This window comes from Papaver somniferum, chromosome 10 (genome assembly GCF_003573695.1).
Source record: "Papaver somniferum cultivar HN1 chromosome 10, ASM357369v1, whole genome shotgun sequence".
NCBI lineage: Eukaryota > Viridiplantae > Streptophyta > Magnoliopsida > Ranunculales > Papaveraceae > Papaver > Papaver somniferum.
Window position 1 is genome coordinate 147,732,551 of NC_039367.1, and position 72,089 is coordinate 147,804,639.

Consider the following 72,089-nt stretch of genomic DNA (forward strand, 5'->3'; position numbering starts at 1 on the left):
TTGAGAAGTAACTCATGTGGAGATTTATGATATAATACCGGTGTTGGTAATTTGTTAATCAAATATGTTGCAGCTAAAACACAGTCCCCCCAAAATTGGATGGGTAAATTGGCTTGAAAGCATAAAGCCCTTGCAACGTTGAGCAAGTGACGATGCTTGCGTTCAACAATATCATTTTGTTGTGGCGTATATACACAACTGGTTTGATGGAGAATTCTATTTTGATGAAACCAAGATTGAAGTTCATTTGATTTGAACTCAGACCCATTATCAGACCTGAAAGTATGTAGTTGGGGAATAATTAATGAATTGATACCAGAGGATATGCTGGTAATGTGATGCCCAAATTGTTTTATAACAAAGGCAAAGAAATATTTGAGAAACTTCAAAGTTTCAGACTTTAGTTTCATCAAAAATACCCATGTACATCTAGAGTACTCATCTACTATTGTAAAAAAATATTTTGCACCAGTTAAAGAGGCGGTAGAAAAAGGACCCCATACGTCAGCATGAATTAATTGAAATGGATGCTTCGATAAAGAAACACTTTTATTAAACTTAAGACGAGATTGTTTTCCCCGTGGGCATACATCACATAAGTGTTTAAATGAAGAACGAAAATAAGCAAAATTACGAGCTAAAAAATTAAAACAATCCATATGTGGATGACCTAGACGACAGTGCCATATATCCACTGGTTTATTAGAAGCTAAAGATGAAACTGATGGTTGGAAACTGAAACGATAGAGGCCAGCGATGCGCCTACTCCATCCAATCTCCTTGTTCGTGAGACGGTCCTGAAAGATGCAAGACTCGTGTGAGAAATTGATATAGCAGTTTGTTGTGCTTGTAAGCTGACTTACAGAGATCAAGTTAAATTTAAAACTTGGAATGTGTAAAACATTGAGTAGCTGGATATTGGGAGATAAGTTCACAGTCCCAATATGAGTGACAGATATATTTGAACCATCTGGTAGTTGAACCGTGATTGGGTTCATAACCAATGTGTAAGAAGAAAAATAAGAGAGAGTGGAGCAAATGTGATGAGTTGAACCACTGCCTATAATACAAACATTAGAAGAACAAGTTAGAGCAATACCTGCATAATTGGCGAATGGAGTGACAACAATGTCTCCATTGTCTGGTTCCAATAAAGACATAAGTCTGACATATTGAGCTGCAGTTATACCAGGAGCAGCCTGTGTATTAATAACAGCAGCAGTAGCAGCATATGCCGGAGTTGAAATATCTCTGGATCTCGGCGGATCTTTTGGGTAGCCATTGAGCTTCCAGCAGGTAAGCCGATTATGACCATGTTTGTTGCAGTGGTCGCAAAAAGGTCTTTGTCTCTTGTTGGTACTATTCCCAGCGTTGGATGTAGTCCCGGGATTGGAATAAGACCTTGGATTTGGTCTAGCTGAATAAGAGTCACTGCAAGAGACACTGAGTGTTGCAGATTCAACATGAGTAGTGGAGGAAGAGTTTATACGTTGTTGTGATTCCTCCTTCCTTACAAGATTGTATAGCTTTGCTGCAGATGGCATTGGCTCCATTAATAGGCATTGACTGCGGAGAGCAGAAAAGCGGTCATGAAGACCCTGAAGGAATTCCATTGAACGATCTTGATTTTGGTGATCTACAAAATCCTTGCCTGCTCCACAAATGCAAGGGACGAGAGGTCTGAATGAATCCAATTCATCCCAAAGAGACTTGAGCCGAGTGAAATACATTGCTACATTCATAATTTCTTGTTTCAATGAAGATATTCATTGTTTGAGAGCAAAAATCTTAGGAGCATTGGTATGAGAGAATCGGTTTTTGATCTCTAACCATTGATCTCTTGTAGATGGGAATGATTGAACACTCCCACGGATTTCTGGGTCAACTGAGATGGCAACCTAGCTACCAACTAACTCATCTGCTCGAGTCCAATGGTAAAGATCAATTGGATCAGTGGGTTTCACAATGGATCCACCAATATAACCGAGTTTGGATTTAGCACTTAGGGCCTTTTTGATTCCTCTTTCCCATATGCAATAGTTTTCACTGGTGAGAAGAGGGGTGAAGATGACAGTGGTAGCATTGTCAGCCTGATGAACATAATAGGGGCTTGATGGGGATAGACCTGATTCCCTATTAGGTGGAGGATTATTGTTGGGACGTGGAGGAGGTAGAGTTTCATCCTCAACAACCATTGTTGATGCAGTTGCAGAGAATTGAGAAAAAAAATATTATCTAACCTAGCTCTAGATTACCATGTAGAAATATTGGTTTTGGTTTTAAATCTCATACAACTGTAATGAGATTGATTTCATTATTTTGTATATATACTACTTATACAAATACATTGAATGAGTGAGGATCCTCATACTATAATTACATCAAAAGAATTAAATCTATTCCTATAAATTAATCAAAGAAATTAAAACTGATTACATCAATATTATTCTTTGCATGTACTAATCTTGTTTCCATATTCTTCATTGCATGCATTCAATCACGTATTATTCTTTGCATGTACTAATCTTGTTTCCATATTCTTCATTGCATGCATTCAATCACATATTATTCTTTGCATGTACGAATCTTGTTTCCGTATTCTTCATTGCATGTACTTAATATGTGTTGATATCATTATATATTTGCATGTGTTAATAATTTCCATATTCTTCATTGCATGTACTTAATATGTGTTGATATTATTATATATTTGCATGTGTTAATATAAACCCATAAATTCTGAAAGATACGGGGCGGGTATGGGGAGGAGACCTTGAATCCCGTCCCCACTCCATCCCCGTAGCTTAGGTTTCGGGTATTAACCATACCCGACCCCATCCCCATTTGTGCGGGTAAAACTCTACCCAAACGGGGCGGGTATCCACGGGGATGGGTTTGGGTGGGGCAAATGGCCGTCCCTAGAAGTAGTGATAGTTTTAGTAATTACACGTTATTTCCTTCTTTCTTTCCTTTTTTCTCCTCCTTTTTACCGGGTCAGGATGAGGTGTAAATTTTTCCCAGTACCGTCCACCCTATCCCATCAAAACTCATGTTTGTCTGTGGATCATTACGGGCTGGCCCAACCTAATCCATTTAAATAAGAGGGCGGGAATTTTCCATAAGTCAAATTTTCTTGCTCGGCCTAATACCTTCATTTTTAGCCCGTCAATGTTACTCCTACTATTATCCAATCAATGTTATCTATTCAACTAGCCTAAATGACTATTTTCAATTTTTTCATCCTAAAATATACTTGGTACGGATACTTAATACAGTCAACCCACATTGTTCTTATCTATACTTTTTAACTTTTACTCCACAGGAATCTAAAGTTGCTAACCATACAGAGAAAATATTAAACAAAATCTAAGGCACTTTCCTTATTTGATGATTCAATTCAGGAAAAATTATAGGAAGTTTGGTTTATCTTGTTCTTATCTCATTTTTTTTTTTCATATTAGGATTCGGAAGAATCGAAAGGCATGTTAGATTTCTTGAGTTTTAATATTTATGCTCATATAATCCTGCCAACATTGTGTGTTATGTGTTTGTTAACTTTTCTAAATCACTAGATGAGTTTTTTTTTCTTTTAAGTTTTAGTTATTTGACTCTAAATGAACTAATTTAATTGCAACGTTTTGAACATGATTAAACTTCATTGAATTTTCCATGTATGTATTTGATTATTAATATTAAGTAAAACTTGTGTATTATTGCATTACTTTCTTTTTATTTTTAATAAAATATATATGTATTTGTAATAAGATATATATGTATTTGTAATATGCAAGGCCCTGCCCGCCCGAGCTCAAATTATATAGTACTAGATGTAGATAAATAATTCTGTCCGCCTGGCCTTTTAATTTCATGGGTAAGAGATGTTCCAACCAGGCTTATACTGTCCCTTTTAATAATTGGGACGGGCTGCCCGACTCGGACCAATTACACCCCCGTCAGGATCCTGTTACAAAAACATTTGAAAAAACGTTTTAACAAAACTGCTATACTTATATATTAATCGTTGAGATCATCGATGATGTGAAAGGTAAACCATTGTTAGTGCTTGTTTGGATCAACTTATTAATCCACTCCCTGCATATTAATACGAAAGTGAAAGCAATATCCAGAGATATACGTAATTTTTTCTTCATCCATGTCTATGATATATATCAAAAACCATATATATCAAAAACCAGTTTGAGTAATCCTTTTCATTCTTTTTTCATCCATCGATGTTATGCATGGTTTCCATTTTTTTTCATTATCCTAGATTTTTGTTTAAAATATTAATCCATCTTTGGTTCTTCAATAAGATCTTTCCATTATATGTTCGTTACAGTGCCGTGAAATGAATAAACAGTTCAATCGAAAACTTTGACATAGTTGCAGAAATAGAGATTGTTCACTCACATAATTTGCAACTGAACTCAAAATTTCAAACATATATGATGTTGATTCATCATTCGCCAAAAAAAGGACAAAACAAAAGCTTGAATCATAAATTTACAGTAGGGGTTAAATTGATCATACATTAAACTAGGATTAACAGAGAATATAATTTCGAGTATATCCGAATTCTAGCTTCGTTTAATTAGTTGAGCTAAAAAAGCAACATAGATGACTTACCTTCCACGTCATCAATAATCTGAACCATTAAATATATAAAATCTATCGGTTGGCAGAATTTGTTAAACTTTTTTGTCAAATATGTTTGTTACAGAATCTCTCTACCCTTTTTTACCTTTAAACTTTATCATACATTCCTAGTACTTGTATAGTTGCATAAAGTGTTCCAGCGGAAGGAAAGTTCTACTTTATATGTTGTTTGTGGTCCTTCCTAGTACTTGTATAGTAGTTATATAAAGTGTATTGGTGGAAGGTTGTGCTTTATGTTTTTTAGGTGGACCTAGTTTTCTTAGGTGGAAAATTAGGTAACCAAAACCTCTTAATGTTTTAAGATCCCTCGGTGTTGCTTTTGTTCCGCTTGATGACTCTATCACTGCCGATGCCATTTTCCTGGTAGGTACTATCTTTGGATTTTGGCGTGCACTTATTTTTTAACAGCTGAGATAGTAAAGATTGTTGCTTTGAGGTTAATTAAAAGTCTCTGGGTGAAAGCATTAAACATTGAAGAGACATGAGTAGATGTACGAAAACCTTTTTTTTATATATATACATAATTTACGAGCGTTCAGAAAAAAGAACAAAAATATTTGAAGGTTACCAAAGTGAATTTAAAAAAATACATTTAAATCAATGTATATTAGTTCAAATTCACATTTTATGACCAAAAACACAATAATGAATCAACTGGATAAAACACTAACAAAATATCTTCGAAGAACGAATCGATGGAACCAGACTTCTTGCAGTTGCATGGCTTTTCCTCAAGGTCATTCTCTCCGTCTGTTCTAAAACATGAAATAAACAAAATTTTAATTATCTCAAACAAATAACACCAGAAGATAATCAGAAATTTAGCATATGTTGTTTTTTAAACAGATCATAAAAACCAAGATCATTTGAAACACCAGACGATGGCGTACTATACTAAAACTGTTGAAACTGAATATAAATAAATGGGTAAGAAAATAATTGACGGTTTTCCAAGAGAGATTTGAAACTCAAGATTTTAACATAAATTTGTTCTTCGACCGCCGTGAGGTTCTATACTCTACAGATTATCACTGAATCTCTAAACTCGTCTTCACTAATAGGAACTTCTCACTATACTGATTCCAAATAATCAAAACGACATCGTTATGTGTTGTCCAGCATATTTTCCAAGGCCTTGACCTACAACTTTTCATGAAAAACCACCATAGTATGACTTGGAAATTCTTTCCCAAAGTTAGCCTTCCTTTCCTTTTCATAATAAGTTATTTGTGCATGTATATGTATGTGTTCATTAATATACGAAGTTCATGTGTTTGAATATATTTTGTTGTCTTTTCTATAGATACTAATTATTCACCTTTATTTCAAAATAAAGCAAAGACCAAAAATATATAAATAAAATTTGATTTATAGGAAATTAGGGAACGACTATTTCGATAATTTTTTTTAACAAATCTTCTTGTCCATTGGATTATGTTATGTTAGAGTACTGCTCAGTTGGTATGTCAAGCTTGTTGTCAGTGTTAGATGTCCGAAGATATTTATTGATTAAACTTAGGATTAGATTTAGGTAGTTGGGTTTGAGAAACCATTGAATACCCTTGAATATTGAAGACTGAAGATCACAAGAAGACATCAACGAGAACTTCATCAACAGAGATATGCGAAAACTGACTATCACATGTAACTCATTGTTTTTTACAAGATTTTTTAATCGGAAAAACTTTGTTAGTGTGCTTAAATTTCTTGTAGATGCTTGTGGATGTGAAATATAGTAAGCTTGCGGTTCTATCGATTTGTTTGAGAGGTGAGTACTCATATTTCTCAAATATATATTAAAATCACCCGAGCTATAAGGATACAAGTTATTAGCCATTATTAAGAATAAAGTATTTTCAATTTACAATATTCATGATTTATTTGGTAATACATTGCTTCTTTGAATATTAATGATCGACACTCTCTATCCTCTCTGAGTCAATGTCGTTTTGCTTTAGTGTATGATGAGATACAAATTAAAAATAATTATATTAATGACCCCTTACTAATAGATTGCTTCTTTGTTGTCTTTGCCACGTGGTAACAGCTCTGGGTCGTTACGAATTTTTTTTGTAACATAGCTGGTGTAACAGCTTAGAACCCTTACTACGTGGCAGATTGTAACAGCTCATAGCCGTTACAAACTTTTTTGTAACAGTAAAAGACTGCATTCGATTAATACAAAAGTTTGATTTATGGACGTGTACTTCAAGACGCTAGTAATATTGCGTTTTCTTTTTAATACGAAAGAAAGAATCTTATTTATATTAAGCATTCACAGAAAATAAAGTTTCATCAGCAGAAATTGCTTCTGTAAGCCTGGGGGGTTACACTGTTGTCATTCATGCATACTTTTAAAAGATAAAACTTTTTCGCAATATAGTATGTGACATTATTTCCTTAATGATGGCTTAAACTACATATCCATGTGGTAAAATTTTAGTAAATAAACGGAGTCCTTAATTGTATTTGCATTAGTCCATTTGACTTCTCCTTTTTTTTTCATTGATTGCATTCGCTACTCTACAACGTGAGCATGTGAATGCAAAATCCGCTGAAAAAATGGGGGAAGTGTTGCGCATCTGATTGTAAAACATTCAACTAATTTTCTTTGTAAGGAAGATTAGGATACAAATCTAGCACAATAACTATGGATAATGCATACAATAAGACTTCATATGGTTTTTTCTTAATCATCAGTGAAATAATAATAACAATAAAAAAGAACCCGTAACTGGGGTACTCAACACGCAAAAAAACATTATGAAGTTATTTGAAAAACCTCTTATCCATTTTTTGTAATGGCTAAATTACCCTTGAGCATCCCCTAAATATGTTCAGATTAGACTTTAGATTTTGATTTTATCTTTTGAAATGTTATTTATAGAGTAAAAAAAATAGAAGAAGAAGATGGGGGAATTTAGGAGATTTGATTGATATGAAATATTCTAGTGAGGATTTTGATGTTGGGGAAACCCTCTTCTCTACAACAATCAGCATTGCGAATCACATAGTCGGTATTGGTGTAGCTACAGTCGACATTGGTATATCCACAGTCGGCATAGGTAATTAAAACATCGCCCGCAATGCTGATAGTGCTGAATTTTCCATCAGAAAAGTGCAATCTGGATATCCACAGTCAGCATTGGTAAAACATTTCCCGCAATGCCGATTGTGGTGAATTTTCCAACATAAAAGTGCAATCTGGATAACCATAGTCGACATAGTAAAGGCACAGCACGTAATGTCGAATGTGATGAATTTTCCGACAAGATTCTAGAGTTTGTCAATAAATTGAATCATTGAATAACCTCATTAACCAGATTAAACCTAGCTTCAAACTAATTAAAAAAAGTTTAAAATAAATTTAAGATTTAATAACATATAGAAAAAAAGGGGGATTGGATTGAAATAGTACATGCCCATTAAAATTTAAGTTTGAGAGTGAAACCAGATGATGAGATCAAGGAATTGAATTCCAAGATCTTCTCGACGAAGTAATTGCATATGAATCATTATGAGTTTAAGTCACCAGGACTTTTTTTTATTGAAGTGAAAAAAAAGAAAGAAATCAAATAAATATTATAATATGTAGTATTAAAAGTATACATATGTGGATGGATATCCATATTTCCTTTTCTTTGTGTCCGTATAAAATATTGTACCTCAATTTTTTAGGGGTGATACAAAATAAAATAATTTAGGTTTTCTGTTTAGTTTTTATCAGCGTAAAAAGCAGTATTGACAATTCATGCCAAATGAACAATATCCCTAATGATTTTAAGCCACCAAGACTCTCTTTTATAAATTGAAGTGAAAAAAAAAGAAATCAAACAAATATTATAGTCTATAGTATTAAAAATATACATATATGACTAGATATACGTATTTTCTTTTCTTTGTGTCCGTATGAAATATTGTATCTCAATTTATGAGGGGTGATACCAAATAAAATAATTTAGGTTTTTCTGTTTAGTTTTTATGAGAAATGAATAATACTCATTAGCCAAAATATAGTTGCACGTAACCCCGAATATTTTCCAATTTACCGGAATGCCCCCATGAGTTGTTTTTTTAATACTCTACGAAATTACCACGAAAAGCAAAAATAATTCATCACGAAAAACGAAAAACAATAACAATTCATCGAGAAAGGTAAACCAGGCGACAGATGCCTTGGCAAATATAAGAGCAGTCAAAGTAGGAAATTCAAATCAAAATTCTACAACTGAAATATGGATTGATATAACACCAACTTTTTTAAATCAGTTTTTTGTGTTAGATAATGCCCAAGTTACGGGTAGCTATTACTAAGGAAAAAAAAAAAAAAAACCCTTTCTTAAAATAGTTGGCAAACAGCCTCTAAATGATAAAAGAAAATGTTAATCAATCAAATTGATCAAAACCGTTAGATCAAGTAATTTCATTTTAACAAAACTGCATCACTAAGCATCTTACAAACGTTCCCTTCTCTAGAAATCTTTTCGCGGCATCTTAAAACCCCAAAAAGGCTAAAACCCTTAACAAAGAAATTTCTCTAGTCTATGCTCTCTAATGGCGACTTCTTGGGTTCCTCACATTGAATCGTCTGTCGATTCAACTCATCCTCTTGCTCAACAGGTACATACAATCTCCTTGTTTCTCCTTGTCTTAGGGTAAAATCACTTACCCTAATAATTGCTAAGCTAGGGTTTAACTGTTTAAGGATTTACCAAATTACACAAATTGAATATATGTGATTCATGATATTACTTGTTATTTGTCTGCAGAATGCAAGTCTTGATGCTATTGCTACACTTATTAAGAATGATCTCGTAACTATAGAAGCATTGGTATGTCAATTTTTTTGTTTTTTCTTTTTTCCGAAGATTTTTTGGTGAATTATAGACATTTTGTTTGATAATATGAAGGTTTTTTATTGGGTTTTTGAAAGTTTTGATATGTAATTTTATAGGTTAAAAAAATGGCGATGTATTTGACAACTACCGATAATGTTCTTCGAACAAGAGGTAGATATTGCTATTGCCTTTGTAAGGATTTTGAATTGGTCATTTTTTAGGTGTTTTACAAATTTGTATATTTTCCAGGCATTCTTCTTATATCGGAGATTCTTAAATGTCTTGCAACGAAGAAATTAGACCATGGGACGATACATAGCTTGATAGGATTTTTCACAAATAGATTGGTAAGTCGATAGTGGTGTTTGTGTTGAGACATGAGTTCGTTTTGTAATATATTTTGTGTTTTCTATTTCTTCTCTTCTCATATGTTGTCATGTGTTGGAATGGTTGAATTGTCCAGGCAGATTGGCAAGCTCTACATGGTGCACTGGTTGGTTACCTGGCACTTTTGAGGAGAAAAGGAAATGTTGGTGTGGTCATTGACAGTGATGCGAAAGCACTTGGTCAGTCTTTTTTGAAGAACGTACAAGTTCGATCTTTAGGAAAGAATGACCGTAAGGTGAGAGAATATATGTCATGTACATTAGTATTACTTAAGCTTTCCAAGTTCTCTCTACTGCTGCATAAAAGTTGATAGTTGTATTTGATTTTTTATAGTACAATGTTATTGCAGCTGTGCTTTGAGATTCTTGAGTGCCTTTTTGAACGCTACCCTGCAACAGTCGCGACATTTGTACTAGTTTGATCTTTCCTCTAGTCATCATATCTTGAATACTCTGAACCGCAAAAGTCTCACTTCGCCGCATTTTCATTTTCGTTTTTAATATAGGGGGATGATCTTCTTATAGTATATGCGAAGCGATTGACGAAGAAATGGATCCTCATTGCTTAATGCTAATGATTACATTTCATCTTGTGGAAGTTCTGGCACAACTATTTCCAGATCCATCTGGTCCACTAGCAGGTTATGCTGAGGAACTTTTCGAAATCTTGGGACGTTACTTCCCTATCCATTTACTCATGTAAGAATAATGAAATTCATATGTCATGTAGTCAACCAACTTCTTTGTCTTTCTATAGCATCAAATCGGTCATCTTCTACTGAAAATAAAGGGTGCCAGACATTTTGAACTATGGATTTTTATTTGTTAGTAAATCTACTGTAATTTAGCTGAAAACAACTTATAAGTTAGCATGATACACAACTCTAGATGTCAATAAGTTTATACTAACTTTAATATTAGTACTTCTGTTCAATTTTTATAATGTACTGTCTGTCTAATAGTATGTCAAGCATATAATTGACATCAAAACATGTCCTTGAGAAACTTATATCCTTCAATCACAATTTTTTCTGTTTTTTGGTTATTCATGGCAAACATATCATACAAAACATAAGCTATCTTTTTCCTGGTTTGTGTAAAAAGAATATCTGGAACAACTTCCTGTTTTAACCCTCTGTTACACTTTGACTCGGTTTTGATTATATATTTATATTTCTTTCTTGCAGCCCAACAGTAACGAATTTGATATTACAAGGGATGATTTGGCAAGAGCTCTAGTGGTACGTGAACTACTTTTATATGCTTGAGGACATTAGTTGATTATATAGGTATTCATAGTTTGTCTATGCTATTTAACGAACAGAAAGGCTGTCTTAGTTGTTTTTGTGATATTTAGGCCCTGAGTGGAACGTGTTCAAGAGAAACATTAGTTTATGTTTACCTTACAAGTTACAAGCATTTAACAAAAATACCTGTTTACCTTTGACCGTGTTTTGATAACACCGAAAACCAAAATCCAAATACCTGAGAAATATTTTAAGCATTGCAGTCGAAACTGTCGATAGTAGTTAATTAACTAAGTTTTAAGCTTTAACATCATTTCGATGTCCCTTTGTAGTCTTTTGATAACTACTGGATTACTGTAACTTATATTTCACTTCTTTAGAACCCCTACAGTCTTATGGAAACTTTCTGAAACTGGAAAATTTCACTCAAACTCTAAACAGACTAAAAGTATCATTCAATTTTAAGCTGCAGAAGTTACAACGCACATTGCAAAAGTACAAAAGTCTTCTCTTGCTATTATCCATTGCTATCCAGAATGTGCTTTTTTAGACGCGCTGCTCTTTCTTTCATGTTTCTGAATGTTCCAACAAAAAGAAAAGATTAAACACGTTTCTGAATAGTTCTAACAGGAACCACTTGTGCAGCTTGCATTCTCTTCAACTCCTCTATATGAACCATTTGCCCTTCCCATGCTTCTTGAAAAGCTCTCTTGTTCTCTCCCTTCAGCAAAGGTATAATAAAATTAAGTACACTTGGATCATTTCATTATGAAAGGTTCACCTCAAAGTTATGTTAGAAATGTGTATGAACTTCTGGCTGCTGGAAGGTGCTGACCAATATACTTGCTGAAATGCACAGGTCGATTCTCTAAGGTATTTAAGCAACTGCATAGTGAAGTATGGGACTGATAGAATGGTAAAACACAGCACAACCATTTGGTCGTCTTAGAAAGAGGCAATTTTTACTTCATTCGCGTAGGAGCCTATTTGTTCAGGGCTTTCAGAGGTAGATGGCAAGAAGATTGATGAGAATGAAATTGCAAACGAAGCTCAAATTTGTTTGCAAAAATTCATCTTCCAAGATGATGCTTCTGCTCTGGGGTTGATTTTGGAGATTAGGAGAAGGAAAGTAAACAGAAATTACACGCACTTGGATGTATTCTCTCTACTTCAGTGAAAGTCTCCACTTCTTGTTGTAATAAGGTCTTCCAAAACTTCTTTCCTCGATTGGTGGATATCCTTCGGCTCTCTAGGGGTTTCACTTCAGATGACACTATTGGATTTTCTGAAGAACTGAATTTTGTAGCCCTTTACCTGTGCATTGAGCTTCTTATTGCTTACATATGTTTGATAATCAGATCGAAAGAATGTGCTCCCCAGACTGATTCAGCAGAAGACCCTTGCTGTTGCTTGCTGAATGAATATTCAGGGTCATTAACCAATGTCCTACATTCTATTCTAGTAACAAATTCGAAAGGAAACACTAGTGAAGCTTATATTCACTTTGGAGGTATATGATTCCATTTACTCGTACTATGTCCTTTTTGGCTTCCCTGGAAATGATTTAGCTAATCAACTTAATAGTAATGAATAACGGTGTTCCTGCACTTGCTCAGTGCATATGGTCATCCTGAGCTAAATTGCTGCAGCAATGCAATTATTGTGGATATTTTTGGTTCTTATCTTTCTTTGTGGGAGCGGGCAGAAAGATAATGGTTCTTTTAATTAGACCTCCCTTTGCATGTCAGCTGTTAAAAATTACTAGCAACTCTTCTAGTTCTTTCTCTTTGATAACAGCATGTGTTATTCAGGAGATTCATAGTTTATTTAGTTTAACATATTCATCAGTACATGAATCAGTTCTTATACTAATTCTTTGTCATTATCTTCAGTGAAGGGTATGCAGACTCTGGCTGCATTTCCAGGATGTTCATTACCTATATCGAAGTTGATATTTGAAAGAATTCTGGCGATCCTTGTATCAGTTATCAGTGACAGTCGTGAAGACACATTTCTCTGGAGAATTGCCTTAAATGCGTTAAAGGAAGTTGGCATATTTATTGAACAATCACATGATTCTGAGAAGGCAAATATCTATATGGCCATTGTAGTGGAAAGGGTTGTTTCGCTGATTCCTGTTAGTGAGTCAAGTATGCCACTTCCACTGCGACTTAAGGCTGTTTCTGTCTTTGGTGCAGCTGGGAAAAGTTTTATGCTTAGGGTGTCTGAAGTCTTAGGAGAAGCTATTTCGGAGAATCTCATTTCTGCATTTGTACGTATACCTATCAGGGGCTACCCCTAGCCAACTTTTTACTATCTTCTTGTTGACAGCAAGAAGCATTCGGGAGACAAGGGAGTAAACACTTTTCTCGAAAAACCACTGGGATTGAGAAGGACATAAATATATAAATAAGGTCGTACCAAAAGCTTTACTCATGCCGGCTTTAACATCTTGGACTCTCCTTTTTACCTTTAATATTTTCATTCAACAACTTTGGCTAATTTTTTAATCTATTAGCCAGGATTTTGGAAATCAGCTTATCCACCACCGGGTTACATAGAATCGGACGAATTTCTCCTGGCTCCTAAGGATGATATCGTACATCCAAGATCGTCCATACTTATGCGTACAGCCTGAAATTTGCCTTCATCGTACAACTCTGATCACCAAGCAATAGGGCATCACATTTATAATGTGTGAGCATCAGCATATCATGTCATGAGATTGTAATATCAAATCCATGAAGTGTTCTCGTTCAATCACTCCTATTGTGGCCAATAACAACCATAAGTATTCATGACTACTCCTCTAGGAAATCTCTTGGCTACCAAACATACGAGGAATTTGTATGAGTTTAACAACCAAACACAACATTAGTGAATCTGTCTTTTGTAATGACATGAGCCAGGAACAAAGCCCAACCAACTGGATTCTAAGGTTTTGACCATTCAGTTACTAGAACACTTTCATTTTAAATGTGATCGAATAATCACAAAATTCGAATCATGCAATAACGGATCCGAAGAGATTAGAATGATCCTCGAAGAAAGATGCGAAGTTTTGCAATGTCTTAAAGTGAATCAGAAAAAGAAGACAAAGAAGAATCAGATGTTGAATTTGTATTTTCAACAATTCCTCGTAATTTCGAAGGTCTTCATACAAAAAAAAAAAAATTGTTAATCAAGCAATAAGATTAAGAAACGAAATAGTTTTCTTGAATCATCACAGTCAATTCCTCTTACTGTTTCAGGGCTTAATTTGAAAGAAAGTTGATAGACTTGAGGGATTACAGCAGATTGAGAAGAAGAAACAGGAGCGTTTTATTGAAGTGTATGATGGTGTAGATGTGAGAGTTCAGCTTGGGAATTTAGGAGCAGCAGCTCAAGTTGTAGCAGTAGTTGAAGAAGATGAAGATGGAGATTGTGTCATTGATTGATTTATTAATTAATCGATGTAGAAATCCAATGAATATATAAGAATTCACTTGCAATAGTCGAGCATATCTTAAAACTCAAAATAACAAGGATAGGTATGAAAATCTTCACCTTTTGACGCACAGTGGGAGAAAATCTACTTCTTTGGGTAGAAATAACTAATCAAACTCATCGCGCTTTGAATGATGGTAAGAAATACAACAAAGTTAAGCACATCACCGAGCTTTTTAAACGGGCTAGGTTTGGTATAATTGTTAAGATCGTCCTTGACATTTCGCATCAGATTCCTGTGGCTTCTTAACTGAGGGATATCGTCCAATTTTTGGAAGAAACCCAAAACTTTTTCCTCTAGATCATCAGGATGCACCACAATGATTCCATCAGCCATTAGGACTTTGGCATCATCTGCTGATCTAACAAGTCCACGCATCAACTGCAGATACTCGCACACTTTTCTCTTACTTTCACCAAAATGTCTTGCCTCGTACCGAATTAAGTTGTATAACAGAGCATGCATTTGGTTCTCAGAAACCATAATTATACGAGGTAAAAAAAGAGTTGCATTAAACATATTGTTTCGAAATCTTATACCATTAATCTTTGTCCTGCTTCCTTTGTAGCGGAAGTCAACACCAGCTTCTTTAAGCTCCGTTGCACTTCGAACTGTCGGGAGAACAAATTTATTACTACCATGACAATCTGGAACGGCACTGTAACTAGTATGCCTACCATCTCTGTCAACATCCTTGCAGACACTATCTTCCATAGAGTCATCTAACCCAGTCAGTAATAACCAAAAACCATGAATGAGGTCTGTAGCATTTTCTGAAGGGTGCTTATTCTTCCATTGGAACCCTATAGCATCTCTTCCCGGAAGTCCTAAGCTCGGGATGAATGACCAAAAACGTTTTCGTTTTCCTAAAAGGTAATTAAGCAGCGAATCAGTTTGTATGATTGTTCCATCTCGTTCACCCCCTCGAAACAATGGCACCAACAACTCATATAACACCCACCTCTCCAAGTCCGACGGTTCTTCCCAAATTCCCTGCCTAACAAAATTTCGAAAAAAATCTTGCTTCACCAACTCCTTGAGTACCAAAAGAGGAACCTGATTCCCAATCACAAACATGGACGACACTGCAACTTTTATCATTGTTGTAGTCTTTTTATTAGGCCCCGGAATGAGCAACTGGAAATCACGAAGATGATCAAGTCTTTTGAAACCACCAAGCACCGACAATGCTACTTGCAAAATGAAACAACCATCATATATCATCATCATTATAAAATCATGACTAGAGAGAAGGTCTATTGATTCATCCCTACCGTAAAGATCTCTACTTTCTTCCTCCACTTTCTTAATTGCGGCATAGTAATCGGTTAAAATCTTATCTTTATCAGTCTTGCTTGTTTTCAATACATGGTTCCAAGTTTTTTCTTTCAATATCTTCCACATCTCTTTATCCCACGAACGGTAGAATGGTCCATAAGCGACGGACAGAATTTCCTCTCCTCTAATGCTATGGTCAACACCATCAAATTTCTGTATTGGTGCTGGAGGACGGTGACGATGAGCATCACTTTGCCATGAATAATCACGGCCTACAGCTGTCCGAGGTCCATGCTTTGTCTAAAATTGAAAAAGAATCCTTTAGTCCATGAGAGGAATTCCATCATTGAACTGAACAACTGCAGTATAGAGCTAAGCACATTTTGAAGCATTTCTCTTCACTGTAAATTACTTAGTTGTTTGAAAATGGTTTGGTTAATTATGATCTACATCATATGATAGTGTGAGGCTTGGCAAAGCCAAATAGCGTTAGACTCTCTTGGTTGCTTGGAAATGTCCTGTATTACCTTTATGAACATTTGTTAACTTGTATACTCATGTACTTCCTTCGTCACTAATATATAGGTGCAGAAGATAAAATTTCTTAGATTAAGAAATTTTATAGTTTTTATATAAATTTTTATGTATTTTCTATTTTTATCCTTTGTTTTATTCTCAATATAATCTTTCATACAACATAAATAAGTCATATATATGCAAAAAAAATATCTTGGAACTAGAACTTTATCTATTTAGGGGGATTAGGGAAAAGAAAATCCAATATTCCACATTTATAATTGGGACGAGGGAGCCTAGTTAGTAAGTTCGCGAATGATTCGCGAATCATTCGTGAATTTTTTCGTATCGCGAATTTTACCGTTTTATACGCGCACGTTTGCAACTCCGAACCCAAGACGCGTATTATGTGGCATTCTCGGATTATTCGCGAATCGTTCACGAACTTTACGTATCCCGAATGATACATCCGCTTAATTCGCCAGAAATTCTTTAGCTTTTATGTTTTGAAAGGCCCTATTTTTTTGGGCTTTACTGCCTCCCAAGCATACACGGCCCAATATTAGACGTTGTTGTAGTTTTTATGAAACAAAAATGACAGAAGAGATTTGAAGGTGAAGGTGAAGGTGAGAGAGATCTAAACCACTATACCACGTCCTCTTTGATGACTAATGTTGTACATATGATTAATATCATCATATTAAGTTTATTTTTTCTTTAAATAACTCACATGTATGCATAAAAATTAGTATATGACCTTATAAATACTAATTATTTATTATATATAGATACCGAATTTTTAGATCTGAACTCACATTTATAAATCGAATTATACACGTACGTATGCCGTTTCGAATTATTAACGAATCACGTTCCGTTGACCGAAATTGGATTTTACAAAACCGTATAATACTCGTACGTTTGCCGTTCCGTATGTTTGCCGAATCCCGAATTGCTAACTAGGGGAGGGAGTACATGTTCAGGTTTAATACAATTCTTTTTTATATTACTGGAAATTATGTTTTTTTTGCCTTGTTCTACTAAATTGATTCTTCTTTTATTAAAAATAATAAATCTTATTGTTAATACAATGAATTACTTCAAATAATTAGTGTTGTATGGAACCTTAACATCTATAAAATATATGCAGGTTAACAAGATCCTACTTTTATATCTAAAAAAAAGCAGCAAAACAACCATAAGACCAATTCTGTATTTAAAACTGGAAACTACAAAATAGTAACATGCGCGGATTAAATTAAGTTAAACTCGTAAGTAATTGAATACGTCGAAAACACCTACTTTTGGGTAGATCTCTAGGCAAGCACCTTGATTTTTTATATCTGGAGATCCGCTCCCAGACAAAAATCCTTGGACTATGCGGATAAAATTAAGTTAAACTCCTAGGTAATTGAATACGTAGAAAACACCTATGCGTGATATTAAGTTCACTTTTTATATCTGGAGATCCGCTCCCCAGACCAAAATCCTGGACTATATATTTGACAAAAATCACTGGCAAATTTTACTGTACAAAAGAGAAGCGTTTTTCATAAGATTTGAAATTTGACTAATTTTACGTTGTATTTTATTAGCAAGGTGACATGCTCATAGCCTCCTCATACACCATATCCAGTCTTTTTGAAAAAATTCAAAGAATATACAATTAGCTGGGTAATTCCAGTGTCAGAAACCGCGTGCTTTGCTTCACAGACTCAAGGCTATTTCAGATCTGCCAGATTTCATGGGGTTACGAGGAAAATCAGTTCTACTATCGACAATCAATCAAAAATGCTAGCCTTCCCCCATCCATGTCCACCAATCATGTTCACCATGAGGTATCATGTAGATAGCCACACAAAAGACCCCCTACTAATTCAAATCCAAGAGTTTAAGGGCTAAGATCAATGCTACCTAACGGTGAAAAGGAGTGGGGAAAGAGAATGGGGAAGTGTTGCAGCTTCGATCTTCAATACCACCGCCGAACCCAAAGAAAAAGTTAAACAGAAGTGTGTAACTGTGTATACAAGATTCACAACGGCTAGTTGTTTTTATTTTTCATTAAACAGGTATATCGTACTATCTAACGGGAACTCTCACAGTACTTCTTTTTTTTTCTTTTTTTTGTAATAACAAATGGACGGTAGGTCCAGAACGACCCTTATGTAATAACAAATTAACCGATTAACTATTTACCAATCAAGTGAAAATATGATGTTTTTGTTTTCATGCTCAATATTGTTTGGTTTTGTTTTCTGCGTTACCCGTTATTTTCCTCTTCATGTTCTTCTTCTTCTTCTTCTTAACCTCTACTAATTCTCCTCTAAAGTCTCAACTCTTACCTTGAGTGATCTCATTTCCTTAAAGATCAACTTCTTTGAGATGCCATTAATTAGTTATAATATCAATGCAAAATGCAGGACGAAGAAATCCATATACTGGGGAAAAGGAGATCGTTAATTGAACAATCCCGGGAGACTGGTCTGCCTCGGCGTATCAATAAGGCAGTGTGTATATTTCTACAAGAGTATGAAACGTTTGCAACCCTATTTAGGAACGCCGAGGGACCTTTACTAAATATATATCCCGACAAAGGATTTGGATTATGGTTGATAAGCAATATTGAACCCGAGATTGCTTATGATGCTGAAGAGGTAACTGATACGTTGTATAAACTTATCATGCAACGTCAAACAGACACTGGTGTTTTGTTACCCAAAAATTCATTTTTATCCCATCAATCATCATAAACTGTCTCATAAAATCAATGCCCTCAATTGAATGCTAAAGGTAACGGTGGCTAAGTACCAGTTAATTATGCCTTCTCCTCATTATGATACATCTTCACTTCAGTATGGTGATTTCTATGAAAAACAAAGCAGAACAACATATTCATATGTAGATGAATCAAAAGTTATCGGAAGGAAGGACGACATAAGAAAGATAGTAGATATGTTATTAATTGCCGACACACCACTATCATCATCATCATCAGCGGTAACTTTGAATCAGTACGAAGAAGCTCCTGCTATCATAACCATCGTGGGTTTAATAGGATTAGGAAAGACGCTGCTGGCTCAACTAGTGTACAACAATTACATGGTATGTCAACACTTCGAAAAAAGAATATGGGTCTGTGTATGTCTTGAGTTTGATGTATGTAAGATATTAACAAACATTTTAGAGTGCATATATTTTTGAAACTAAATGTGATATACAAGATATGCATAGCTTGGTACGCAAAGTTCAGGAGAGTCTGGGTGGCAAGAAATATCTACTTGTACTCGATGATCTTGGGAGTGTCAAGGTCTGGGAGAAACTTAAAAGTGCATTGCAAGTTGGTGTTCAAGAAGGAAGTAAGATCATAATTACTACTCGAAGTCACAAAGTTGCTTCGGTGATCGGAGGCACAATTCCTCCTTACAGATTACGACGATTAACAGATGATGAATGCTGGTCTATTATCAAGCAAGGAGCATTTCCGATTGGTGGACCAACAGAGACTGCAAACCATGTTGAAGTAGGAAAATATTTAGCAAGAAAATGTTATGGATTCCCATTAATTGCTTTGCATCGTGGACGCGATTTGCATCAGCATATTGATGAGACCGTGGGGATGGAATTAAGAGTCAGAACGGAGCGGTTAGATAAAGCAGTACCTGCACTTTCTTTTGGATTAATCCTACCAGGACTGGTGTTCAAGTATCATGGTTTACCATGGCGTCTGAAAAAATGTTTCTCTTATTTTTCCATGTATCACTGGAAACAAAAAATTCACATAGAATCTTTAATCCGATTCTGGATTGCAGAAGGATTCATTGAACTCAGTGATGAAACAAATGAAATGTCAATGGAAGATATCGGCAATCAGTATATCAACAATTTATTGGGGAGTCCCATATTTGAAGATGTAGAGATGGATGAATTAGACATTAAGGCGGATGAGTCTGGCTGTGTAAAAACTTTTCGTCTAGATTGTATTACACATGACTTTGCCCGAGAAGTTGCTGCTGGTGATTGTGCAATCGTAAAGGGTACAGAATTGGGACATATTACCAGCATAGTTCGTCGTGTAAGGTTGGTTTCTGACGAGGGGGTCAGGTCGACATGTATGCCATCCGACTTTCATAAGAATGTGCGTACCATTGTTGGCATTCAAGGAATCCATAGTAAAGAAATCAAGAAAATCTTCAGCAATAAGCACTTGCGTGTCCTAGAGCTGAGAAATTGTGGGGTTGGAAAGTTACCTGATTTATCAAAGCTAATACATTTAAGGTACCTCGACTTATCAGATTGCCAGAATATATTATTTGTTCAGTCAATCAGTAGTCTTTGGTATTTGCAGACCCTGGTTTTACGTGGTTGCAATTCTCTGACTGAGCTTCCTCGGGATATCAGTACTTTGATAAACTTAAGGTACCTTGATGCTTCACGTACAAGGGTTATTGTTCTACCAAGTGAAATTGGGGCTCTGAAACAACTTCAGCACCTTGATGTCTCAGATACAAATATCAAAGTGATACCCTCCACTATTAAAGATGTTTGCAAACTGCGCACGTGTAAATTTGATTGCTGCAGGTATCTTAAAGTGCTACCCACAACATTTGCAGACTTGAAACACCTGAAATGCCTTGACCTCTCCGGTACAAGAATCAAAGAGTTACACGAGTCTAACACTAGATGCTTATACAACTTGGAAACGTTAAAGCTCGTGCAGTGTAAGCCTCCAGAAGACATGGCACATTTGAAAAGATTGAAGCACCTAATATACGAAGGAAATGAAACACCAAGAGGTTTAGGAACACTAACTTGTCTTCAAACATTACAGCAATACGTGGTAGGAGAATGTGAAGAGGGCATCGCAGACTTAGAAGATCTAAACCTCCTAGAGAAGATAAGGATGTGTAATCTAGAGAATGTGAAAGATTTGGTAGCTGCGAAGGGAGCAAATTTAAAAGGTAAGCAACACATTCACTGTTTGGATTTACATTGGAGTTTTAGAACTTTACATTCTGGGTACCGCTATAGTGATAGTGAAGTGTTGGATGCCCTCCAACCTAACGCCAACCTAAAAATACTGAAGGTAAAGAACTTTATGGGTCTAAAGCTTCCTCGGTGGATGGATGATTCTCTTTCATTGTGTCTTCCAAATTTGGTGGAATTAGTTTTATCAGGTTGCAGCCAATGTGAGCAACTTCCAGCACTTGGGAAGCTCCAATATCTCAGGATTCTTTGTTTACGTGGAATGAATTCTGTGAGATGTCTAGGCAAAGAGTTGTATGGAGATGAAAGCAGTTCCAGCGAAAACTCAACGCCAACACCATTCCCTTCTTTAGTCGAGTTAACTCTTCATTCCATGAAAAACTTAGAGTGCTGGGATGCATCACCGTTGCCTTCGTTTCCTCTTCTCCAGAAGATGAACATCTCCTTTTGCTATCAATTGAAAGCCTTTCGAGTCCCATTTCCTTCTCTTAAGTAATTGAGTTTACAATCCTGTCATCTTCTAGCTCATCTGCATGACATACAATGCTTAAAATCTCTTGAGAAGTTAACTATTGAAGATTGCAAGGAATTGAAGTTTTCGCCTGATGAACTGAAATGCCTCTTCTCAACTGCAATGCTCGATATAGATTCTCCAATATCTCCATTTTAAGACCAGAGATTTGTTTACTGATACCTTCATTTGTTCAATAAGGATCCAGGTTTTTTCTTTTGGAGCAGAAGTAAAGTCTAAGATACAGGAATGAAAGGCTGTGTTTTAACTGAAAAGTGGGGCAGTTGTGCAAGCCAGTGAAAGTTCTGACGAGTATTGTATGCCATGTTTTGTTTTGTTTATCGTATTAATTAGTGGTGTTTCCATCATGGATTATCATGTAAGATGTGTTGTATTATTTACATCTTGTTTTATTTCCCCAACATTGATATGGATTACCTTATCTTAGCTACATTAGTTCCCATTTGCTAGCTAGCGCGAATTTTGCAACAATGAACATCACGTTAGATATATCACAAATTATATGTAAAGAACTGAATCAAAACAACTCTACCGAAACAACTTGACGAGGGCAAAATCACAGGTTCAACAAGTTGCCCTTAACACATTAGGTCGTGGGTATATTCGAGATGAGCAATGTTAAACCCCTCACAACGAAGAAGCGTCCAGGATAAGACTGTCTAATATAACTTGGTTGAGAGGATAGCCTCCCCCCACAAGTTCGCATGTAATCCTAAACTAATCCACATGGCATGCATTCACCATATCCTTAAGGGTACGTTTCTTACGTTCGGCTACCCCATTGGATTGAGGTGAATAAGGGGGTTGTTGTCTAGTGTATTATGCCATGTTCTTCACCGAAATCTCCTACCGGAATTTCATACTCACCACCACGGTCAGACTAACATTTTAATGGTAGCATTCATCTGGTTTTCAACTTCTAATTTATATATCTTAAAGGCTTCTGAGGCATCATCCTTCCCTCCAAGCAAATAAACATGGCAGTACCTCGTACAATCATCTATAAAAGTGACAAACCACTTCTTACCACCTCTAGTTTAAACTGACTTCATATCAACTAGGTCTGAATGGATTAACTCTATGGGTTTAATGTTTCTCTGGACATTCTTACTGAATGATTTCTTAGCATGCTTAGATTCTACACAAATTTCACACTTGTGATCTTTATCCACGGTGAATTTGGGTATGCAGCACTACACCAAATTTAACATTTAGCAACAGATCGCATCTGTTGCTGACTGGGCTTGCAACAGATTTTTGCCGTTGTTAAACGCCCTGTCGCATTGTTTCGCAACAGCTCTGTCTCTGTTGCTAATTTCGGTCAGCAACGGCGGTCGCGACAGAAACTGGCTATTGCGAAACAAAATTAAGAAACAGAAACAATCTGTTGCTACTCTGTTGCTAATTTTCGACTTATTCCGGGATATTTTTTATTAGAACATGATATAGTTGTTCTGGTTCATATTTAGCAACACTTTTTAGCCGTTGCTAATTTTTGACAACAAGAAAAAAAAGGTCAAGTCTTCGTTGACCTAGTCAAAATCAATTTTCCCCAAATTTATCCTGCAATACCCCAGTTTCCTGCAAAGCCAAGTCCTCATACTCGACAATCCCACACATCTAAAAATTTAAACAAGAAAAGATGCAGCATTAAGAAAGGGAACCAAAGATATTTTACATTAACATGTTATGAAATTCTCAGCATTTACATGTTCCACATGTTCCATGTTACAGGTTTAAACATCAAAGACATTTTGTACAGAATGGGAACCAAAGACAATAAAGCAGGGATGTGTGTAAGTTTCATTAAGAAATCAGGTGTAAAATGTACTAAAACAGTGCACAACTGAAAGAATTCAGAGGTAGAAGAATTTATGTAAATGTTTTCTTATATATGTTGTTGTTTCTTACATTGTGTTGGTGCAACTATGTTTTTTACATACAATACTTGGATAAATAAAAAGAATTGCTTACAGTTTAGGATGAACTTTCTCTGTTGGAACAATATGAACTTGGAACAAGTGCTCAAATAGCAGGTAATTACGCATGCATTCTGCGACAATCTTCGCCACCTATATTTGGCAACAATTACATTCAGTTACAACAACACAAACTTGAAGTTACATATACAAGAGAAACACACCAAGTACAAGTACAAACCTCAGTTGACTCAAACTCGATAAACCCAAAATATTTGCATATGAAAGTACATAGTGCAGGTGAAAGTATGGAAGAAAGAAAAAAAATTTAAACTAAACTAAGTAGTGAGAAAACTAAAGAAGGCCAAGTGAAGAACTTTCTATCTATTAATTTTATCAGAGTGCTTACCCACAGGTTGAACCACACCAAATTATCATAGAGCTTCACCAGCAAAGTCCCTTGAACAATTTCTGCGCCTCCCATGTTTTTGGTGTCTTCTTTAACTAACAATGAAATTTTTTTAAGTAAAATCAGATATGCCCATTTCGGTTTTCTGCTGTAACTTTTACTTATTATAGAGCAAGAACAATGAAAGATGATTAAACATCAAACGATTTCACATAGATGCAAGTTAAACATAACTTAGGCTATCTTGATTTTGTTACTTTCCTATGCAGTAAATTCCTCAGGCAAACATAAATTGCTTAGAATTTACTAATCTCTTGAAAGAAGATTTCACAATAATCAAATTTAGAAACCTACGTAAAGTTGAAGCTTGTTCTGCAGTGCCATTTTCCTTAGCAAGCTTCAATGCGAGAATGAAGAAATATATAGATAGGACAATGTTGATACAAAAAATCTAAGAGTACCAGCAGTAATAAGATTATCAGAATCCATTTGCTTCTTATCTAATTCAATATCTTCTTGTGCACTTCAGTATAACTCTATCCTTTTCCCAAAAAGCAATTCGACGCTCCATGATTGCTGGGTCCTTATTCAACAGTCTCGATAACTGCAATCAAAAAAACAATGAATATAACAATAATAGATTTAGGAATAGAGTTTCGCAAACTCCCGCATACCATATTGACATAATACAAAACATTTGATCCCATTGAATTTCATTAGACAACTAAGTAACATACAAGATTGAGTACTGATAAGAACTTAATATCCCTATTGCAAACCAAAACATACCTAAATGGAAAGCTTCACGATATCCAATAAACATTTGAGTTGAATGTGGAGATCTAGAGAGCCTGCGAACAGAAATGAAAATCAGCGAGTCTATGGCCAATAAAAAATTAGTACAGTAACTCAACATACAATATACATTTTCCGAAAAAGTCAATATTGAAGCTCCGCAACAGAACTTTTGGGTGTTTCTTGTGAATCAAACACGTCTTATAGCCATGTAATAAATAAAAATGGGTAAGATACATAACCATACTCGCTGAATAATAAAGTTTATATGGATATTAGACCAAATTCGGAGCATTATGCTCACATCACCAAGCTAGGTAAAAATGCCACCACTGCAAAACTAACCACGTGAGTAGGAAAAAATTCATATACCTCGTTAAGGGGATTAGGCTTGTGTACCTGTTGTATATGATTATTTTCAAGGCTTCCGTTCCCTGTGATTCCTAACATTGTTTTTCTGCAAACACCATCGTGGATAAGAAGTTAATGCTTTTAACGGAGACTAGCCACTAAGTTCTATATAATTCCTTTGGTATATCTGATTGTATATATACCTGAAAGCCGAACACTGCCCTTAGCCAATCAAGAATGTTCAAGTTTCCTGCCTTTTATCTTTGCTGGTCAAACGAAGAAGTCCAAGTGAAGCCACGAGTGTGCCTTAAGCTTTTCAAATGGAATGAGTATAAATAAACAAATATGTAAGTAAACTGTGAATCAAAGACCTAATGTTATTACTCTATCCAGCTGTCACATCCCTTGGGGTTTAATATTTGCCCCCGACCCCCTAAACAGACATTAGCACAACTGAAGCGTACATCAACTACAGTTAGTACCTCCCCAAGATGCATGATGGAATGCGAGTGCCCAGTGTTTTTCTAACATACTAAGGCTTGTACTACAAGTCACCACCACCAACTTCATTGTACTACAAGTCACCACCACCTCCTCCTACACCTGCCACATCTACAAATCACCACTTCCTCCATCTCTAGAACCTACTTCTTACTACAAGTCACCACCAGTACCAACCCAGAACTACTACAAGTCACCACCACCATTTCCAGTACCATCCTCATACTACCACAAGTCACCACCACAACCATCTTGGAATTAGCTCATATCCAGTACCCATTCTTTACTACTATAAATCCCATACTACTTATTAAACCAGACATATCGAAACATCATAGTTATTCATACAATCTTAGACGAAACATTTCAAAGTAATGAATGATAAAGCCTTACCATCACCAGCTACATTGTTGGTGGCATTTGCTACTTGCTTTACAAGACTGGCACCAATGTTCTTAACCTTGTCCTTAAACTCAATGCTTTCGGCAACGGTAATACCATCTTTAGTAACTTTAGGTGCACCAAAGCTTTGTTCTCAACATTACGTCCCTTTAGAATCCAAAAGTAAAAGTAAAATTTAGTAATAAACTATGTCAGTTAAATTGCGTAAGATAGTATTCTACACTAAAGAAGCATGCAAGCACAATATACACTCACCTGAAGGTAGGAGAGTAGCTATACTTCCGCAGAAATCTCAAAATCAAAAACTCTAGAGTTTGTTGAGTCGTGAATGTCAAGATCAAACATATTGCACTTAGTATTAATGCAATCACCAAAAATTCTCAATACAGATTGACTCACTAATAATACTTTTGGTGTTTATGGGTCCATTGAAATCTTAAAGAAAATAACAAATGATGGTATAACTACAATCAGAAGGAGCTAACTTAAGTGAAATAATACTCACGCAAAGGGAGAAGGTTCACAAATTGAAATACCTATGGGAGTTCCAGCATCTGAAATTAAAATTGAAAAACAAGAACAATGGATAAGACTTCAAATTGTTCACAAATTTAAGCCACTGAACCTGAAAGTCTTCTATCAACTGCTACATCGAAAACAAATAAATTAAAACCTAACATCAAAATTAGATCTCTCATTCTCTAAAAAGAAAACCCAAAATCCAGTGACTGACCTAGAAATGAACCCAGTAATGAAATAAAATTTAGAAGAAAAATTAAACACAATAACGAAACATCACCTGATTAAGAACGACTTTAAATTGGGAAATGGTTTGCTACATGTGTTTTTCAATTTGAATCCTCATGTATATCAATCAAATAATCTCTTGCTCAACTCTATAATTGAAACCATATCTACGGTTTCGACTTAAGAGATTTAACAAGAAATCGAGTTCTAAGAAGAAGAAGAAGGATTGTGGGTTGTGGATGTGGAGTTGGATCGTAGAGGAAGAGAAATAGAGTAAAGAGAAGAGAAGTTGTATGTGGTCGATAAAAAAAAAGGGTAGGGTTTTCATCATCACCGTGAAATAGGTATTAGGGTGGAATCATCTATCTTAACAGTAGCATAAGAGATTAATGGCAGCAAAGTTGTATCTTCAGATCTAGATGCAAGGGTGAAATGGACAGGATAAAGGAGAGGGTAAATAAGAGGAATTTGTGGATGGAAATAAAACAACATGATCTGAAATCGTTCTCTAAAGTCAAGAAGTCAACTGGTCAAAGGGGTGAAATAACAACACGATCTGAAATCGTTCCAACATACGGGTGGAAATAGGGTTAAAAATGTTCCCTGCTACGCATGTGACTCGCATGCTTATACTCTTGGTTGTTGCTAGTCGCAACAGAATATGGCAGTTGCGACTTTCGAAACAGAATCTGGTTGTTGCTAAAATTTGGCAACTGAAATTAGCAACAAAAAAATCTCAACTGGGATAGAGCTGTTGCGAATCTGAGTTGCTATATCTTGAATATAGTGTAGTGTACGCTAGCCAATTTATGCATTGATTTATAGCTTACATAACCAAGTCTACTATGCCAAACATTCAATGACACACACATATAGGCAGAAGAATCATTCAAGTTATTTCAGGACAGGTTACATTAAGTTTATATAGACCCCCAGTTTTATAACCCTTACCCACACAATCTTTTCCCTTAGTTACTACAACTTTTCCAGACTCAATTGTAACTTTAAAACCCTTATCATGTAAAATAGAACAAGAAACAAGATTCTTGCAGATGTCTGGAACATGAAGAACTTCATTCAATGTGAGAGTCTTTCCAGATGTGAGCTTCAGACTGACCTTTCCCTTTCTTGCAACCTCATGATGCAGATGAGTTACCCATATAGAGTTTCTCGCGCATCCCCTACCTTTTGATAAGGGGTGAACATGTCTCTGTTCCCACACACATGCTTTGTAGCTCCAGAGTCTACCTACCAGTCCATCACATTGGTCACCAAATAAATTGACTTCAGACACCACAGAAGAAAACTCGTCCTTGTCTCAACCATGTTAGCATTATTATTCTTATTAAGGTCTTTACGATGTCTACAGTGAACTGACATATGGCCACTAACTCCACACGAATAAAAAATACCCTTAATTTTATTAATGCTAGATTCTGGTTTACAAAACATACCTTTCTTGTTAGGACCATGCTTAGGATTGCGATTGTGATTGTCACCTTTTCCATCTTTGGAAGACTTGGGTTCGGTCATATGAGCCTTGTTGGTCATATCCCTTGCAGATGACACGTTCTTGTCCTTGGTGCACAATAATTCTTCCAGTTAAATATTCTTTCCCAATTCAACCATGTTGATCTCACCAGTTTCATGTCCCAGCTTTCTCTTGTACCCCGACCAAGATGATGGTAACTTCTCAATTACCGCAGATGTCTCATCAATAACCGTACCTTCAGCCAGAATCTCGTTAATAATTTGTTGAAGTTCAAGGAACTGATCAACAACAAGCTTATCATTTTTCATCTTGAAGTCCATAAACTTAGCCACCAGAAATTTCTTGCTCCTTGCAGTCTTAATTTGGTACTATGCTTCTAACATAGTCCACAACTCGTAAGCAGTGAAATTTTCTTTAGCACTGTGAAAATCATACATCGCTTCCTCCAAACAGTTCATGATATGATTTTTAGCCAGATAATTAGACCTCCTGTAATACGCTTTATCATTATCAGTCAAACCTTCAGTATTCATCCATTCATCAAAAGAAACCAGTATTGCGTCCAATTCATGATGACTCAGATAAAATAGCATCTTGAATTGCCATCTCTTGAAATCCTTTCCATTAAACTTTTGTGGTCTTTCTACGTCGTTCTTTCCCATTGTTACAAGGAATAATAATGTGTTAGGATTGTTGGAATCTTGCAACAATGAACAACATGTTAGATGCATCAAAAATTATATGTAAAGAACTGAATCAAAACAACTCTACCAGAATAACTTGAAGAGGGAAGAATCACAAGTTCAACAAGTTGTCCTTGACACATTAATTCGCGGGTATACCCAAGATGAGCAGCGCTAAACCCCTCAAACGAACATGTGTCCAGGATAAAACTGCCCGATATAACTTGAGTTAGCACAACGCAAGTTACCCACTCTTGAAATTAGCAACAGGGATTGGAAGTGAACACGCCGCGAACAACAAAGCAAGAAGATGATGAAAAGAGTACTAGAAAGTAGTCGCTTCTGGTTTATCTTGAAAACATATTTTCGAGTTGTATTTATAGGAGAAGATACTTGCAAATCAAGTTAGGTTTAGGTTTCATCAAAAGCAAGTTTTGTTTCTTGTACAACAATTAAAACAAGTAAAACGAATTTTGCCATAAATAAATTCTTAAGAAAATATTTTTAAAATAAATTTCCTAAAAAAAAAAACTTGCAAAAATAAATTGTAGTAGAAACGAAACCCGGTGTATGGTATATGCGCATATTTCATGGTTTGGAGCATATATTATTTGCCTCGCACGTTCCACCCTCATTTGTCAATATATCCATAAGATAATGGTTACATATAGTGGACAAACTTCTCTAGCATGCCTAATGTGGGACCAGAGAGATTCATTCACTCAAAGAAAATGAGTGAGTATCCATAGAACCCTTAGGTCCTAAGATAAAACCACATCAAGTCCAAAAACAATTTAATTAAAACTCATTATTTCTCCAACGGCTAGTTAGAGGCGCGTCGTATATATGCATCTATCAGATTATTGAAAGCCATTTGTTGTTACTCCCTAAGAGCATCTTCAATAGAGGGTAAAATTTTTATTTTCTTATGTAAAATGCATCTCCAACAGTAGGTACTATTAATTAGGAAGGGTGTCAAAATAAATACGAAGGTCTTAGAGAAAGTCTTATCTAGACCTTGGGAATGACCTCCATGTCATCATTTTAATTATATTTTAAATTTTTATCTTTAGATAAAATTTTCTAAACCAATAAGAAAAAAGAAATCAATTTTAAAATTATCCAAAATAACAAATCTTAGAAGTATGACCCCCATCATTGGAGATAGTTCATAAGCAAAGCATCACAAATTTTACCACATACATATAACCCCATAAATAAGGATATAAATAAAAATTCCATGTAGGATTTTTAGCACCCACTGTTGGAGATGCTCTAAGGCTCATACAGAGTCAAAACTTATAATATGGTTCAAGAGGTGGACCTGGATTGGTTTCAAGCTCGTGTAGGTTTTGATAATAGTGGTTCATAATTTTGCTTTGTTCAGGTGCTCCAGAAGGCATTATTTTGTCACATTTGCTATAGTTCTAAAATGGCGTATGCCATGCATAACCAGACTCAGTTTTAGAATGAGTTCCCTTCAAACTCCTCGGTAGAACTGGTTTGGTGTTCATACTCAGATTCCACGAGTCCCTTCAAACGCTTTATGATAGTCCCCACAAATGACATACATTCATGGGAGTACTATTTCACATACTTATTAGGCCTATTCCTATGCACAAGGTTAAAAAAACCTATTTGACATACCAGGTGGCATGACAAATGAATTGCGCCATTATGGAGAAACCACGGACCGACATATATTCCATATACCGATATTGTTAACCCATCTCTCGGTTTAAATAATATCGCCATCGGTATCATGATTATCGTCCAATAGTTATTTCGCAACGGATACTATCCATGTTGGTTCTTATATATACGCCCTTATATTTCTTCAAATTAGTCACACCTATTTCTAAATATATTTCTGTAATTTCTCTTTTTGTATTCTCAATTTTAAATTTCAGAATCATCAATGGCGAGATCCAATGAAAGAATGTTATTATGAATCAGTTTAGATTACAACAAGAAATGCATCAAAGGAGGTTGCCAGAACTTGACGATGAGGAAGTTTAAGATAATAAATTAATCGACACTCTGATGCTCGTACATACGGGCCAAATACCTAGAGTTCCAAATCCACAAAAAGTATATATTCACAAGAAGATATACGTATCGAGGGAGGGAATTTTACCACCAGAAGCTCATGCGCGATTATTTTCTTCTCAATTGTGTGTACTCTGATCAAAATTTTCAAGGTCGATTCTGCATGCCTCGGCATCTGGTGAAAAAGATTATTGAAGAGATTTGACGAATAGAACCTCGATTTAATTATCAATTTGATGTGCTAAATATTAGAGGTCATAGTCCTGAACAAAAAGTTACTTCGGCTTTAAGGATTCTAGGTTCTGGCACTCCAGCGGATGCGAACAATGAGTACCTTCATACGGCTAATACAACTTCGTTCACTCACCTTTCATTGTTTTGTGAAGTAATGATTAATCATTTTGGTCCAACATATTTACGAAAACCAACCGAGGAAAATGTTATACAAATATTGAGGAAGAATGAGGAAAGGGGATTCCCAGGAATGCTAGGCAGTATTGACTGTATGCATTGGGTATGGCAAAGATGCCATGTTTATTTGGTCGGTCAATATAAGGGTCATTATCCAAAATCAACCGATATCCTTGAAGCTTCTGCTTCTTATGATTGTTGGATATGTCATGCATTTTTTTGGTCTTCCAGGTTCACAAAATGATATTAATGTTTTGTACAAGTCGCATATGTTTGTAGATATAAAGTATGAAGTTTGTCCCCAATTCCGTTTCATGATCAACAACCATCAATACACTCATGGGTATTATCTTGCGGATGGTATCTACCCAAAATGGTCCAACTTGGTTCAATGTTACCGTCATCCCCCTGACGGTGCATTGGGCCATTCATATTTGCATTTTAACAACCGCCAAATGGCAGTGAGGAAGGATGTAGAACGCGTTTTTAGAATTTTGAAGAGGAGTTCGCTATCATTTGTGGGCCGTATCGTGGGTTGAGTTATCGTGAAATGCACAATATTGATACATGAAAAATAATACCCCTTAACGGGTTTGGGGTTCCCCTGGAGGGATTGCTATGTCAAGAAGGAAACGTAGGGACTTGGGGACTAAGCCCAAGTCCAACAAGAAATTAAAGTGCCCATCTAAAGGAAGGATAAGAAAGAAATTAGTAAATAAGAAAAATGTTATATTAAGGAAGGAGTGGCATTATAAGTAATTAAAGAAGTTTAGGACACATGGCATGTATTAAAAGGAAGGGGCTGGAAAGTCTATATAATGAAGGACAAGGTACAAGGGAAAGACAACTCTCTATCTTACTACTCTTGGTATAGTGAGGTCACTTGGTGTAGCTAGGACGGGTAGAACCAAAACTAAAACCACCCCTCAACATATGGCGACTACACCCAGAGTCTCGTGCCTAGCGCACCATGACACACTCAGGAGGCTCTAGTCCGAGCGCGAACGAGAAACAACCTAATATCCCGCCAGTTAACCCAGAAGGCGAGAGAGTAGGGATAGTATCAGACCCAATCACACAAGCGAGGAAACCAGATGCCCCGCGTGAGAAGGATAAGCAGCAGAAAGTCGAGAACACGTCACTTTCACAACCTTCTCTAAAACGGATGCGGAAAGTGTAGGGATCCTAACCTCATCAACGCTATTAGACTAGTCAAGAGACGATTTGCAGTTTTTTTTACTCGATTAGTTAATATAGATTTTAATCTAACAATAATTTAGATTCGAAACTAGTATCACTAGATAGGTCTCGAAAGGTTATGCGCGGTGGACTACCCGAACGTGTCATTCAGATATCAGACGAAGAAGATATCATCGGATAAATATAAAGGGAAAGATAACAATTCTGCCTTAGACTGACCTGGGGCTTCCCATATGCAAAACGTGGTCGCCTTAGTAATCTCGTTGGCCTTATCTTCAATACGTGTCGAAGAGAAATTCAGGAAATGGTTGTTGATGAGATTACATGTGCAAGTGAAATGAACTAGAAACAGTAATGAAGCTGATAAAATGTTGTTGCAGGTGGATGGATTGGTTATGTTGAATTTTTTTGAATTGTGATAATGATGACAATTGGTGGAGTTGGACCGAACTGAAGTTTAGATGTGTGATTTAGGGATGTTGGAGCTAGTCGCAAGTGATCATGAAGATGAATGTGATTGGTGGCTTAGTAGAGCAGTTGCAGTTTAGTGAAGCTGCAGGTGGAGTTGAGTTCTATAGTGCTGGTCCTGGGTTGCTGTTGATTGAGTTACAGATTGGTGGTGTTGAGAACTAGAAATGATTGTGTTAATCAAGATGAGATGTTGAATCACATATGTGGAAGGGTTTATAGTAATGCTGCTGGTACTACAACTCAAGACATGTTATAGGGCACAGGTTATAAGACTTAGTGACAATGAAGACAATGAAGTTGTGAAAGTGGAATTAGATGTAATGCTGAGAATGGTGATTATAGTGTTGTAGATAGTGATTATGTTGTTTTGCAATAAGAGTTAGAAATGTATCATTTGAGTCCTTGTTTGTGTTGTGTTGCACCTTGCTTTGGCCTGGGAATATTTAACCTGAATTAGTTATCCTAGTCAGTTGTTTGACTTTTGTTAGCTGAATGAGTCGACTAGTGTTGAAATGGACTTGACTCAGTTTACCAGACCTTACCTGACTTTGAATAGTTTGACCTGACTTGACCAGGACCTTGACCTTGAATGGACGTTGACTGTAGTTAAACCCTTTGACCGTCTTTGACCGTTAGTTAACCCAATTGTACCAGACCTTCGATTAATGGGCCGGGTTAGTAGACTTGGGCTTCGGCCTAGCTTTCTTAGTTTGATACTTGGTCTTTTTTATGGTCCGAACTAGCCTTTGGTTCCTTCTATAAAGAGGTAGATATGCATAAGACATATCTAATAAAATAGAGAATGAACCTAATTGAATTAGTAAACTTCTATATGTGTTAAAGATGGATAGCAAAAAGGTGTAGAACCATTAGATAGTTCACTTAACTTTATACAACTAGAGAATTGTATGAGATTATGTTATGAGCCTTTTGGATAATTCTTAGAGTACTTGTGTGATTAACAGTTAGTCTATATTAACAACGAACGATTCCAAGAATGAACCAGTGGATTGTGGATTTGAAGTTAGGCGTGGCTTGATTTCAAATCAGGTGGGAACTCTGTAACCTTGTTGTAATCATTAAGCTTTTCTTTATCGGCGAGCATGATGAGACTTTACTATTTAAGTGCATGATTGCGTGTACTTTGATGTACTATTCCTATATCTTTAAGTACGATGTATATGTTGCATCTGTATGTACGATGTTTGTTATGATGTGTTTGTGTGTAATATGTATTGTGGGATTTCCCTGCGAGGAGTGTCTGTGTTTCCCCATGGCTCTTAGCTAAGTTAAGTATGACGGTACGCCATCCGGTTGAATATTATCTAGTAGGGCGGTACACCATCTGTCATAGTATTATTATAACTATTTCATTTAGTAGAGCGGTACGCCATCCGTTTGAATATTACTGCTTATTAAGATAGTAGGACGGTACGCCATCCGTCGGAAATAATATCTAGTAGGGCGGTACGCCATCCGTCGACAATAGTATATATACTATTTTATTTAAGGGAAATCACTCGAGGGCATAGTATACTTGTTTGTCTAACTTTCTGGTCTTGATGGTAATATTATGAATCATGGTTTGTATGGGTACTCTGTGTGGACGATGTTATTATTATTGATTAGGGTTTCTCTCGCGTCATCTTCTCCAATGAGTTTGGCGAGGTAAGAGTGACACTTGCTTCATGATGCATAAATAGATGAATGATTAATTTCTTCTTGGTTCCTTTCGATTTATATTCTTTTAGAACAGGGAAGAATATTGGTGATTACTTGAAAGTTATTTGTTTCCATTGGGCACCCCTTTGGGATGATGTGCTCACTCGTTCCCACTTCAATTTTCAGTAATCAGAAGAAAAGGTGCGCTCTAAGATAACCGTTTTGTGGCTTAAAGATTTTATCGTATTAGAGGTGTTGCGCAGCTTTTGTGTATGTATATTTTTGTTAATCTGTAAAAAAACACATTATTATATTCATATCACTAGAGAGATCTTCATTTATATAATACCAGAGTGTATGGGTTTGCCGTTGGGTTTAGCTCATGTAATTATGATTATTAGAATCGGTAACCTTAGTTTGATACTTCATTTGGCAATTAGGTTATAATCTTATTAGCTAAGCAGGTTTAGTATTTGGGGCGTCACAACTTGGTATCAGAGCTCACTATTAGATCTTACATGGGAAAAAATAGATGATAGTTAGTATCATATGGTGAAGTAGAGTAGTTTAGAACCGGTTTGGGTTGTGAGATAAATCTTAATCACTAAAATCTAGCAATAACTAAAAGATTTGTTGATTGATTGATTTGTTTGACTATGTGTACGTTTTATGAAGTAAAATTGTAGGGTAAACCAACTACTTTATATGAGATTAGAGAATAATTAGTCTAAAACTATGAGCGCATAGGCAATCCAATACTAGAAGAATAGTGAGATTGGTATATTTGATAGATCTTGAATATCATATTGAAACTTTATTATAGAGTAGTTTGTAATGTACTTTGGACCCATAATTTATTGAAATAGGAACTAGTGTAGAGAACTTAAAGTCTAAAATTTATAGTTTTCATTATAGAAATTCATGTAAGAAAATTAGACTTCCCTTTTGGATAGAACTTAAATCAGTATAGTTGAACCTAGAGCATATATAAACTTTATCTAATATTGTATTTAGAACCAGTAATCTTTTGAAATAGAAATTAGTGTACTGAACCTAGAGCCACAAAATTTAGATCTTAGTGGTAGAAAGACATTTAGATTTTTGTTTCATTTCATGTTACTTTGAAGTCATTTAAAATGAGTTGATTTTCGCGCGTTTGCAAGTACGAGCAGTACTTGGAGTTAATCGAGAGATAACATTTTTATAGGAGGTGGGGAGTTTTGAAGACCACAAGTATGGTTTGATTTTCGAGGACGAAAATGATATAAGGTGGGGAGAATGTAGGAATCCTCAACTCGTCAACCCTATTAGACTAGTCAAGAGACGATTTGCAGTTTTTTTTACTCGATTAGTTAATATAGATTTTAATCTAACAATAATTAAGATTCGAAACTAGTATCACTAGATAGGTATCGAAAGGTTATGCGTGGTGTACTACTCGAACGTGTCATTCGGATATCAGACGAAGAAGATATCATCGGATAAGTATAAAGGGAAAGATAGCAATTCTACCTTAGACCGACCTCGGGCTTCCCATATCCAAAACGTGGTCACCGTAGTAATCTCGTTGGCCTTATCTAGGGGTGCACATACCCTACCCATACCCGCCAACCCTACCCTACCCCGCCAGTTTTTTAACCGTATCCTACCCTATCCACTATTTGGCGGGTAGGGTGACGGGTAAAGATTTTCCTAACCGCCAGTAAATGGGTAGGATGGCGGGTATAGGCCATATCCTACCCACCCTACCTAGGAGTGCACATACCCTACTCATACCCGCCAATCCTACCCTACCCGCCAGTTTTTTAACCGTATCCTACCCTATCCATTATTTGACGGGTAGGATGGCGGGTAAAGATTTTCTTAACCGCCGGTAAACGGGTAGGGTGACGGGTATATGCCATATCCTACCCACCCTACCCGTTGTGCATCCCTACTTATCTTCAATACGCGTCGAAGAGAAATTCTTATTTTCTCTTTTCCGTTCTCTTTCTTCTTCTTTCTTTCTTCTTATCTGTTCTTTCTTTCCTTCTCTCTGTCAATATCAAATTAGAGATTTTGATCGTGAATCTTGTTCGAGTAAGCTTAGGAGTTCGGTAATCAGTTGGTGTTAAAGTTGGTTTAAGTTTAGATGAATAAGGAACGATGGATCAAAGAGAAACAGAAATGTCAGGGTTAGAGTGTAGTTCTTGAGATGGAGTAATCAACAGAAGATTTGAGTTTCTGATAGATGAAGAACCAATGGGTTTTAAGGAATTGAAGAGGTGAAGCTTTTCTGATTAAGAATCGAAAAACAGGTACTTTAGGGTTTCGGTTTTGATTGGTGTTTCTTTATATGTTCTTTTCATTTTGATCAGTCATAGATTGGGTTGGTTATTAATTGAAGTGTAGATGGATGTACAGAGTTTAATTTTGATTTTATAGAAACTAAGGTTTCTGTTCTTCCCTAAATTAAATCAGAAATTAGGGTTTGTAGAATTGAACTGTTGATGTAGAATCTTAAATGAAGAAGATGAATATGATGGTGATTGAATTATTGACTTAGGGTTATGCTTAAAGGAATGGGTTATGAGAATGACGTTAGGGTTTTGAATTAGATTACTTAAATTGAGGCAAGACAAAGGAATCCAGGGAAAGATGCTGGTGAAATGACAAGAACAACGAAGAGCTGAACTGGTGGTGCTGTTTGTACTGATTGATGGGGAGCTGTTAATAAAGATGAACTTGGGGATGGAAGAATGAAACTGAGATTTGGTATGTAGAATTGATTTACAAGGAGAAGATGGGTCTGGTATTTTCAATTACAGGGGACTTTGTAGTTACAGATATGCAGAGGTTAGTAGTTTAAGTAATGGTGATGTTATTGAACTAGGGGAGGCAGAGAGGAGCTGTAAATGGTGAATGTGTTAAAAGTAAATGATGCAAATGTATTCTGTAAATAGAGTTAATTAGTGGAGGTTGATATGATGTAGATTTAGTTGTTTTTTGCTTAATAGAGAGGATGTGCAGCTGAGCTGTAAATGCAGAGTTGTAAGTAGTGGAGATGTGTTAAGTGTTAAAGCATTGAAGAATAAGAAGAAACTACAAGAGTTTGTGCTGCTGCTTAGAGGGTTAGGTTTGGGTAACATATGAATTATACTTGTGTTGAAATGTATTGCAAGAATGGGAATCAGGTGGTATTGGGGAAAACTACATATGAAGGGGAAATTCAGGAAATGGTTGTTGATGACATTACATGTGCAAGTGAAATGAACTAGAAACAATAATGAAGCTGATAAAGTGTTGTTGCAGGTGGATGAATTGGTTATGCTGAATTGGTTTGAATTGTGATAATGATGACAATTGGTGGAGTTGGACCGAACTGAAGTTTAGATGTGTGATTTAGGGATGTTGGAGCTAGTCGCAAGTGGTCATGAAGATGACTGTGATTGGTGGCTTAGTAGAGTAGTTGCAGTCTAGTGAAGATGCAGGTGGAGTTGAGTTCTATAGTGCTGGTCCTGGGTTGCTGTTGATTGAGTTACAGATTGGTGGTGTTGAGAACTAGAAATGATTGTGTTAATCAAGATGAGATGTTGAATCACATATGTGGAAGGGTTTATAGTAATGTTGCTGGTACTACAACTCAAGACAAGTTATAGGGCACAGGTTATAAGGCTTAGTGACAATGAAGACAATGAAGTTGTGAAAGTGGAATTAGATGTAATGTTGAGAATGGTGATTATAGTGTTGTAGATAGTGATTCTGTTGTTTTGCAATAAGAGTTAGAAATGTATCATTTGAGTCCTTGTTTGTGTTGTGTTGCACCTTGCTTTGGCCTAGGCATATTTAACCTGCATTAGTTATCCTAGTCAATTGTTTGACTCTGTTAGCTGAATGAGTCGACTAGTGTTGAAATGGACTTGACTCAGTTTACCAGACCTTACCTGACTTTGAATAGTTTGACCTGACTTGACCAGGACCTTGACCTTGAATGGACGTTGACTGTAGTTAAACCCTATGACCGTCTTTGACCGTTAGTTAACCCAATTAGACCAGCCCTTCGATTAATGGGCCGAGTTAGTAGACATATCTAATAAAATAGAGAATGAACCTAATTGAATTAGTAAACTTCTATATGTGTTAAAGATAGATAGCAAAAAGGTGTAGAACCATTAGATAGTTCACTTAACTTTATACAACTAGAGAATTGTATGAGATTATGTTATGAGCCTTTTGGCTAATTCTTAGAGTACTTGTGTAATCAACAATTAGTCTATATTAACAACGAACGATTCCAAGAATGAACCAGTGGATTGTGGATTTCAAGTTAGGCGTGGCTTGACATCAAATCAGGTGGGAACTCTGTAACCTTCTTGTAATCATTAAGCTTTTCTTTATTAGCGAGCATGATGAGACTTTACTATTTATGTGCATGATTGCATGTACTTTGATGTACTATTCTTATATCTTTAAGTATGATGTATATGTTGCATATGTATGTACGATGTTTGTTATGATGTGTTTGTGTGTAATATGTATTGTGGGATTTCCTTGCGAGGAGTGTCTGTGTTTCCCCACAGCTCTTAGATAAGTTAAGTATGTTGATACGCCATCCGGTTGAATATTATATAGTAGGGAGGTACGCCATCCGTCATAGTATTATTATAACTATTTCATTTAGTGGAGCGGTACGCCATCCGTTTGAATATTACTGCTTATTAAGATAGTAGGGCGGTACGCCATCCGGCGGCAATAATATCTATTAGGGCGGTATCCGTCCGTCGACAATAGTATTTATACTATTTTATTTAAGGGAAATCACCCGTGTGCATATTATACTTGTTTGTCTAACTTTCTGGTCTTGATGGTAATATTCTGAATCATGGTTTGTATGGACACTCTGCGTGGACGATGTTATTATTATTGATTAGGGTTTCTCTCGCGTCGTCTTCTCCAATGAGTTTGGCGAGGTTAGAGTGACACTTGCTTCATGATGCATAAATAGCTGAATGATTAATTTCTTTTTGTTTCCTTTCGATTTATATTCTTTTAGAACTGTGAAGCATATTGGTGATTACTTGAAAGTTATTTGTTTCCATTGGGCACCCCTTTGGGATGATGTGCTCACTCGTTCCCACTTCAGTTTTCAGTAATCAGAAGAAAAGGTGCGCTCGAAGATAACCGTTTTGTGGCTTAAAGCTTTTATCGTATTAGAGGTGTTGCGTAGCTTTTATGTATGTATATTTTTGTTAATCTGTAAAACAACACATTATTATATTCATATCACTCAAGATATCTTCATTTATATAATACCAAAGTGTATGTGTTTGCCTTTGGGTTTAGCTCATGTAATTATGATTATTAGAATCGGTAACCCTGGTTTGATGCTTCATTTGGCAATTAGGTTATAATATTATTAGCTAAGCAGGTTTAGTATTTGGGGCGTCACAGAAAGAGCTAGAGGACCACGTCCGTAGGGAACAAGAACTGAGAAAACTCCTGAAAGCGGCAGTGCCGAGAAGAATACCGGAGGAGCAACAGAGGACACGAGAGAAAAGGAGGAAGAACCCATAGCCATGACGCAAGAGGCGATGGCCAAGTACTTAGAAATGAACTATAGAGTCGTGAATAAATATAACTACTATTTCATGGCTTGCCCGTACTCCTCCAAAATCACAGAATACTAATACCCGGAGGATTATAATTCACCAAAATTCAAGGTCTACAATGGCCAAGGAAATGCGCGATAACACCTCAGTCGATTCCTATTTACTATGAATGATCACGCAGCTAATGGGAAGCTATGCCTGAGGGAATTCTCAAAGTCGCTAAATGATACAGCATTTACTTGGTATGACAACTTAAAGTCGTGAAGCATAAGCTCGTGGGCGACCATGTCCACTCTCTTCTTAAGAAAGTTATATTCAGCAAAACGGAAGGTTACAACTATAGACCTGAGCAAGTGCAATCAGCACCCAGGTGAGGAGATAGGAAAATATATTGCCAGGTTTCTCCTCCTCACTCTGGGCTTCCACGATGAAGTTAAGGAATAAGCACTGGTAGAGATCTGTGTACGAGGAATGACCCCGTCGTTCAAGAAAACCTTGGTCAACTTTCGCTTTCCAACGTTCGTCGAGCTGGAAGAAGCAGCAGAAAGAATCGCCGACTGTGTCGAGGAGCATAACTCAGACTACATTTGGCGCAATACAATTAATATAGTATCAACTGCGCCTAGGAACATCCGTGCAAATAATAACAGAGAAGGCTGGAGCACACAAGCGCTCCCTCCGCCCTTGCCTTGTAGTAAAGAGGAGATTGTGGGTCTGTTAGAACATTGGGTGGCGAACAAAGCGACCCAGTTTCCCCCGACAAAGACGGACCTCAACGCCATTGACCAAAACGATGCAAGATACAACCATTTCCACCGAAGGATACAACACCCCACTATTGATTGCTACAAACTCTGAAGAATGTTCCAGAAGAAGTTGGAGATAGGCGAGATTGAGATGGGAAGTCCCGAGAATGGTAAGGTGGTCCAACATCAAGTCATGATGCTCACTCATGACCCAAGCGGGGACGTTTGGAGACCTTGGGATGACAATGAGGAAGAGATCGAGGTTGAGATGGAAAACTCTGCATTCACAAACACCGTTGGAGTAACCAGCAGTTTTGGAAAAACAATATTGTCCCAACAATTCTTCGATTCCCTCGGTTTCAGCGAAAATCAGATCAAAGAGGCGTCGAAGGCTATAGCAGCTATCGCGGCGGGAAAACCTTACGACTCCCTCCCCAAGGAAGCAATCGTGTTTGCCGATGAAGACATATGCTACCCAGGGGAACATCTTAGGACCTTGTACTTAACCGCATACATCAACAAGCAACAGTTGAAGAGAGCCTTTGTAGATGGGGGAGCGTCCCTAAATATGATTTCGATGCACACGCTAGACATCTTGAGGGTACAACGGTCCGCGATCAGGATGCGAACTACTACAGTAAGGGGATTTGGCGGTCATACCCAGACGGCTATCGGGATCGTCAACTTAACCATGAAGATCGGAGTAATCTGAGCCCTCACACCGTTCTACGTACTGGAAGACGATACCACATTCCATGTATTGCTTGGACGAGGATGGTTGCTTAACCACAAGGTGGTGGCGTCGACATACTACCAATGTGTTAAGACCAATATGGGAGGAAAGCAATACCAGATACCATCCACGAGCAACCCTTTAGATCCTGAGGTAGCGTACATGGCGGACGACATCTTCTACGATGAACCAAAGTAGGTGGATGAAGTAACTGAGGTACGACTCACTCCACTCCCAAAATGGGGGGAGGAAGAAAAACCAGAACCGACCAAGTCTGTATTTAGCCCATCAAGGATGGTGTCCTCGCTGACAGAAAAATGAAGCATGAAGAGCAACCCATGTTTCAGCACTTCTCTAAACCGGATGGGGGACACGTATATCGCTTGTAGCAATTAACCGAGGGAGTATCTGAAGATGCACAAGATTACGCTGACGATAAGAGAGACGGAGACTCCCTCTGAAAACAATGAGCAAGGTTTAGCTGAGCTGCCTTACAAAACAAATCGATGATGAGGAACTATGAGGTCAACTCATAGACGAGACCCCTAGGACCACGAGAGAGCGAGTACCCTAAGATATCACTGCAGATGGTATAGAGGAAATCAATATAGGAACACAAGAGGACAAGCTCCCTATCATGATAAGAAAAATCCTAGACGAAAAATAAAGGGAAGCGTTGATCGCGCTACTCAGAGACTATAAAGATGTATTCGCCTTTGATTACGATGAAATGCCAGGACTAGACAACGAACTCTTGGCCCACAACCTCGGAGTGTCACCCGAGTTCAAGCCTATAAAGCAAAGAAGCAGGGAGTTCCCTAGAGCCACGGATCTTGCGATAAAAGAAGAGGTAGAACGGTTTCTCAAGGCCAAGTTCATCAAACCTATTCAACATCCGACTTGTCTATCTAACATTGTACCCCGGTGAAGAAAAGTGGAAAGATCAGGTGTTGCATGGATTATAGGGACCTAAACCAAGCATGCCCAAAAGACGACTTTCCCCTACCTAATATCGACATGAACCTGGACGTGACAGGAGGAAAGCAACGCTACTCCTTCATGTTAGAGCATTGCTCGGTCAAACTCGCATGCGTTGCTATCTAAAGCATGTTTATCAATGTTAGTGACCAAAACTATAAGTCTTGATTTCTAGCCTATATAGCTAAATGTCTCGGACTAGGATAGAAAGTGTAGTTGAGCTCAAGACTCCATGGCAATCATCATACAAGACGAAGGAATATTCAAGGAACCGGTGGATCTTCATCGACTAAAAGGTATGTGGAGACTTGAACTTATCTGTCACTCAAAAGTCTATCTACTCTATCTCCTACTCTTGAGACAAAAGTCGTTTTGATAGACTTTGTTTATACACATTTTATATTTCGAGCCGAGTGTATCTCGTCTATCTATTTCTAGAAATATGTGTTGGTAAGCTTTTGATTTAGCCAATTTCATCTTTACCTAGTGACGAAAGTCATGTTATGCTTCAATCACTTTGGAAATTGCTCTGCGAAAAATGGTTTGTGAATAACGACTGTATAACGTCCTCTGAGAATATTTCAATGATTGAAATGAGAGTGTAGATTACATAACCATTGGTAGGATATAAGCATTTTTGTGGAAACACATTTATGTATAAGTCCTTATTCCTTGAACCAAAGTTGCGAACTTTATTGATCAAGAGAAACGGAAGTTGGCGTGAGTCAAGTCCGCGAACTGGCGGAAGTTCTCGACCCGAGAATTTCTGCTGGAGTTTGTGAACTCCTTCCGTGAGCTTAAGTCCGCGAACCCAGTCCGCGAACTTGAGTAGGTTATATCTAAAATCGGTTGTTCTTGAACTCATGTTTATATAAACTAAGGAATGCTTTTGCAAACCATGGCTATAAAGTTCATGAACCGATTCGAGTGAATCAAACCGTTTATGCTTTGATTGTGTCTTGTGTAGTTACATAAGATCTAAGCAATTGAACAACTCTCTAACTAGTTCATTTGAGTCATTTGGACTAGTTATGGTGAAGAAGATGGTGGATATAAAAGTGATCATATGGATAACCATTTGGTTAACTATTATTGAACCAACAAATGTTAATGTTTGGGAACGGTCACATAAACCCAAACTTAAACATTTCATTTGTGTATAACAAGTTAAGTTTTCGATCCAACGGTAGAGAAATATTAATTTGAATCTAATCAGGTTTTCATCTAACGGTGAATATTGAATGTTTTGTTACCAAGCTAACATTGATTGCAAACACTGATTTGAAAGACTATATAAGGGAGAACTCTAGCAACTGGGAAACCTAATCCCCACACCTTACGTGTGATACAAGTTGTTCTAATCTAGAGTCCACTCTACTTTAACCTTTGGTTTCTTCTTCTTAACCAGGTTAACAACTTAAAGACTTCATTGGGATTGTGAATCCAGACCGATACTATTTTTCTTGTAGTTGTGTGATCTGATCTTGCTGTTTCTATCGTTACGAGTACAATTGTAATAATTTGCTTAATATTTTATATCTCTGATAGGAAAGATAGAAAATTAATCACAAACACTTTGTCTCATCGTTTTTGATTCCACAATATCTTTTTTCGCTGCGTCGATTAAATTTTTTTTGAGGTGATTGATAATACTAGGCTGCTCTTAGGGAATATAAGTCTGGTTTATCAATTGGTTCCTGTTCACCTTGATTTATCAAAAGACGGAACAAAACTCATAGGTATATTCGTGGGACACGGATTTATCTATCACCGTAGACTTTTCTGTGTGATACATACTTGTTTATTAAAGTCTTCGACTTTGGGTCATAGCAACTCTTAGTTGTGGGTGAGATCAGCTAAAGGAATCAAGTACATAGCATCCTGCTAGGATCAGAGGTGTAGGAGCATAATTGTACCTTGGATCAGTGTGAGATTGAATGGAGTTCAACTACAGTCCAGACCGAAGTTAGTTTGGAGTAGGCTAGTGTCTGTAGCGGCTTAATACAATGTGTGTTCAATCTGGACTAGGTCCCGGGGTTTTTCTGCATTTGCGGTTTCCTCGTTAACAAAATTCTGATGTCTGTGTTATTTCTATTCCGCATTATATTTGTTTATATAATTGAAATATCACAGGTTGTGCGTTGTTCAATCAATTAGAATATCCGACCTTTTGGTTGTTGATTTAAATTGATTGACACTTGGATATTGGTCTTTGGTACCATCCAAGTTATCTCTCTTTGATAAAGACTCGCAGATTTCTATTTGCTTGAGTAAAGATAAAATCGAGAGATTGAGATATAAACTCTTTGATATACTTTTATCTAGATTCAGTCTGACTGTCTAGTTGATTCTCTAGAAAGTATATTGGAGTTTGTCCATATAGATTTCTAAAGGAAATATTGGGTGTGGTTGTTGTACCCCCGCTTTTTCACTTCGTGGATGGATTCAGTGGGTACAACCAGATAAGAAAGGCTCAGGCCGATGCAAAGAAGACCACTTTTCAAACTCCATACGGGAATTTCTACTGCGTGGTAATGCCCTTCAATCTGAAAAACGTCGGCGCCACATACCAGCGCGCCATGATGTCCATATTTCATGATCTACTGCACCAAACGATGGAGGTTTATGTCGACGACATTGTGGTCAAAACACAAGCGGCCGAAGATCACATCTCTCATCTAAAGACAGCCTTATACAGGAAGTTTAAGCTTAAAATGAATCCCCTCAAATGCGCCTTCGGGGTAACGTCAGGAAAATTCCTCGGCTTCGTGGTGACCAACGAAGGAATTCAGGTAGACCCGAGCAAGGTTGAGGAGATCAAAACCATGGCGCCCGCAGCAAATGCGAAGGAATTGCAAGCCTTCATAGGAAGGATATCATATATACGACGCTTCGTACCTGGCCTAGCGCAATTAATGACCGCGTTCCTTCCTCTGTTAAAGAAGGGTGTAGCTTTTGTGTGGGGAGAGGAGCAATGCGCCGCATTCGAAATATTAAAGAAGTGTCTGGTCAACCCTAAGATCCTCAGACCTCCAGTAAGAGGAATCCCACTCTATCTCTATACGACGTTTACTAGCTCAGCGATAGGAGCAGTCCTCGCGCAAGACATGGGAGGGAATGATTTATCACCTATTTATTATATTATTCGAGTCTTGCGAGATGCGTAATTAAAGTATCCACGCGTAGAACAATCATGTTTATCCTTCATCTACGCAACACAGAAATTACGCCCCTATCTTTTGACGTACGAGACCATCGTGGTAGCCGCGGCGAACCATATAGCCTACCTGGCTTCCAAGCCTCTAACAGAAAGAACTGATCGATGGATGTTGTAGTTGTCAGAATTCGATCTCAAATATCAACGACCGAATGCAAAAAGAGGACAAGCACTTACCGACCTAATAGCCATGTTCCCAAGAAAAGGAGACGATGAAGTGCATGAGTACATACCTGGCGAAGTAGAATCCGTGGATGTTGACAAGCCTTGGGCTATGTTCTTTGACGGATCATCTTACGGCACGGTTAGAGGAGAAGGGGTAGTGTTAGAAGCCCTACGAGGCGATCTGCTCTCGTACTCGTTCAAGTTAGACTTCACGTGCAGTAACAATGTTGCCGAATAAGAAATGCTAATTCTAGGACTCAGGATGGCGAAGGAACTCAATTTAGGAGGCGTATAAGTTAAGGGAGACTCAAAACTGGTGACGAACCAAGTAAACGACGACTTCCATGTCAAAGAACCGCACTTGGCGCCCTATCGAGCAGAAGCCGAGAGACTAATGAACCAGACGGGATCAACATTAGACCATACATGTAGAGGAACGAATCGACACGCATATGCTCTAGCAACCCTGGCAAACAAGGTGCAGTTAAATGGAAAAAGAAGGAACATTCACGATACGAAGAAAGGAACTACCCAACACATGAAAGAGGACTTAGCTTTCGAGGAAGCAGACGACTGGAGACGAGTATATATTTAAAACCTGACTCAGATGGATGAGGATCGAGTGATGTCGACCCAAGCCTTGAAGCAATTTGTAATGATCCAGGGGGCTTTATACTATAGAGCTGTTGGAGGGTCTCTCGCAAGATGTGTAAATAAAAGGGAAGCAGAAAAAATACTCCAGGAGCTGTACGAGGAGACATGCGGGCAGAACGGCGCCATCCATCTCTACAGGAAACTTCAGAGGTTAGGAGTATATTGGCCAAGTATTTCATCGCAAGAAGCAGCCCTCCAAGACGGCTGTGTCGACTGCCAAGCTCCGGCAAAACCCACAGAAGTCTGATTGAGGGGGTGGATTAGAGACAACCCTACATAGATTTCATCCAACATGGAAAGTTACCCAACGAAATGCAAGCGGCTCTAAAAATCCAAAATAAAGGGGGACGTTTCTTCATGCACGAGGGTGTCCTTTATCGACGAACCTACAACAATGTCGTGTTATGATGCATGTCTGACCAAGAAGAAACAGAAGTAATGACTCGGTCACATGATGCGGAGCATCAAGGGATGCAAAATCTATTCCTACAACTTTACGAGGGGTATTCTATTGGCCAACCATGGAAAGTGACACCACAGAACATGTCCGAAAATGCCTAAGCTGTCAAATGCACGGAACCCTAATTCGGGCGTGAAAAAGCGGGGGTACAACAACCACACACAATATTTCGCTTAGCAATCTGTATGGACAAACTCCAATATACTTTCAAGAGAATCAATAGACTCAATCTTAATAAAGTATATCAGAGAGTTATATCTCTCTTTCTTGATTCAATTCTTTCTCAGGCAAATAGAAATATGCGAGTCTAATTGAATACAAGAGAAATCACTTGAACGGTACCAAAGACCAATGTTCAAGGATCAATCAATTTCAATCAACAAACAATGGTCCGATTTCCAATGATTGATCCAAACGCACAACCTGTGATATTTCAATTATATAACAAAATATAATGCGGAATAGAAATTACACAGACACCTGAATTTTGTTAACGAGGAAACCGCAAATGCAGAAAAACCCCGGGACCTAGTCCAGATTGAACACCACACTGTATTAAGCCGCTACAGACACTAGCCTACTACAAACTAACTTCGGTGTGGACTGTAGTTGAACCCCAATCAATCTCACACTGATTCAAGGTACAATTGTGCTCCTTACATCTCTGATCCCAGCAGGATACTACGCACTTGATTCCCTTAGCTGATATCACCCACAACTAAGAGTTGCTACGAACCAAAGTCTAAGACTTTAATAAACAAATCGGTATCATACAGAAAAGTCTACAAGAATAGATAAGTCTGTCTCCCACAAAAATACCTACAAGTTTTGTTTCGTCTTTTGATAAATCAAGGTGAACAGGAACCAATTGATAAACCGTACTTATATTCCCGAAGAACAACCTAGTATTATCAATCACCTCACAATAATCTTAATCGATGCGGCGAAAGAAGATATTGTGGAATCACAAACGATGAGACGAAGATGTTTGTGATTACTTTTCTATCTTGCGTATCGGAGATATTAATCTCAAGCCAATCGTTATGATTGTACTCAACACAATAGAATCAGCAAGATCAGATTACACAACAACGAGAAAGTAGTATCGGTATGGCTTCACAATCCCAATGAAGTCTTCAAGTCGTTAACCTGGTTTTCAAGAAGAAACCTAAGGTTAAAGGAGAATCGACTCTAGCTAATACAACTAGTATCACACGGAAGGTGTGGGGATTAGGTTTCCCAGTTTCTAGAGTTCTCTCTTATATAGTCTTTCAAATCATGGTTTGCAATCAATGTTAGCTTGGTAACAAAGCATTCAATATCCACCGTTAGATGAAAACCTGATTAGATTCAAGCTAATATATTTCAACCGTTGAATCGAAACTTAGCTTGTTACATGATAGACACATTTTTGTGTCCAATTTGTTCTCAATACTATATATTGTTGGCACTCGATTTTGTACTAATTTTGTTATTTTATGTATTTGTAGGTATTTTTTTGGAAATAAATATTTTAAGAAAATTCGGCTCGAAAAGTTGATTTTGGCACCCGGAGGACACGTGTTATTCGGACTCCCAAGTTTGGATAAGGGGTAACCTAATTACTAACGGGCACCCCCAGGTCACCCCAAAGCATCTGCTATTCGCACCCCAGTCCAGGATAAGGGGCACCTTCTTCAACAATTTGAAAACTGAAAATTGGCGGGAAAATGTTCACAGTTCAGGAGAATTTTCGATCGAAGAAATGAAGTAGTGGTAGGTCGATTCAATGGCTGAATTTTGGCAGAAAGATGTGATTTAGCCTAAGGAAGATAGTTTGGGTGTCGAATTTGATCGGAATTGGCTGGAAATATCGATTTAATTCTCGAGCTCAAAACAGAGCTACACGGAGTGAACACGACCTGTACACGGTGTTGTGTGTGTTTTGGTTGTGCATGGAAGTGTTTTGGAGGAGTTGGATGACTTATGAGGCATGTATAAGGCTTACTAGAGCGTGCAGGATCAAAGTTTACGTGTGAAATTCTAAATCTGGTAAGAAAATATTCAAAAATAATGTTATTCACTGCCGAGTAAAGACGAATTATTTGGAGTTATGGCGAGGGATTTCAGCGTGTCTTTGAGTATAAATATGATCTTTGGGCCTACTACAATGGTTGTCGAGAGTTTGGGGAGGTTTGGAGGCGAGCAGAGAGGCGCAGGAGGAGTTGCAGAGAAGTTACCTGCTGCTGCTGCTGCCATTAACACGCCTGAAGAACACGAAGAACGGACTCGCAGAAGCAGTCGTTCCTCAACAGTGAAATCGACTGTCGCTTGTGGGTCGTAGTTCTTCAACGACAACAGCACCTCAGCTCTGTCGTTGATTCTGGACGCCTTATGTGGGTCGCAGAGTTCTGTTTTACATCAATTTCTTGTATTTCTCTTCATTGTAAAACACTTTTGAGCATCAATGAAATATTTTGAGAGCATTTTTACTATGATGAGTTAAACCCCAACACTGGGGCGACGGAGGAGGCCGAGCTTCATAAATGGGTAATTTTATTAATTCTTTTTAAGACTTTTGCATTAAAAATTAAGTGAAATATGATTTGATTAAATTGGGTGTTATTTGATTAGATGGGTCATGCTTAGCTTAGGTGATTTGGTGTTCCATGCTTAACATTTACAACCAATGTTTTGAGAATCGACTTTGGCAAAATAAGAGTCCATATATGTTTTGAGCTATTATTGTTGAGAATAAATCATTAAGCCTTATGTTATGAAGATTGGCCGAATCATTAGTCCCAGTACCTCTCTACCGATTTGTCAATATTTGTATATATATTTTTAAATCTAAAAATCCATTACCTTCACAAGTTCGAGTTTGAACGATACCCCTTACCACTATTACTACAACCACATGAAAAATATATAAACAAAATGGCGCCGCCGACGCGGACTTGTATATAGATTGATTTATTTTTTTTAGGTTTATTATTATTTTATTTTTTAGAATTGTTTGTTCCCTTTTACGTTTCTTTTTGTCTTTATTTTGCAGGTTCAAAGTGAAAACTAAGGACTTGGAGAGGAAAATCTTAAAGCGAAAAGAGAAGAAAAAAAGGACAATTTTAGGATTTAATTTTTAATTTTTTTTTTTAGAGTGTGTGAGGAAAACTGTAATTTTTTTTTCTTTATTTATTTATTTGGACTTTGGACTGGACTCTTGGACTTTGTTATTATTTTTTTTTAACCCTACGGAAGGGTATTATTATTAAAAAAAAAATAATTATATAAACTGTGTGCAGGGAAGGACGACGATTACTATATCGTCTCGGCCCCTCGGGTTCGTACACGGCATAGGAGTCGTGGCCCGAGTCGACGACAACGGTTCATCGCCCGTCTGGTACGGGAGGTAAGTCCAATCGAAACACCCGCGAATCTCCTGCAAGCGGGTTACTGTCTGCCTTAAGGTGATAATTGTTTGAGGACGAACCGGACTGTCTTTATTTTCCTAGTAAAGGGCAAGGCCTGGCCTAAACAAGATAAGGGTTCGGATTTCATCACCGTTCCCTTCTTGCCCGCCTTAGGAAAACGAAACCTAACGCGAACCCAAGCTTAAAATTTGGAGTAGAACGAGACCGATAGGGTAACGAGCTTAATAGGAAACTCGTTCGAAAAATATTGGTTGCTCTTTAAGCACACTCCAAAGTTCATGATGGTTTCTGTGGGTTGAATGCGTGACTGCGCCGCCTTGTGATAGCGGTGAGGCCTTGGGTATCAAAGCTCCACTGAGCTTCCCTCGCCTCAATTCAACTTACTTTGACTCGGATTGATTCCAGAGGGGTTTGCTCAAATTGCAACGAATTCCCTTTCGAAAGATAGAAGTTGGTCTAGAAACAATCTAAGTGGAGCCATCATGCTTTTTGTTTGCTAGAAATCTTTAGGTTTGCTTTGGTGGAGTCGAGTCGGCCTTGTTTGTGATTGTATAGAATCCCTCTGTAGTTTATATTTCTTCGGTGATGAATCCTTTTGAGGAGACGCCACCTGCGATGACGTTGCGAGAATATATGTCTAGAAATTCTCGTTATCAAGAGACGTCTTCGGAAATGACTCTTGGTGAATATATGCGTGGGCAGCGATATATGGATACTCCAACTTTTATTGAGGAATCACCTCTAACGATCTATGAGAAATATTATAAACATAGACCATGTAGTTTGGAACAAAGATTGAGAATTCTTGAATTTCAAAAATTGTATCATGATGATGAGGATAGTGATGATGAAGAATCTGAAATATGTGGGAATAGTGATCAGGAATTTGTTACCCCAGTTGAGCCTTATAATGATTATATTATTTCTGGTTCAGATCCTAATAATTTTAAAAATTATTCACCTATTCAAAAGGACGAGGATTTGACTAGAGATACCCCCGTTTCAGACGATGTAGTATGTCCTGTTTACGAAACCGATGATGGTTTAGAGGAACCAGTTTATCTTGAGATCGAGTCAAACGATTTAGAAACAATAGTCTTAGATGAACTCGTAGAGATTAGCGAGGATGAACCTGACTTAGAAAAATCAATTGCCGACCTAGAAATTAGGGAGGTTATGACCAGTCTATCTAGAGACGCCGAAAACTCTAAGTTTGGGGGTGAGTATCATTCTCCATGTGCTTTAACTCTTAGTAAGGTCCCTCACTTGGGACTTGACATCAATGCCTCAACCATCTTACAAGATTATCTTCATAATCTTTTTCCAGAACCTAATGATATCCAACAAGAGTCTCAAATGTTAGAAACCCATCCTCTGGTTGATGTGGTTAACCCAGGCAATAATACCAAGATTGATTTTGTTTTCCCACCAAATAGTTTTCTTCCAATTGTGGGAACGTTTATATTCCAAATGTGTCGAATATTAAGTTGTGAGACTAAACCTGAATGCCTTAAGAAATTAGAATCGATACATTTGCTTAAGAATGACCACTATTCTCACTGTGGTCAATTTTGTAAGTCATATCTGATTGACTTAGAGGATCCGCAATTATTTAGGTTATTACTTTGTGATTCCAAGTTCTTATTTGAGTTTTTCCAGACTCTAGGACCTAATAATTTGGATCCAACCTACGAAGAAACGCAGCCAATGAAAATATTCTATTTAGACCCTTTCATAGAACCTGAACCTGAACCGCAATTAGCGATAGTTATCAGGAAACTAGGTAAGGGCATGCTAGTCTTGTACATTTTCTTGGTTCACTGCACTTTCCTTTTGTCAGCTCTTTTTGGTTTTAAAGACCCACAGTTATTCCGGCTACTGTTATACGGTTCGAGTTGACTAAACCTTTCCTACGTCTGGCTGAAGACTTTAAACTTAGCACTTCTTGGGAGGTAACCCAATCTCTGCAACGGTAATATCCTTCCTTAACTCTTTCGCTTCAAATGGTAACAGTTTCTCCTTGTTCATGCTTTTAGTTTCATCTTTAGAACATTGAGGACAATGTTAGATTTAAGTTTGGGGGTATGGGAGAAACTTTTTAGTTGCAATAAATAAACTCCAGAGCCTAGAAATTTATGCGTATTTAGGATAGCACTAACCAATCTAAGTGGATGGAAACATTTTTGTTTTAGGAGTTGAGGAACCAATCTGACTAGATGGAAACATCTATAGAGTCTATTCATAAAAGCACAGAGCTCAGGTGTTAGAAATAACATGATAGTTTCGCCATATCTTGTCGAGTCCTTTTCACTTTCTATTTTTAGTTTTCTTTTTTCAAGTGATTTGGTGGGGCACACGATTCAAGTTGTTACCTTTGCTAGGGTGAAATAGAGTGACTGAGTTACCTTTTCAAAAAAAAAAAAAAAAAAAAAAAAATAGACCGGACCAGTTAGACCAATCGGAATAAGTATTAACACTTGGATAGCAATATGCGTGTGTTCTCCCTGTTTCCGTCGCCTAAGCAAGCGTGGAATGCAGGACCCGTGGGAACTATCGTGTAATCTGCTGACAAGAAGCATGCGCTTGGATCCAAAAGATCTATTCATGCCGTTAAGTTAAAAAAAAAATGATTATTGTTATGTGTAGTCAACTGCTGGTTCCCTTGCATTTGCCAGTTTGTTGATCTAGATTTAAGTTATTGACCACTGGTTCCCTTGTATATGCCAGTGTGTTAATATTAGTCAGACCGGTATCTCAGTCATTTAGGTTAGGTTCATCTTGGCAGAGGCCTTCAGACAGATATGGGAAACACCGTTCACTTTTCAACCATCTACATTTTTCTTTTTCCATCTTCTTAATCTTTTCATGTGATTAGTCTGACTCCGAGTATGATGTCCATCGTGAAACTATCTTAGTAGAGCTCTGTCACTTATATGAATTTTAGTATGCTTGAGTGCAAACTCGTATACAGCAATTGGAATTTCGCGTCAGGGTACTTCATACTGTAATTAATAAGTATGCCAACCAAGGAGGTTCTTTAGTGCTTTCCAAGGTTCTGCGTAGATAGCTGGGGTCCGGAGTATTGGGTTTTCGTGGGTACACCTCTGATAAACCCACCCGAGATTAACTCGGCACTTTTCAAGAATAAATTTTGCTCGAGGACTAGCAAATAATAAGTTTGGGGGTATTTGATAGACACATTTTTGTGTCCAATTTGTTCTCAATACTATATATTGTTGGCACTCGATTTTGTACTAATTTTGTTATTTTATGTATTTGTAGGTATTTTTTTGGAAATAAATATTTTAAGAAAATTCGGCTCGAAAAGTTGATTTTGGCACCCGGAGGACACGTGTTATTCGGACTCCCAAGTTTGGATAAGGGGTAACCTAATTACTAACGGGCACCCCCAGGTCACCCCAAAACATCTGCTATTCGCACCCCAGTCCAGGATAAGGGGCACCTTCTTCAACAATTTGAAAACTGAAAATTGGCGGGAAAATGTTCACAGTTCAGGAGAATTTTCGATCGAAGAAATGAAGTAGTGGTAGGTCGATTCAATGGCTGAATTTTGGCAGAAAGATGTGATTTAGCCTAAGGAAGATAGTTTGGGTGTCGAATTTGATCGGAATTGGCTGGAAATATCGATTTAATTCTCGAGCTCAAAACAGAGCTACACGGAGTGAACACGACCTGTACACGGTGTTGTGTGTGTTTTGGTTGTGCATGGAAGTGTTTTGGAGGAGTTGGATGACTTATGAGGCATGTATAAGGCTTACTAGAGCGTGCAGGATCAAAGTTTACGTGTGAAATTCTAAATCTGGTAAGAAAATATTCAAAAATAATGTTATTCACTGCCGAGTAAAGACGAATTATTTGGAGTTATGGCGAGGGATTTCAGCATGTCTTTGAGTATAAATATGATCTTTGGGCCTACTAGAATGGTTGTCGAGAGTTTGGGGAGGTTTGGAGGCGAGCAGAGAGGCGCAGGAGGAGTTGCAGAGAAGTTACCTGCTGCTGCTGCTGCCATTAACACGCCTGAAGAACACGAAGAACGGACTCGCAGCAGCAGTCATTCCTCAACAGTGAAATCGACTGTCGTTTGTGGGTCGTAGTTCTTCAACGACAACAGCACCTCAGCTCTGTCGTTGATTCTGGACGCCTTGTGTGGGTCGCAGAGTTCTGTTTTACATCAATTTCTTGTATTTCTCTTCATTGTAAAACACTTTTGAGCATCAATGAAATATTTTGAGAGCATTTTTACTATGATGAGTTAAACCCCAACACTGGGGCGACGGAGGAGGCCGAGCTTCATAAATGGGTAATTTTATTAATTCTTTTTAAGACTTTTGCATTAAAAATTAAGTGAAATATGATTTGATTAAATTGGGTGTTATTTGATTAGATGGGTCATGCTTAGCTTAGGTGATTTGGTGTTCCATGCTTAACATTTACAACCAATGTTTTGAGAATCGACTTTGGCAAAATAAGAGTCCATATATGTTTTGAGCTATTATTGTTGAGAATAAATCATTAAGCCTTATGTTATGAAGATTGGCCGAATCATTAGTCCCAGTACCTCTCTACCGATTTGTCAATATTTGTATATATATTTTTAAATCTAAAAATCCATTACCTTCACAAGTTCGAGTTTGAACGATACCCCTTACCACTATTACTACAACCACATGAAAAATATATAAACATTACACACAAATGAAATGTACTATTTTGGGTTTATGTAACAGTACACAAACATGAACATTTGTTGGTTCAACAATAGTTAACCAAATGGTTAGCCATATGAGCACTTTCATATCAACCATGTTCTTCTTCACCATAACTAGTTCAAATGACTCAAATGAACTAGTTAGAGAGTTGTTCAATAGCCACGGTTTGCATTTTGCATTCCTTAGTTAATATAAATAAGTTCACAAACAATCGTCTTTAGATATAACTAGCTTAAGTTCGCAGACTTAGTTTGCGGACTTAAGTTCCCGGAAGGAGTTCTCAAACTCCAGCAGATTTTCTCGGGTCGAGAAATTCCGTCAGTTCGCGGACAGGGTTCACGGCTGAGTTCGCGGCTCTTGTTCCAGTTCTCTTGATCAACAAAGTTCGCAAACTTCGGTTCAAGGAAAAAGGACTTATACATATATGTGTTGCCGCACAATGCTTATATCCATCATTGGTTATATAATCTAAACTCTCATTTCAATCATTGAAACATTCTTAGAGGACATTTCTTCAAAGTAAGCAATTTTCAAAGTGATTGAAACGTGTCATGACTTTCGTCACTAGGTAAAGATGAGCTTGGCCAAAGAAAAAGCTTACCAACACATATATCGATAAATAGATAGGCGAGATAAACTCGGCTCGAAATAGCAAATGTGTATAATCAAAGTCTATATAGCAAAACGACTTTTGTCTCAAAATAGGAGATAGAGTAGATATACTTTTGAGTGATAGATAAATTCAAGTCTCCACATACCTTTTAGTTGATGAAGTTCCACCAGTTCCTTGAGTAGTCCTTCGTCTTGTATGATGATTGCCAAGGAGTTGTTAAGCTCAACTACACTTTCTATCCTAGGCCAAGACTTAGCTATAATAGACTAGAAATCAAGACTTATAGTTTTGATCACTAACATTGACAAACATGCTTGAGATAGAAACGCATGCGAGTTCGACCGAGCAATGCTCTAACAATCTCCCCTTTTGTCAATTCTAGTGACAAAACTATCAATACATATGGAATACAAAAATAAATGAGTTAACTTTTGTAACTCCTATTCCACATGCCTAATCTTCAACATTACTCGAAATCTTCGTCACTTCCAAGTACTCCAATGATCCCAAAGGTTGTAAGTTCAGCACCATCGTTGTTGAAAATCCGTAGCTATAACAACGAGAAAACAAGAGTTCTCAATCATAGTTATACAGTGCCATAGTATCATTATATAGTACCAAAGTTCAATTGCATCACAACTTCGAAAATAATACTATGGTGATATGTATCACTCCCCCTTAGTCAATACTCCATCTCACATGGAAACCACTCCCCCTTACATAATGATACGGAAACCATATGTATTTATAGTGTGAAATACATATTAATTCTCCCCCTTTTTGTCAATAAAATTGGCAAAGGTACGAAAACGGGATCCTAATGAAATTTTCGAAAGGGACATTTCATGACCAAAAGAAAGTACATATCATCTTATTTAGATGCAATCATATAGCCGAAGCTAAATGCATTCATCAAGGAGTTTATAAAGATACAAGATAACCCCTATAATATTCCACAACCGCACTCCCCACAAAGGTTTGGCAATTAAGCACAAGTTCAATTAAGAACTCTCCCCATAATATGCCATTCCTGAAAGAACAACAAGAGTGACCTTAATTTTAAAAGAAAAGAAGGATTTCTTTGGACATAACAAATCACATTCAAGTATGAATTTGAATCCAAAATACTCAATTAAATTAACCACAAGAGATCCCATGATTAATTTAATCGGAAATTCTCAACATAAGTGAACTTATGGAGACTCAAAAATACACAATTAGATTAATCACAAGAGAACCCATAATTAATCTAATCGGAATACACAACCAAATTAACCACAAAAAGTAATCAATTTAATTGGTCATGCTCGACATAAGAGAACTTACGGAGCAACAACTAAATAACCAAACGAGGATGATTAATTTAGTTGATCATGCTCGACATAACCTCACGGAGAAACAACTAAGCTAAGAATAACTCAGTCGATTGTGCTAAACATAAGACTCCTTATGGAACAACACAGTATATACACAAAAGTTGTGGATCGGAGGTCGACCTAATACCGTGGAATACGCAAGGATTCATTTTATTTTCCATCACCATTTGCACAATGACATACAATAAACATAATCCTTGTAAACAAATTTTTTTAACCTATCTTCCATCAATAATTGACATAATAGGCTTAACTTTTGTATTTGTCAAAAGTCAATTCCTTCTTTTATCAACACATGCATATCGACATATAAAGGACTTAACTTTTGACAAGGTATGGGACAATCACAGTTCACGGACACAAACACACATACCCCATAACAAATTGCAATATGTAAAACCGTAAAGATAATACTGCAAAAATCATCTTCCAAACAATTTTAGAATTTAAACCAATAAATCTAAAAACATGAAGATGAAAACGTCGGACATAGCTATGTGTCTTCACAATAATGGCTATTCCAAACTCTAGTTATTCTTCTTAACAAAACCAAAATAGAAGATTTACTAGGTAAAACAAAAAAATCACAAGCTAAGAACCAAAAAGCAGACTCCAGTGTTATGCCCGTACATGAACTAAGGTCAATTAGACGGTTCAGGAACATCACGAATCTTTGGGTCTTTGAGCTTGCGATTGACAGCATCTATTGCATCTTCAGAGAAGAGATTCTCTTTGAGAAGATCATTGATGTGAGATTTTATGAGACCAAATATAGAGGTAACCTTTTTCAATTCTTTCTTTAACACATCAAGACTTTTCAGAGTATCAACGAGCTGCAGCTTTTACTTCTTAAAAATATTTAAGAAAATCGTGAACCACTTCAGCCGAGATCATATCCTCCTTCAACATCCTCATGAGTATAGGCATAGTAACATGAGGCATTGGGATGATCTTCATCTACAAGGGTTCTTTTCTTCCTCTCTTCGGACTCAAAACCAATACCTTTATCAAGAAAGCCTTTAGCAAAACCACAAGCTCGTGAAGAGGACGACATTCTTGATAAACCAAAATAACCCTGAGTATGCAAACACTCATAGGTTTGGTATTTTATATGGTTTCTTAGGGAAGATGACCTTTAGGGTTTCTAAGAATTGATTCGTAATAGTAACAGGGGTACCCGTACGAACACAACCCGACCCAAGGAAAAGCTTAAGACATAAACTTTTTTGCTACATGAAAATTCATAAATGGCTCAATAAATTCCATACCAACATAGGAGTAATTTAGAGCACAAGAGTAGCAGGCAACATTGTTGAAACGAAAACTTTTGTTAACAAAACGATCAATAAGAAACGACATTAAATACTTAAGCAACCTTTTCTGCAGACAATAGTTTAGCTATAGACGATAAGAAAATAGCTCCACTAAACAGAAGTAGTACGCTAACAGTATACCTGAACAATGACACATCTTACTCAACAGGATTTTTATGAGTAAGTTCTTTAACCCTTGTGATTAATCAGCAAAACTATGAGCTCTGAGCTCATTAAAAGAATTGTGTTTTTGGTCGAATCTTTTTTTCTTTCCGAATCTATAAAAGGATCCATTTTGATGTGAGAAATTATCATAAAACTTACTGTCATCAAAATACGAGACATAGTTTGAGTCCTTACCAGAGGATTTCTGCCTTGACAACCTGTTGATAGTTTCTTTATTCCTTTTAATCATCTCCTTCAGGATATTTGTCATATCATCATTTTTTCTCCTTTCTCCTTGATTCTTATTCACATCAAGGAAAACATTATCTTCTCTTTTGAAGATAGGAGAGACTTGTTCCTTCCTTAAATGTTTTTTGTTAAGACCTCTGTTCTGCTTCGGAGCATTTGAGGAACTCATTGAACTGACTTTCCTGGTAGCATACACCGGGTATGTGCGAAAACCAATTGGTTTAGACATACAAATGTCAGTTACACCTTTGAGGATTAAGTCTAAGGTGCGTTGAAGTTGTACAAAGGATTTTTTATCCAACCTAGAGTTACCTTTTTGTCTACCATAACATTTTTCCTCACAAAAGAGACATACTTTCTGATCATAAGAGTGATTAGACAGTCCAGTCTTAACAGTCTCGTTAGGATATTTCTTCCTTCCATGTGATGTAGAACATCCTTGATTGGAGAAGACTAAAACATATTTTCTGGGGATTCCGATTTTACTTCTGGAGCTGGATCATTTTTAGTCGCAGCAGAAGTACTTGATATGTTGGACTGCTTAGAGCATCCTTGAATAGAGAGTTTACTCAAGCGGTGTTCAATTTCCAAAGCATCTTTTTTGAGGCTTGCCTCAAGAGATATACATGAAGAATGATCTTCAGTATGTTCTTTGAACGTGCAGTCCCTTACAATACCAAGGAGAACATCGACACGATGCTTTAACCGATAAAATCTATCATCTTGGATTCTAACAAGATTTAGAACCAAATCACTCTCTTCAGCTGTTTCCCGTTTATTTAGAGAGATAGACTCTTCTGAAGGGTAATCGGAGTAACACATGTCGGAGCCTGTCTGTCTAGTTTGAACATAGGGTTCGTCTATATTTGAGATTGAAGAATCTTTCTCTTTAATAGAAATAGACGAGATAGAACTTTTATTTTTGGTGACGCATTTATCAGAGATAGTACTCTATTCCATAGAGTCAGATCGCTACAAACACAGACTTGTAAGGTCTTTAAACATGTTTGCCTTCTCTGATACCAATTGAAAAAGCGGGGGTACAACAACCACACCCAATATTTCTCTTAGAAATCTGTATGGAAAAATTCCAATATACTTTCAAGAGAATCAATAGACTCAATTTTAATAAATTATATCAGAGAGTTATATCTCTCTTTGTTGATTCCATTCTTTCTCAGGCAAATAGAAATATGACAGTCTAATTGAATACAAGAGAAATCACTTGAACGGTACCAAAGACCAATGTTCAAGGATCAATCAATTTCAATCAACAAACAAAGGTCCGATTTCCAATGATTGATTCAAGTGCACAACCTGTGATATTTCAATTATATAACAAAATATAATGCGGAATAGAAATAACATAGACACCTGAATTTTGTTAACGAGGAAACCGCAAATGCAGAAAAACCCCGGGACCTAGTCTAGATTGAGCACCACACTGTATTAAGCCGCTACAGATACTAGCCTACTACAAAATAACTTCGGTGTGGACTGTAGTTGAACCCCAATCAATCTCACACTGATTCAAGGTACAATTGTGCTCCTTACGTCTCTGATCCCAGCAGGATACTACGCACTTGATTCCCTTAGCTGATATCACCCACAACTATGAGTTGCTACGAACCAAAGTCGAAGACTTTAATAAACAAATCGGTATCATACAGAAAAGTCTACAAGAATAGATAAGTCTGTCTCCCACAAAAATACCTACAAGTTTTGTTTCGTCTTTTGATAAATCAAGGTGAACAGGAACCAATTGATAAACCGTACTTATATTCCCGAAGAACAACCTAGTATTATCAATCACCTCACAATAATCTTAATCGATGCGGCGAAAGAAGATATTGTGGAATCACAAACGATGAGACGAAGATGTTTGTGATTACTTTTCTATCTTGCGTATCGGAGATATTAATCTCAAGCCAATCGTTACGATTGTACTCAACACGATAGAATCAGCAAGATCAGATTACACAAAAACGAGAAAATAGTATCGGTCTGGCTTCACAATCCCAATGAAGTCTTCTAGTCGTTAACCTGGTTTTCAACAAGAAACCTAAGGTTAAAGGAGAATCGACTCTAGCTAATACAAATAGTATCACACGGAAGGTGTGGGGATTAGGTTTCCCAGTTTCTAGAGTTCTCCCTTATATAGTCTTTCAAATCATGGTTTGCAATCAATGTTAGCTTGGTAACAAAGCATTCAATATTCACCGTTAGATGAAAACCTGATTAGATTCAAGCTAATATCTTTCAACCGTTGTATTGAAACTTAGCTTGTTACACACAAATGAAATGTACTATGTTGGGTTTATGTAACCGTACCCAAACATGAACATTTGTTGGTTCAACAATAGTTAACCAAATGGTTAGCCATATGAGCACTTTCATATCAACCATGTTCTTCTTCACCATAACTAGTTTAAATGACTCAAATGAACTAGTTAGAGAGTTGTTCAATAGCCACGGTTTTCATTTTGCATTCCTTAGTTAATATAAATAAGTTCACAAACAATCGTCTTTAGATATAACCAGCTTAAGTTCGCAGACTTAGTTTGCGGACTTACGTTCTCGTTAGGAGTTCTCAAACTCCAGCAAATTTTCTCGGGTCGAGAAATTCCGTCAATTCGCCGACAGGGTTCACGGCTGAGTTCGCGGACTGAGTTCACGGCTCTTGTTCCGGTTCTCTTGATCAACAAAGTTCGCAAACTTCGGTTCAAGGGAAAAGGACTTATACATATATGTGTTGCCGCACAATGCTTATATCCATCATTGGTTATATAATCTAAACTCTCATTTCAATCATTGAAACATTCTTAGAGGACATTTCGTCAAAGTAAGCAATTTTCAAAGTGATTGAAACGTGTCATGACTTTCGTCACTAAGTAAAGATGAGCTTGGCCAAAGAAAAAGCTTACCAACACATATATCGATAAATAGATAGGCGAGGTAAACTCGGCTCGAAATAGCAAATGTGTATAATCAAATTCTATATAGCAAAACAACTTTTGTCTCAAAATAGGAGATAGAGTAGATAGACTTTTGAGTGATAGATAAGTTCAAGTCTTCACATACCTTTTAGTCGATGAAGTTCCACCAGTTCCTTGAGTAGTCCTTCGTCTTGTATGATGATTTCCATGGAGTTCTTGAGCTCAACTACACTTTTTATCCTAGTCCAAGACTTAGCTATATTAGACTAGAAATCAAGACTTATAGTTTTGATCACTAACATTGACAAACATGCTTGAGATAGCAACGCATGCGAGTTCGACCGAGCAATGCTCTAACAGGGCTCCCCACACCCAACTACGTAGCAGAGTAACCCCGTGGCCATTCCATAGGTGGGGGCTTGACCTTATAGGACCAATCAACTCAATGTCCTCAAAGCGCCATAAGTACATCATCACAGCTACTGAGTATACATCAAAGTGGGTCGAAGCAATACCTCTCAAAGACTACGCCGGAGCAACCGTAGCTGCATTCATCAAAGAGCATATCATTTATAGGCTCGGCGCGCCTATGATAATTAGGGAAGGTAATGCTAGGTCGTTCGTAAACAAAGACGTGATCGATCTGCTCAGCCAATACAACATAAGACTACACACATCGACTCTGTACTATCCTCAGGGGAATGGGCAGGCTGAAGCAACCAACAAAACACTCATCTGAATCCTGAGCAGAACCTTGCATAATCATCACAGAGAATGGCATGAGAAATTACCATTGGCATTATGAGTGTATAGAATCTCGAAGCGCAGTTCTACAGGAGCATCACCATACTCCCTAGTCTATGGAGAAGATGTGATAATACCAGCAGAAATAGCAGTCCTATCTGCGAGAGTGGCAATGGCCAGCCATACAACGTCGGATGAAATAAGTCGTTTTTCCCACCTAGATACAATAGAAGAAATTAAGAAGAGCACGAGCATGAAGATTTGCAGAAGCCTACAAGAAGCTCTCTGCCAATTACTACGTGATGTGATTTTAACAAGTTGTAGAAAGTGGTAGTAAAGATTCGTTCAACTCGGGCGTGTAAAGATTGATTTCTGACTTATATTCCGATTAAAATAGCAAATAGACGAAGATAATATCAATAATTCGAGAGACTGGTACTCAGGATTCCACCATTAATCACATTCAATTGGTTCATATAATTATTCTAGACAATTCAAGCTCTTTTGTTGACTCTATTCTTTGTCAAAAGTAAATTTTGTAAAACATTAATTATAGATCATAAGCAAGACACATCAAAAGCTTAAGTCTAAGCATACATCTTCAAACGAAGTCACAACTAATTAATAAAAATCATAAATCAATTAAAACGAGTGCAAATAGTAAAAATAATCAATTATAGTTACCAATTAAATATGAAATAAGGCTTCCTCCGTCCAAAATTCTTCACATAAAGCTCGCAGGCGATGGAATATTTCCCTGCCAAAATCGTTACTTCAAAAAGGAAAGAGATGGTGTGCCCATATCCAACGTACAGGCGCCTTTATCACTTGGGTGTAGATAATAGTGAGGTTCCCCTTAGTAATTTAGTGCCCCTTATCCAAAATGGGGGTTCCTTTAGTAGTTTCTCTTAGGTGTTTTCAACACTTTTCCTGGGTGCATTTAACACTTCATCCGGACGCCAATAACATTTCTTCGGGGTGGCTTTAGTAATTTTCTCCGGAGGTTCAAATGCCACTTTTCGATCCAATTTTGTCGCAAAAACTTATTTCTCCAAAAACACCTACAAAAACATAAAATAACCAAATAAGTACAAAATCGAGCACTAACAATACACATAATTGAGAACAAAATAGACACTTAAATGCGTCTATCAAATACACCCAAACTTATTATTTGCTAGTCGTCGATTGCATTTAGCGTGTGCAACAAGCCTTTAAACCCCTAGGTGGCCCTAGTGGCCGAGTTATAGTCTCGGGAGGGTTTACAAAAGGTGTACCCACAAAAACTTTACTCCAGACCCTAGCTATCTACGCAGAACCTTGAAAGGCACTAAAGAACCTCCTTGGTTGGCATACTGTCATTAACTACAAGAGGAAGTACCCTGATGCGAAGTTCCAATTGATGTACACGAGTTTGCACTCAAGCATACTAAAATTCATATATAAGTGACAGAGCTCTACTCAGATAGTCTCACTATGGACATCAGTATCCGAAGTCAACAAATCACATGGATAGATTAAGAAGATGGAAATAGATAAAAACGTACGTAGATGGTTTTGATGTTGACTAAAGTGAACGGTATTTCCCATTTCTTTCTGAAGGCCGTTGCCAGGATGAACCTATCCTAATGAACTGAGATACTGGTCTGACTAATATCAACACAACTGGCATATACAAGGGAATCAGTGCTCGATAATTCTAATTCTATATCAACTCAGCTGGCATATACAAGGGAACCAGTGGTCGATTTATTGAACATTCACAAAAAAAAATTCTAACAACATTATTAGATCTTGCGGATCCAAGCGCATGCTTCTTGTCACCAGATTACATGGTAATTCCCGTGGATCCTACGTTCCACGCTTCTTTAGGGGACGGAGACACACATATTGCTATCCAAGTCTTAATTTTTATTTTTGAGAATTATTCCATTTGGTCTGTTTTTTCTTCTTTTTAATCACTCAAACACTCTATTTCACCCTAGTAGTGGTAACAACTAGATGTGTGGGCCCCACTAAATCACTTAGAAACATATTTTAAAAGGAAAATAAAATAAAAACAGAAGGTGAAAAGGACTCAACGAGATATGCCGAAACTACCATGTTATTTCTAACACCTGAGCTCTGTGCTTTTATGAATAGACTCTATGTAGATGTTTCCATACACTCAGATTGGTTCCTCAACTCCTACTACCAAGATGCTTCCATCTACTTAGATTGGTTAGTGTCATCCTTAATAGGCATAAACTTCTAGGCTATGGAGTTTAATAATGCAACTAAAAAGTTTCTCCCATACCCCCAAACTTAAATCTAACATTGTCCTCAATGTTCTAAAGATGAAATTAAAAGCACGAACAAAGAGAAATTGTTAAACAAAGAGTTAAGGAAAGATATTACCGTGTTGCATGAGCACGGGTTACCTCCCAAGAAGTGCTAAGTTTAACGTCTTCAGCCAGACATAAGAAAGAATTAATCACCTCATATCATAAAGCAATAACCGAAACAACTGTGGATCATCTGTATCAAAATGTGTTATCACAGATAAAAGGAAACTGCAACAAAATAAGAAAGTGAATAAATATAGCACACCCTTTCCTAGTTTCTTGTTTAATACAACTACATCTAGTTGTGGTTCAGGTTCAAGTTCTATAAAGGGGTCTAAATTAAATATTTTCATGGGTTGCACCTCCTCATAAGTAAGATCCGAAAGATCGGGTTGTAAAGTCTGGAAAAACTCAAATAAGAACTTAGAAGCACATAATAATAACCTGAATAATTGAGGATCCTCTAAGTCAATCAGATTTGACTCAAACAGTTGACCGCAATGAAAGTGGTGGTCATTCTTAAGAAATGTGTCATTTCTATTTTCTTAAAATAATTAGGTTTAGTCTCATAACTTAATAACTGATACATTTGGAACTCATACGTTCCCACAATTGGAAGAACAGTTTTTGGTGGGAAAACAAAATCTATCTGGGTATCATAGCCCGGGAAAACCACATTAACCATAGGATGGGTTTCTAACAACTGAACTTCCTTTTGGACATCACTAGGTTCAGGAAAACGTGTATGAAGATAATCTTGTAAATAGTTGAGGCACATATGTCAAGTCCCAAGTTAGGGATCTTTCTAAGAGTCAATGGTAAGGCACAAGAAAAATGATAATCACCCCCAAACTTAGAGATTTCAGTGTCTCTAGGAAGACTAGTCACAATTTCCCTAATTTCTAGGTCATCATATTCCTGAAAATGGTCAATTGATTCTTCTAAGTTATAATCGGTAGCTAGGTGCATCCTCACTCTTATTTGAATTCTCTACGAGTCTATTTAAATTCTCTACGAGTCTATCTTCTTTGTCTAAGACTAATGTTTCTAAATCGCTAGACTCTAAAACAATATTCTCAGAATAAACTCGTTCCTCTAAACCATTATTGGTTTCGTAATCAAAAGGAAATATTCTATCATCTAAAGATGTGTTATCTCTAGTCAAATTCTCGTCCTTTTTAGTATGTGAATAATTATTAAAATTATTTGGATTTGAACTAGTAGCATTATCATTATAAAGCTCAATTGGAGTAACAGATTCCTGATCACTATGCCTACATATTTCAGATTCTTTATCAGTACTATCCTCATCATAATCATCATTATAATAACATGAAAATGGTTGAACCTCATCTAAACAAGTAGTGTTACCAATTCTAACTCTTCATATTGATTATGCAAATAACTATCCTCATTTTTCAAGGGTATTATTGGAAACATTATATTGGAAATTAAGATTATTTCGAGAAATTTTCTCTTGTGCCTCTAACTCAAGTCTACATGTCGACTCAGCTATCCTCTCAAGGGTCTGTTCTAAAGAAAGTTCTCTTAATGCTAGATCTAAGTTTTCTTTTAACCTCTTGAGGGTGTCTTCTAAAGAAGGTTCACTCATTGTTACAGTTCTTTCGTCCATAACTAAGTCATTTGTCTCAGATGACTTATATGCCGACTCATGTAACTTACGTGTTGACTCAAGTATCTTACGTGCCTCTTCTAGTTTAGGAGAAGTATAAAAATCTTGCTCGTATGACCGGTATGCATGTGGATAGTAATTGGGATCACCCTGGTATGACCCGTATCCTTCAAAAGAGATTTCCAACTACTATTCACACTATGGTCATAATAAGGATAATGTTCGTTTTGAAAATCAGTCGGGTATTCACTATACTGGCTATTATAATACCAATTCGATATTTTTATGTGCACGTGCAAATGCAAATGCTGGGTTGACTATTTTGGGTAGGCTTGGGTTACCTTTAGCAAAATATACCTACAGTCAGAGACTGGTCAAAGCTACAAGGCTAAGGCTTGTGGTGTTTCAGATGATAACGCCCAGAGGGTTCACCTTACTAAACCACGTGTTTTCCTACTAATCGGTGCCAGACGATGCAATATGAAGTGCACGTGTGCTTTGTGTTTTTTTTTATATATACAAACAAGCAAACAAAATATAAAAGTTCCAAAAATAATTTTTTTTTTGCTCTTTTAAAATAAAAAAATAATAATAAGAATTTGGGATTTTCTGCTCATTTAGGCAAGTCCAACTTTCCACCTTTAGTTTCCAACAAAACCTGCACACCAAAAACAAAAATACCCAGTGTAAAATCTAAGAAAAGAAATAAAATAAAAAATAAATAAACCTAAAAAATAAAATCTAAAACCTAACCTAAAAACAAGTCCCAGTCGGCGGTGCCAAAAATTGATGTGGTTTTAACAAGTTGTAGAAAGTGGTAGTGAAGATTCGTTGAACTCGGACGTGTAAAGATTGATTTTATACTTATATTCCGATTAAAATAGCAAATAGATGAAGATAATATGAATAATTCGAGAGAGTGGGACTCATGATTCTACCATTAATCACATTCAGTTGGTTCATATAATGACTCTAGACAGTTCAAGCTCTTTTGTTGACTCTATTCTTTGCCAAAAGTAGATTTTGTAAACATTAATTGTAGATCATAAGCAAGACGCATCAAAAGCCCTAAATCTAAGTACACATCTTCAAACGAAGTCACAACAAATTATTAAAAATTATAAATCAATTATAGTTACCAATTAAATATGAAATATGGCTTCCTCCGTCCAAAATTCTTCACATAAAGTTTGCAGGCGATGGAATATTTTCCCGCCAAAATTGTTACTTCAAAAAGGAAAGAGATGGTGTGCCCATATCCAAGGTGTAGGCACCTTTATCACTTGGGTGTAGATAATAGTGAGGTTCCCCTTAGTAATTTGGTGCCCCTTATCCAAAATGGGGGTTCCTTTAGTAGTTTCTTTTGGGTGTTTTCAACACTTTTCCTGGGTGCGTTTAACACTTCATCCGGGCGCCAATAACATTTATTCGGGGTGGCTTTAATAATTTTCTCCGGAGGTTCAAATGCCACTTTTCGATCCAATTTTGTCGCAAAAGCTTATTTCTCCAAAAACACCTACAGAAACATAAAATAACCAAATATGTACAAAATCAAGCACTTAACAATACACATAATTGAGAACAAAATTGATACATAAACGCGTATATCACTACAACCAAAGCGCAAAGGAGAGAACCTTTAAAGTTGACGACTTGGTCCTAAAAATTCCCGCTCATATGCAGAGGAATGCAAGTGCCGATAAGTTTGCAGCAAATTGGGAGGGCCCATTCAAGATAAGGAAGGTATCAGACAGTGGATACTACAAGCTTAGGAGAATGAATGGGACCAAGGTCAAATCACCCATCAACGACAAATGGAAGAAAATGTTCCACACCTAAGTCACTCAATGTATAAACTTCTGCCCTAAGTAATAAAAGTAAGTTATCAAAATTGGTGTGAATCTACAAAAGGTCTCAGGAAAGCCAAAGGCGCCTGATTGACTGACAAATCTACAAAAGGTCTCAGGAAAGCCGAAGGCGCCTGATTGACTGACAAATATACAAAAGGTCTCAGGAAAGCCGAAGGCGCCTGATTGACTGACAAATCTACAAAAGGTCTCAGGAAAGCTGAATGCGCCTGATCGACTAACAAATCTACAAAAGGTCTCAGGAAGGCCGAAGGCGCCTGATCGACTGACAAATCTACAAAAGGTCTCAGGAGAGCCAAAGGCGCCTGATCGATTGACAAATCTACAAAGCCTCAAGAAAGCCAAAGGCGCCTGATTGACTGACAAATCTACAAAAGGTCATAAGAAAGCCACAAGCAATTGCATGGTGGACAAATCCAAGAAAAGGATGTCGCGGGAGGCGCATTTCACTAACACCCACCCCACCCAACACCCTTTCAATAAAAAGAGATGGGGGAGTAGGCATGTTTCACTAACGCCCACCCCCACCGACACCCTTCAATAAAAAGAGAGGCAGGTTTCAGGAAAGCCAAAGGCGCCTGATTGACTGATAAATCTACAAAAGGTCTCAGGAAAGCCGAAGGCGCCCGATTGATTGACAAATCTACAAAAGGTCTCAGGAAAGTCCAAGGCGCCTGATCGACTGACAAATCTACAAAAGGTCTCAGGAAGGCTGAAGGCGCCTGATCAACTGACAAATATACAAAAGGTCATAAGAAATCCAAAGGCACTTGCATGGTGGACAAATCCAAGAAAAGGATGCCGCGGGAGGCGCGTTTCACTAACGCCCACCCGACCAAACACCCTTTCAATAAAAAGAGATGGGGGAGTAGGCATGTTTCATTAACGCCCACCCTACCCGACACCCTTTCAATAAAAAGAGAGGAGGGAGTAGGCGCGTTCTATCACTGTCCACCCCACCCAACACCCTTTGATAAAAAGAGAGGGGAGTAGGCGCGTTCTATCAGCGCCCCACCCAACCCAACACCCTTCTATAAAAGAGAGGGGGGAGTAGGCGCGTTCTATCAACGCTCACCCCACCCAACACCCTTCGATAAAAGAGAGGGGGGAGTAGGCGCGTTCTATCAATGCCCACACCACCCAACACCAAAAAGAAATGGGGGGGGGGGAGTAGGCACGTTTCACTAACACTCATCACACCAGCACCCTTCAATAAAAAGAGAGGGGAGTAGTCGCGTTCTACCAATGCCCATCACCCAACACCCCTTTTAATAAAAAAAGGGGGGGTGGGAGGGAGTAGGTGGTTCAAAAAAAGGGGAAAGTCCGGGGAAGATAAAACTACTCCAATTTAAGGAAAAACTTTATTCACACCGATTCAGAACAAATGCATAAAAAGAGCAACAAAAGAACCAGACATCAAGACAAAGACAACCTCCACTGAGGGATACGCAATCTAATCAGACATTAATGCCCGACAACGAGCAATATCTGCATCCAAAGCTTCCACCATCAAATGCCCGTCATCACACTGGGCAGTAGCCAAACGAAGATCCTGATCAGCTTCATGAACTAACTGATATATGTCTTGAATAACCTCGCCCTCAGCTCCAGCTTCACGAGCAAGCGAGAGAGTATCCTCGTGTTCATCGTACTCTTTACGTGCTTTATCTTGACGAATTAGCCTAAGTGTCCATAAAAAACCCACTTCTTCACCGCCCACCCCACCCAAAAGGTCTCAAGAAATCCAAAGGCGCCTGCTCGACTGACAAATCTACAAAATCTCAGGAAACCCAAAGGCGCCTGATCGATTGACAAATCTACAAAGTCTCAGGAAATCCAAAGGCGTCTGATTGACTGACAAATATACAAAAGGTCATAAGAAAGCCAAAGGCACTTGCATGGTGGACAAATCCAAGAAAAGGATGCCAACACCCTTTCAATAAAAAGAGGGGGGAGTAGACGCGTTTCACTAACTCCCACCCCACCCAACACCCTTTCAATAAAAAGAGACGGGTAAGTAGGCGTGTTACATCACCTCCCACCCTACCCAACACTCTTCTAATAAAAAGAGAGGGGGGAGGAGAAGGAGCGTTTCACTAACGCCCACTCCACCCAACAACCTTTCAATAAAAAGAGATGGGGGAGTAGGCATGTTTCACTAACGCCCAGCCCACACGACACCCTTTCAATAAAATGAGAGGGGTGGAGTAGGCGCGTTCTATCACTGTCCACCCCACCCAACACCCTTTGATAAAAACAGAGGGGAATAGACGCGTTCTATTAGCGCCCACCCCACCCAACACCCTTCGATAAAAGAGAGGGGAGAGTAGGCGCGTTCTATCAACGCCCACCCCACCCAACACCCTTCGATAAAATAGAGGGGGGAGTAGGCGCGTTCTATCAACGCCCAGCCCACCCAACACCAAAAATAATAGGGGGGGAGTAGGCGCGTTCTATCAATTCCCACCACCCAACACCCCTTTTAATAAAAAAAGGAGGGGGGGAGTAGGTGGTTCAAAAAAAAAGGGGGGGAAGTTCGGGGAAGAGAAAAATACTCCAATTTAAGCAAAAACTTTATTCACACCGATTCAGAACAAATACATAAAAAGAGCAACAAAAGAACCAGACATCAAGACAAAGACAACCTGTACTGAGGGATACACAACCTAATCAGACATTAAAGCCCGACAACGAGCAATATCCGCATCCAAAGCTTCCACCATCAAACGCCCGTCATCACACTGGGCAGTAGCCAAACGAAGATCCTGATCAGCTTCATGAACTAACTGATAGATGTCTTGAATAACCTCACCCTCAGCTCCAGATTCACGAGCAAGGGAGAGAGTATACTTATGTTCATCATACTCTTTACGTGCTTTATCTTGACGAATTAGCCTAAGCGTCCATAACAAACCCACTTCTTCCTTTAGAACCAATAAACGCGCTAACTCATCCTCAAGGTAAGGGTGAGGTACGAGCGTACACGCAGCCGCCAAGGTTAGAACATGCCCAAGAAGCGGTGAAGATTCCTGATTAGAAATCCAAAGATGGAAATCAGAAACGACGGGATCTATAGTAGACATCATCATCAAAGAATCAACAAACAATTGATTGGTCGCATCGTGAGCGGTAACATCCTCGTATAATGCGCGTTGGATCTCTAATGGCACTC

At 37.5% G+C, this 72,089-nt stretch overlaps 2 protein-coding genes, 1 long non-coding RNA gene and 1 pseudogene across 7 annotated transcripts; 2 read left to right on the forward strand and 2 right to left on the reverse strand.

Annotated features, from left to right (window-relative positions):
• The first annotated feature begins 9,207 nt into the window (after nt 1–9,207).
• LOC113319519 lies at nt 9,208–13,989 on the forward strand (annotated as a pseudogene).
• A 709-nt stretch (nt 13,990–14,698) lies between these two features.
• LOC113316467 lies at nt 14,699–18,765 on the reverse strand. The gene is made up of 2 exons (XM_026564640.1): nt 18,751–18,765; nt 14,699–16,192 (listed from the first exon to the last, which is right to left on the reverse strand). The coding sequence occupies exons 1-2, from the start codon at nt 18,763–18,765 to the stop codon at nt 14,699–14,701; spliced, it is 1,509 nt and encodes a 502-aa protein (XP_026420425.1).
• Nucleotides 18,766–18,822: 57 nt separating this feature from the next.
• Nucleotides 18,823–21,887, forward strand: LOC113316468 (putative disease resistance protein RGA1). Its single transcript, XM_026564641.1, has 3 exons — nt 18,823–19,062; nt 19,199–19,510; nt 19,593–21,887. The coding sequence occupies exons 1-3, from the start codon at nt 18,823–18,825 to the stop codon at nt 21,885–21,887; spliced, it is 2,847 nt and encodes a 948-aa protein (XP_026420426.1).
• Nucleotides 21,888–23,816: 1,929 nt separating this feature from the next.
• LOC113314960 lies at nt 23,817–27,455 on the reverse strand. 5 transcript variants are annotated; one of them, XR_003342627.1, is made up of 8 exons: nt 27,100–27,455; nt 26,806–26,854; nt 26,556–26,607; nt 25,601–26,447; nt 25,041–25,503; nt 24,606–24,855; nt 24,252–24,346; nt 23,817–23,995 (listed from the first exon to the last, which is right to left on the reverse strand). It is a non-coding gene; the product is annotated as an uncharacterized LOC113314960 (long non-coding RNA). The 5 variants fall into 5 exon arrangements; XR_003342628.1 differs by having other exon boundaries at nt 25,601–25,663; nt 26,292–26,447; nt 26,556–26,854; XR_003342625.1 differs by having other exon boundaries at nt 25,041–25,102; nt 25,446–25,503; nt 26,556–26,854.
• Nucleotides 27,456–72,089: the final 44,634 nt, after the last annotated feature.

Bases quoted from the DNA above. Each gene is read 5' to 3' on its own strand.
- LOC113316468 (XM_026564641.1), top strand. From the start codon at position 18,823: ATGCAGGACGAAGAAATCCATATACTGGGGAAAAGGAGATCGTTAATT. The intron at 19,063-19,198 runs GTAACTGATACG...TGAATGCTAAAG, and splicing joins TTGCTTATGATGCTGAAGAG to GTAACGGTGGCTAAGTACCA. The intron at 19,511-19,592 runs GTATGTCAACAC...CAAACATTTTAG, and splicing joins TAGTGTACAACAATTACATG to AGTGCATATATTTTTGAAAC.